The 72089-nt window shown below is 40.0% G+C and overlaps 1 long non-coding RNA gene across 1 annotated transcript; it reads right to left on the bottom strand.

Moving 5' to 3' along the window:
* Positions 1-44898: 44898 nt before the first annotated feature.
* LOC146442413 (uncharacterized) lies at positions 44899-64519 on the bottom strand. Its single transcript, XR_014849595.1, has 3 exons — positions 64415-64519; positions 46430-47131; positions 44899-45117 (listed from the first exon to the last, which is right to left on the bottom strand). It is a non-coding gene; the product is annotated as an uncharacterized LOC146442413 (long non-coding RNA).
* Positions 64520-72089: the final 7570 nt, after the last annotated feature.

The following is a 72089-nucleotide window of genomic DNA, read 5'->3' as shown; positions in this document are numbered from 1 at the left end:
TAGAATTTTCCAGTCAGATCTACCACTGGAAATAAACAAGAAAATCTTTTTCATGGGGACTAGAATACTACTGGAATAATTGAACCAGTCAAGACCCAAGAATGTATGAAATTGTACAGTTATGAAGGTGATCTACATTAACACAGAATGAAGGACTTGAAAATACAAACTCATAGAAGGGTTTTCCTGAGCCAATAAAGAAAGTGTCTGATTGCAAGTAATCATGTACCAGTTCTCTGCATAAATATAATAATTTAAACTGTAATTATTTGTATAAATAATTGTTTCTATAAACATGAAATAATTTAACTTATGGCGCCATCTGAAATGGTCAAAAATTCTCTAATTTGCAAGCAGAAATTTTCCAATTACCTCCATTTCCTCTTAAACATTGTTCTTTCACTGCAATACAAAAAAGAAATACAACTCTTTCTATTCCAAACACACATACCACTTCCCCTAGTTTCTCTTTTACAAATAAAATATGAACATTATCATTCCAGTAACAATAACACCAGACTTTTAGAAAATGGGCAACACAATGAAACCACATTGGCTAAAATCTTAAGGATACTGGCATGTGAAACACAATCCTAAAAAATCTGGCAAAGTTATCCACAATTAAAATAACAGTCATAAAAGGAAGCATTAGGGAACAAAACACTGATATACTCTAGCCCTGTCTGTGATGACTTGGACACAGGGACACCCTCAGCCTTGAATTTCTCTGCTGGACAGATCTGAGGTAATTCCAGAGTAAAAGGCATTAGAATCTGACAGAGTAATGTTGAGACCAAGCTAACGGCCCCAGCCAAGGTTTGCTCCTAAAGGACTGATCGGCATATTCTCTGCTCCAAGAGGACTGAAACAAAGCCTCTATCAAGTACAGAGGACAGATGCTCACTGCAGGAGGAGTCTGTGGTGCCCCTCTCACACTAAGAGAGAGCTAATATATTGCATGCTTTTTTTATTACAAGTGTCTCGGATGACATTTTTGAGAGGTCCCCAGTTCCCCACCAGATGGATGTACTGAGGCAGGACACCAAGGCTACACCACACCCATGGGGGTGCAGACAGTCAGATCTGGAGGAGCCTTTGGCTTGGTGATGATTGGCTGGAATGGTTCCCAAATTGAGACAAGAGGTGAAGTAGTTGGGGTTCGGTGCTCAAGGTCACTTTCTTTCACATAACCAGTGTGCTATCGATGTGCCCTGGGCTGTATGGCGAGAGGGTGCCACTGGACGTGTAACACACTGATACTGCTTCTCAGCAGAGTTCTGAACTCGGCAAATATTAGCCAGGATTGTCTAAGGATTCTTCTCTTAATTCCACTCCAAAGTTCATCTCTTTTCTAATAAACATTTTTGCTCATTGAACAGTGAAGTACATGCTGAACTAACTCTTTCGTAAAAGAAGTTCCTTCCAATTTTTCAGAGTATTCTGTTTCCCGTATTTTTAACATGAGTGGTTATTTGAAGAGCGTAAAAGAACCTGCTTTGCAGATCCATATTGAGCTAATGAAAGGTTAAGGCCAAGTTTCAGGAGATGATTTTTTAAAGTAATTCCCATTGCATTGCACAGTGTAGATATAAGAAGTAGAGAGTGTTCAGCAAAACATATGTGACTCTTAGGAGTACCTGGGGAATCTAAACAGGGAGAAAGCTGTTTATTATCCTGCTCAATCTAACCTGCTTCTATGGAACTCTCAGCCAGGCTTTTAGAGGTAGAAAAACCATGGGGTTCCTCCAAGCATGGGCAGAAAGGGGATTTTTCATGCACATAGTTGAAACCAGTTCCAAACAATAATAATTTTCTTCAAGACTTATGGAGTTCACAACCCCTTTTTACAAAACAAAAACAAAAGCCCACATAGCCTTCCCTGCTCTGCAAAAGCTGCTTATTGTGCCAGAAGGATTTAAAAAAACAGCTTTAGTTTCCTCAGTACTAGGACCTTGTCCTTCAGGCAACCTTGTGCTGACACAGCTCTTTTATTTCAGCCCTGCTTGCACCGAGGTTTCACCCAAGCAGGTAGACCATGGGGCTAGGAGAGGTAGCAAGTCTGTTTGTGTCCAGAAACCTCATTTACCTTGTACAAAAGTCTCACAAGTTTATCTTTGTCTCTCCTGCCTGTGCATTTGGTGGAAGTCTTAGGCTGTACATACTGTGGGGGAAGCATTTAAATCAAAAACTCTTTTCACTAGGGAAAAGAAACAAACAAAAGCCTCTGGAGATATTTCCAACAGAATTATAGCAATGTTTAAATGCTGGGCTTGAGCATGCCTGGTTCAAACATGTCCTTAACAGCCAATGGCAGGTCTGCAAGCTGGATCCTCATACAAGCACAAGTGTTATCACATAATTTCTTCACACTTAGAGTATTGTAAAAGGGATTCTACAAAAACAAACTGATAGTTCCTCCAACAGTATCAAAACATCAGTCTAAAAATCAGGCTTGACATCTGTAGCTGACATCAAAAGCATCTGCTTTAGGCCTGTTTTTACAGAAGCCTGTATCACTTTTGAAACACAAACCAGTATGTTACGCCTTCTAAGAAGAAATAATTTTTGCAGTTGCCTTCCTGAGCAGTCCATTATGTTAACAGAACCTTTCACATACCAGATCATAATGTGCTTTTTTCAATAAGAAACTCCAAGCAGTCCCAGTGAAGACTGAAATGAGAATGCAGCCTTCAGAAACTGCACTTGTGGGAATACACTCTGCTTTCTTTACCCTGCCTTCTTTACCCTGCCCTCCTTCTTTTTCTGTCATTAAGGACTAATGCTAATTTGGTTATCTTCACTTCAATGTAGCCACTTTTCTATATCTTTTTCTTACACCCATGCCCACTCCCTGAGTTCATGGTATTTTCCCTTCATGAACACCCTGATTACCTCTCTTCATTCTTTTCCTGATCTCTGCCATTTATAATCACGGACTTTCTCCATTTCTCTTTCTAACTATTTTTGCATCTTGCCACCTTCTCCATCTGATTCTGTTCACTACAGGTTGAAACCTTCTCAATTTAAACCTAGACAATCCCCACCCTGGGTCCCCCATGTCTACCCCTCAGTACCTAGAAACGCCCAATATCTCATCATTGCTGGAACTCAGAAGGTGTATTCCAGTCTCTGTATCATTAACATGTCAGTCATAACTGAGATTTCATACTGTAGAAAATCTCTGAGTTTCAGCTTTTCTTATCTATCCAAACAGCACCGTCTTTCCATCCAAGCTCTTATCCCCCTGTGCTGCAATCAACAAATCAGACCTGCAAGAGGTCAGGTAGTCTGCCCTGCTTTACTCAGTCCTTAATCAGGACCAAATATATCTATTTTATGCCTAGCAGATGTGTTCCTAATCTCTTCTGGGTGACAGAGACCCTACAACCTCCCTGGGAAATATTTTCCAGTGCTTCACTGTCCTGACTGATAGTAAGACATCCCCTTATCTAACTTTGATACACTTTAAGCTTACCAATTCTGGTCTGGTCCATCACTTTTCATTAGTCTTGATGAATGCAATTTTTCCTTACCTCAAAGAAACTTGGAGTGCTACCACAAAGACTACTTGTATTGGTTTATTGCTTTGGTATAGGGACTTGTATTTTAATCCCTCCACAGCAGCACCTCTACCCTCGCCAACTCCCCCATACATCATTAGGTTTCAGGGATCTTTGTCACTTTACCTTTCATTTTTCATGATATCAGCTCTTGCCTGTGTTCCATATGTATGTGTGATGAGTGCCCAAGTCAGTCACAGAATTAGATGAATAGGCTTGAACCTGTCCCTTAAATTGAGATTTCACAGGAGATTAGCAGCCTTTAGAATGCAAATATATACTTTTCTCTCCCTAATAGGTTTTATCCAACTAAAAACTAATAAATATTGTTCCATAAATGTTAGAAAAATATCTTATATCAAGAAAACTCAAAGCAAAGAAATCTAATGCAGCATAAATAGAAAGGTTTGAGTTTGCACCTTCCCCAGCTCATTGTAGGTCTTGTTTTCAGTGGTTCACTGCCTCACCAAGTGGCAGGGTCCTAAGGACGTTCTTCTCTCTTCTTTGGAAGGTCTCTGGCTCATCCCTGTCCCTCACCATGGCCTCTACATGAGGTAGAGGCTATCCATGATGACCATCTTGTCCACCACAATTACTCTCCTGAAACCCTCTGGCTGATGGGTAGCTTGAGAGGGCCTGAGAAATCAGTCTTCTTCCTGAGACAACCAACCATCTCTTCACACAATGTTTGATAATCTCTGTTCCCAATCAGCTTCACTACCCACATCACAGTTTTGAAAACAGGGCATTTGTATTGGAGAATCCAATGCTGGTCCTCATTGCTGAGAGGAAATCTTCACAAACATGCCCCAAACCTTACAAGTCATACCTCAGAAGACTTCTGCTCTGCACCACTTGCAAAACTCTTGACAGCAAAGTAGGGTCTTGGTTTGCTAAGGCCATGGCCAGTTTTGCTCTCCAGTATTTAAACTCACACCTCAGATGGTACCCACCAAAGCTCCCTTCTCAGATCACCACAGTAATACTGAAAACCTAGCAAGTAGTGCAAGTTTTCACGTTATACTAGTAGCATTTACTTTGTTATTTATCAGTTTAATATTGATAAGAAAGCAGCTGAATTTTTTTCTAAAAGAAAATACCTGTGATTCTAATTGGGGAAAAGCAGAGAAACTAAAGAACAGTATTTTGCCCTAGCTTCAATGATATGTCAGCAACAGCAAGAAATTTCACAGCAGTGCATGATCATAGACTGTGTACAAGTTGCAAATCTCCAACAAAAATGGAGTGTCAGACGTATAGTTTTCTATTTAGTGTCTCTTGTCAGGCTGTGTCATACAATACTCCCACCATCTCAGGATGATGTTATGAGTTATAGGGCACCTCTACTTCTCACTACATCTGTGGGCTCATGAAAACTGCTATACTGAAAACCAATACTGAAAATTAAATCCAAAGTGCTGCTATATTCATCCAGGGAAACACCAAAACATGTTGCTGAATAAAATCTTGCCTCATCTGTTACTCAGATAAACAGGGTTATTTTTTAGTTCTGCATCTATCTGATGACATGTCCATCCAGACTCTGAAAGTGACACCAAGGCCATTTTAGGCCTGATTATGGTCAGATTACACAGTTCCTCAGAGACAGGGTCATCCTCTTGTTCAGCTGATTCTGGTTCCTCTGTACAGCCCTGACCTCCTCTCTCCCACTGGATGCCCCTATACCCCAACCTACCTGTACCAGTGGGGTTTGTGACTTGGATATGTCTACAGACAAACAGAACACCCTGCTGTCACCATGAATTACAGAAGGTATTGTGTGTGTTATGGTGACAGATCCACTGGGACCATGGATTTATCATGATAGCTTGAGTCTCATGAAAATCTTTTCAAATTCAATAGTAAAAAGAAATCTGTTTGGGTTTGCCTTGTGATAGTCCAAAAGACTTTTTGACACTAGAGAGTTTCTTCCTTCTCTGTGTGTTTATGCTTCATTTTAAACACTATAATATTTAATAAATTTACAGGGAAATCAGCTAAGTGGAATTCTGCACTAGGCTACTTTCTAGTGACCTAAAAACTCCACACAAACAACCCTAGTTTTTATATTTAAAATATATTAATGAACATTATTAACAAGTTTTTTTTACTGTTTTGACAAATATTTGCTACCTTTGTCCTTTTCTTCTTCCTATGCTGTATGTTTTACAGTTTTGAAAGATGAAGGAAATTAGTTTACTAACAGACCTGACAGAAATGCAAAGTCACAAACCAACCTCTTTCTTCTTGTTATTTAAAGGAACTGCACTATATTTTTTCTGTTTTCCAGGATTCAGCCCAAATTCCCTGGAAGGCAATAATATTCTATCAACTGAATTGGCTTCAGAGCAGGCATTGATTTAAAAACAGGGCAAAAGAAAGCAGATTTGTGACATGTCAAAATAGCCACCTCATAGTTTTGAGAAATGTACATTGTCAAAAGAATCCAAAAAACACACATGCTGCTTTTAGTAGTTTCTGCCACTATGCCTAACTAAGACAGAGAGTACAGTATGGGAAAATAAGCAGTGAAAAAAGCCAGTATGCCAACTACAGATTGGAAGTAAAGAACTGAAGCTTTCTTCTCATTAATTAGTTGGCTAACCTTTATTTTAGTGGCATATTACTTTTTTTAATTACTTGCATTAATGAAGTGGACACACAAGTTTACAAACCCCTCTCTTTACAAACAGAAGGTCTCAGCAACCTCAGAAGTTGATACTTTAAATGAAAAATCCAAAACTTAATTCAAAACCAAGACACAGCATTAATTGGTGTTAGAATACTGGTTCTGATACTTATGCATTTCATTTTTATAATTACAGATAAAATATATTTATTAGCACATTTTTGAAATAAAATAAGTGAAATTAATTAGGCAGGCATATCTAACTTCATTCAACCTACAAATGTCATTGCTTTCATGCTTAGGCACTTGAACGAATGAATATTTGCATGCTGGTTGGTCTCTTAAGGAGCCAGGGCAAAAATTAGACCTTCAGGGAACATAACACATGGCTTTCTGAAACTGACATGCCACGATTGCCTTAAAATTACCAAAATCCATGATTCCACTGGAAGTGATCACCCCAGATTTGCCCCTATCATGCAGTCCAGGTGCTTCCCCTGTGACAGTACAGGAATTCAGAGAGATACACCATGAGCTTGGTCACTGCATTGGGTTTGCGTGGCAAGGCCGTGGTAGTGGAGAGCTACAGGTGTGACTTCTATGAGAAGCTTCCAGAAACTTCCCCATGTCCAATGGAGCCAATGCCAGCCAGCTCCAAGATGGACCCACCACTGGCCAAGGCCAACTCCATCAGCGATGGTGGCAGCAGCTACTGATCAAAGATCAGTGGATTATGTGAGGGAAACAGCCCTGCAGACACCCAGGTCAGTGAGGAAGGAGAGGCGGAAGGTGCTCTAGGCAGACATTCACCTGCAGCCAATTGAGCAGCCCAAGGTGAGGCAGTTGTGCCCCAGAGCCCATGGAAGTCCATAGGTGTAACAGGATGCTCTACCTGGAATGTGGTCAAGCAACTCAAATAATGTTCTATTTGCAAGGCTATTGGTGGTGGATTGAGAGGGGATGTCATGCAGGTCTTGGTGTTAAATTATGCTGAAACCACTCTGACTCGTCCTGATAGTGAGGTAAAGATGTGGCAGATATGTTAAAGTATTCTTATTTTAAAATGCTAAGCTGGCACAGGTGACCTGGGGCATATGACTGACAGTAAATCACTTTATACTATAAAAGCCCAGTCCATTTTCATACAGTTAGGTTCTTCTATCATGTTCCTCCTTAGAATGTGTGGAGATTCCTCCCTTGCCTGTCAGGGACACCCACCAAGGCCACTTCTCAAGGTTAAGAGAAAGAGACCTGCCCACAAGTGTTTATATTGGTGAGTTATATTAATCTCTACTTAATAATAGTTTCTTTTTGCTAGTTTAAATATAATTGTTTTAATGTAATGCACTATATTATACTAAACACTATTAGTAGTTTTAGCTTTCACTGTGTAGTAAATAATCCTAATTAAGATCTTTTGTCTAGTCTTTTCTCATCGTAAATAATTATTTTATATAAATATACATGATTTGCCATCATTAAAATCTGTGGGACAAAGTTACACAAACTGTTGACTGAGGCTAAGATTGTATCTAGCTGCCCCCAGGTTCCTCCCTGAGAAGGAGTTTAGAATGCAAGGGGGTCCTTTCTACACCTCATGGCTCAGTGGAGGGGCTTCTCTAACAAACTTTGTCTGAAGCTTCCAGTCCACCTGTGACAAAGGGGGAGCAGAGATCCACCTGCAGCCCTTGGAGGAACCCCTGCCAGAGCAGGTGGATGCCTGAAGGAGGCTGTGACCACATGGGAAGGCTCTGCAGGAACTGTGGCCCCATGGAAAAAGAAGCCCATGGAGCAGATTTGCTGGCAAGACCTATGACCCTGTGGGGGTCACACACGGAAGCAGAAGAGTGTGAGGAGTCCTTCCCCTGAGGAAGAATGAGCAACAGAGATGTGTCATGAACTGACTGATGTCACTGTTGAGCCGCTAGCAGAGAAGAAAAACCCAGATTCTCAGTGTGGCATAGAAAATAGAGATTTATTATTTTGAATCCAACCTATATAGACTTTTCAGAGGTCACCCAGATTGCTCAGTCAGAAACCTCCCCCTAGGCCTGATTGGCCAGGCCTGAACTGTCCAAATCTCAAGACACTGTTTTAACAACATCCAAACTTTATCTTTGTTTATAAAACACAGAAGAAAGTTCTCATGGGAAAGACCTGTGCTAGCCACAGACCACAAACCCCATTCTCCTGTCCCCCCCATGCCCCTCAGTGAGAGGAGGTAGAGAAATTGGGACTGAAGTTGAGCCCAGGAAGCAGGGAGGGATGGAGCAAAGGTGTTTTGAGATTTGGATTTATTTCTTATTATCCTGCTCTGCTTTGGTTGATAATAAATTAAACTAATTTCCCTGAGTCTATTTTGCCCATGGCAATAATCAGTGAGTGATTTCCCTCTGCCTTTATTTCAACCCACAAGCCTTCTGTTGTGTTTTTCTGTCCTCCCAACCAGCTGAGGCTAGGGAATGATAGAGTGGCTGGTCAGCGTTGAGCATGTAGTCAAGGTCAACACACCACACTCAGAGAGGCAATTTGGCTGAAAACTTACCTGCAAAATTTATTCTCACCGAAAGCAAATAGAGAAGCGATTACTTGGTGTCTGGTCATTTCAAGTCTGATGGTCTGGTTCCCAGAGCAGCTGTGTTCTCGAAGCCACATATGTTGACCTATGCATGCAGCAACCCTGGACCCTTGAATTATGCCATATGGCTTTAATCAGACCTACTGTATTGTATAGAACAGTCATTTCACTAGCAGATCTCCTCTTAGGCTACTTCAATACAAATAAAACAGGGCCAAGGCACAGACACTGGCAATGGTCCACAATCATCTGCCCTGTTTTAAGTGCAAGCATAGCCTCTTGCATGGTTTTGGCTCATGCCAAGTAGAACTGTCCAGACAACACCCAGGCACAGCTCAGGAGACACCAGATGCCAAGGATTGTTTCCAAGCGACAATTTGGACATGGTCATCATGTTTTGAGGATAAAGGGAGCAAGCTTGAGCATATGGAGGTGATCCATTGCCATGCTGCTTGGACTGAAATCCCTGGTCAGATCAATTCAATGCCACAGAAGTTGATTTCCAGTCCAGTCCCTGAAGTCTGAGCTTTACAAGTGGGGGATCAAGAATAGGCCTTACAGTAGCAGTGGAAAATACTGCCTTGCTGGACAATGCAGCACTGAAACATCTGAGATGTTTTCAGCTGCCTCTGGATTGCTCAACTAATCCAGCAGTTACAAAGCAAATCCAGAAACAGAATGGGCAGTTCTGGGTCTGATCATCTGGAAAGGTTTATTTGATGAGAGCCTTTGTACTCTATGTTATCTGTGTAGGATGAAGAAGTAACACAGAAAAGGCTACTGGAACAATATTACAGGTGGTTTCTATTCTGCCTTTACTGTTCTCAAGCTCTTAGTTTAAGTGCAAGCTTTCTTCAGGTTTTTGTACTTCTATCCTGTAAGAGTCATGTTCCCCTTTGATCTTCATTCACATGTGATTTCTGAGACTTTCCAGCATGACCAGAACAAGCGTGTCACCTAGATTCTTCAGTGTTTGGGAAAACAAGAGAGCTGCTGGCAAACACTTCAGAGCCTTTCCTGCAAAAAAGCAAGCACAAACCAATTGCACCCAGGCACCAATGCCTCAGACTCACACTGAGTAGGTGACTTAGGCTCAGCTGGCAAGGAAAGAAATCTATAAATTGTATCCAAGGTGATGCACATTTTGGTAGGAACTTAAAAAATATTCTTTCCCTGACTAAAAGATTCCACATACACAAAATGGTCACTTTTCCCTGATTAGCTTGGTAGTCTTGGGTCTGTCCATGTTTGCTTTTATGCTGAGTCACCCTTCAGAGCAGTTTATTGGAGATCCACAGATGGCACTGTCAGCTCTAGAGTCAGTCACTGCTCCCCTCACAGTTTTCTCTGTAAGTTCATAATACACACCACAGTCATCCCAGTAGTAAGGTCTTGAGGTCTACTAGTTAGTTGTGTGGCTGTATTTTATACCAATTTGCAAAGAAAGTGGCATAAAATCCTGCACCGTGCAAACCTGACTAAACCACGTCCTTGATTTCATAGCAGCTTCACCTTTCCTTCTCACAACACCATATCTATTCCAGCTCCTGCCTTTCCACAAGATCATGAGAGGCTGTGTAAAGGAAGGACTTGGAAGGCAGTCTGGGCCATCCTGTGCTCCATAGCAGAGTAGTCTGCATATATATCCTGCCAGATGTTCTCCTGCACTCTCTACAAAGATTTTCAGCAATGGATATTCCCATTCCACATGTCCCAGTTACTTCCTAATGTTACTATTGAAAAGATTTTCCCAAGTTTTACAGTTTAAGGCAGCACTGCTTGCCCCTTCATCCTAGACATGGAAAATGAACAAATTTCTCTCTCTGCAATATTCCTGCATTTTCTTAGACTTGGTCTTCTGTTCCTCAATTTTCTCCTTGTTAATCTGCTCCATTTATTTCATGCTTTTATCTTATCTCATCTTTTCTAGACCTCTGCCTGTTGTCATTGCAATCATCCTTTGACTGGTCTGTATGTTTCTTGAGGCACAGTGCCCAAAGAAGAAGGCACTACTCAAGATAGTCTTATCAACATGGAAAGTGCAAAAAGATGTCTTTACAGTTCCAGCAGGCTGTTATCCCTTCTGCTTATACATCTCAGCATGGTGCTCACCTTGTTTACAATAACATGACTTGGTTATATGCATTCACTCTGTATTGAGATGTACATCACTACCTGAATTCTACCCCCATTCTGCCCTGAGGTCTTGATTTGATGAATTGCTACCAAGCTGTGTGATTTGTATTTGTTCAATTTGTTCTACCTGTGTAAATTCAATGTCTTTCACTTGAACCGTTGAATTTCACAGAATTACAGAAGCAACTAGGTTGGAAAAGACCTTTGAGATCAATGAGTCCAACCTATGACCTAACACTACCTTGTCAACGAGACCATGGCCCTGAGTGTAACATCCAGTCTTTCCTTAAATTCCTCCAGGGACAATGGCTTCCCCACCTCCCTGGGCAGCCCATTCCAATGCCCAATCCCTTTTTCTGTGAAGGAGTTCCTCCTAATGTCCAACCTCAACACGCCCGGTGCAGCTGAAGACTGTGTCTTCTTCTGTCACTGCTGCCTTGGAGAAGAGGCCAGCTCTCACCTGGCTACAGCCTCCTTTCAGGGAGCTGTAGAGAGTGATAAGGTCCCCCCTGAGCCTCCCTTTCTTCAGGCTGAACATCTCCAGCTCCCTCACCGACTTGTGTTCTAGACCATTTACCAGGCTTGTTGCCCTTCTCTGGACACATTCCAGCATCTCAATGTCCTTCGTAAACTGAGGGGCCCAGAACTGGACACAGCACTCAGGGTGCAGCCTAACCATTGCCAAGTACAGGGCAAGAATGACCTCCCTTGTCCTGCTGGCCACACTATTCCTGATCCAGGCCAGGTGCCATGGGCCTCCTTGGCCACCTGGGCACACTGCTGGCCCAAGTTCAGCTGCTGTCATTCAGTACCCCCAGGTCCCTCTCTGCCAGGCCACTGTCCAGGCACTCTGTCCCCAGCCTGTAGTGCTGCAGGGACTTGTTGGTGCCAAAGTGCAGGACTTGGCACTTGGTCTTGTTAAACCTTATGTCATTGGATTTGGCCCATCGATCCAGCCTGTCCCTCTGCAGAGCCCTCCCACCCTCCAGCAGATTGACACCCACACCCATCTTAGTGTCATCTGCAAATTTGCTGGTGGTGGACTCAATCCCCTCATCCGGATCATCAGCAAAGATATGAAACAGGACTGGGCCCAACACTGATCCCTGTGGGACAACACTAGTGATTGGCTACCAATTGGAGGCAACACCATTCACCATTACTCTCTGAGCCCTGCTTTTGAGACCATTTATCCAGTTTATTTTCAGTTCTGATCTGGTCCCTAATTTCCTTTACCAGCTCCAATCTTATGTAATTTCAACAGCATGTTTTAAATTCTGTTCATGTTTTTAATTGTGTTAATCAAATTGTTATGGAAATACTAAACAGCGCTGGCCTCTGGAAAGGTATCAATGTAGTTGTTCTCAGGAAAACTACAGTTAGAAAATGACAACTGGTCACTACTCTTTGAATGTTTCTTCCCCCGTTTTGCACTTCCTAGATTTTCTCTAATGTTTCACAGAATGGTTGTACACAGCTGAGTAAAATAAAGTGGCTTCTGATTTAGAATAAACCCTGATTCTTAATTCAACGACCCATTAAGTGAATGCACACACCATAAAAGTTAGATCAAGGAGTATCCAGAGCTTCTCATTTTCTGATTTTCACTAGCCTCTCCTCTGCAGAGGATCAACCCATCACTTTGCTTGTTCATAAAATGTAATTATCATGCAAGAGCAATTACCATGCATTATAAACTGTAATTTGTTTGCTATGGTTTTACAGCATCTCAAATAAGCAGAAAAGGAATAAAGTAGCAAAACAAAAGAGAAGCACTACAAAGCTAAAGAGTTTGTTGCAAATAAAGATTCCTTCAAATTTCTGTTTGATCAGGAACTATACTGAACAAGAGAAAGGCTAGAAAAAGAAAGGAAATTTCTCTTATCTTAGATTATGATGAATATGAGACACCTTTAAGAATGAAAAGAACTTTGATTATTAGAGACTGATCTTAACAGAGAAAGAAAATGTCTTGAAAACTGCCTTTGAGAATAAGTTTGAAAGAGGCATGTTCATGATCTTAGGGTAATTTAAGATTAAACAGCTACCAGGCTTACACTTGGTACTGGAAAATTAAAAATATATACAGTCAACTCCTAAAATCAGAAATATCCATTCACACATGGAAGCCAGTGAGCAAAGAGTTTAAATGAATGAAGTGAACTTGTAAATGCAATTTCCACAGCTGAAATTATTATACCATATTTTAGGCTACAGCCATATCATGTTACACTAGAAAACTTGGAGTCCCAGGTTGTATAATAGGTTTTCCAGGAACTGTATTTCTATGAAATTGTATATGAGAATAAGAATTTCAGATTCAATACCAGCTCACATTAAGATCTGCAGATCTCCCAGTTGCTATAAATTGCCTGAGGAATCTACTCTAAGCAGCCATAAATGCCTGTTCATTGGAATCCTCTTTCTCAGCTTATGGTCAGGGCTGATCAAGAATCACTAAAATTTCATACTGATTCAGATCCATCTGCATAAAAGTAATGAGACATATGCTATTGCTTTCAGTTTTAATCATGTAAATAATTTATGACCACAGAAATTCTACTAAAAATGTATTATGTGAGAAAAAGCTTCTGCTCTTTCCTCAGACTTGGTGAGCAGTCTAAGAGTTCAATCTGCAATAGGACAAATCCTAGAACATCTTTCTGAGAAGCCTGCATTACTAAAGAGAAACTCAGTTTCTCTTACAAAATGAGACTTGGGTGCACATCAGCACTAATTACCCCAGCAGTGCAGATGTTCCTGCTGGTTTCCTGCACTGTGACAGAATTCCTGAGTTACCAACACCAAACTCCCTGCCGCACAGCTTCCTTCTCTTGTAGGAGCTGGCTGAACTCCTCCACAAGGTCTTCTTGCCACCTTCACAATCAAATTCACTTTCAACACCCAGGCTTGCCAAGCTGTGCAAGCAGAGCCTTTTTGCAGACATTAGAGACATCTGCCAGTTCAAGTGCCAGGCTCTGTGTGTTTATAAAACTGGAGATTTTACCAAAGAGAGGAGAAAACTGAGTAACCCTTCAGCTCTGAAAAAGAACAGTCAGTCCTGTCAGACACTTATTTTCAGCTTTCTAGATCATCACTTTTTAAGTTTAGGACTCCCAGTTTTGAGCAAGAAAGATAGTTACCAATACTTTAATTTTATTTAAGCAATTAATTCTATGCTTTTTTTTTTTTTTCACTTTAATGAACACATTTAAAGACACATTTTAACAGGGGAGAAAGAAACAAAGTATTTGTTTGTCATTTACTTTCACTACATTCAGGAGCCCATTTGAAAGTGCAAGTTCCAGTATAGAGAACTGATGGAAAATGAGACATTCCATTAAAGACTGAGGTAAACCAAGGCAAGACACACCTGTGTATCAATTTTTGCTTTTAAATGCTTTTCCTCTAATTGTCTTCTTTCCATTGCCAAAACAACTATTTTTATGAAGGGTCTTTCGGGTCATTGCCCATAAAACCACAAAAACCCTCTTACTTTGTTGGTGGCTATAGGGGATGCTCTTCCATGAGCCACATTTGAGACTGGGCAAAGACTATGGAGACCATCCTAAAATGTATGAAATAACAAAACATGAGACCTCAGAGAAATAAAAGGAGGAAACAAATAGTCTAAAGCTGCAGCTAATCCTACAAATAACGCCAAGTCATTTAAAAAATCAAGTACCAAATTTTGGTTCCAATCTCAGCATCTACTCCATGTGGGCAATCAAATTACTTTGTTAGTTTCTTAGCTCTCTAGCACTCACTAAATGGGATTTCTAAGCAACTTGCATTGAAATCTCTTCCATCATTGTGCATAATCTCTCAGAATAAGCAAAGGCATTTTCTTCTTGTGTTCACAAACAATAGCAATTTTCATTAATCCTTTAAATCTTGGCTTCAAACTCACAAGATTGCAAGTGAAAATCTCAAATACAAGCTGCATTTGTGTATGCAGGGAATCATTCCTCCACAGGAGATATGTTATAAACAAAACTTTGATAAACAGAGGTGTATGATAAATAAATATGATATGTAAAGCTGTCAGGGACATGACAGAAGTGAAAGTTTTGATTAGTGGGAAATTTGATAACCAAGGCAGTACAACAAATGAAAGTCATTGGAATCTTCTTTGTACTTCTGGATATGCCTATTTATATAGCTAAATCCAATATTTGATATGTCTCTTATCAGCTGGTTGACTATGAATTTTAAATTTAAAGCTATCACCAAGCTTTTGTTATTTGTCAAGCTGGAAAAAAGGAAATTGTAGGGGAAAGTGACTGCTAGGTGATGACACCAGTCTTGTGTTCACTTTCAGGCACAGACCCAAATTAAAGCAATTATTTCAAAATGACTGATGCAGACAAGTTTTCATATTGCACATTTGGATGGAGAACAGTACTATCTATGCACACAGTTAGGAATAAAAATGCAAAGTTTTACCCTGGGCTTTTAATATGCATGACAACAAAGAAGCATTTGAATGTTGACTGTATTCCCTTTCAATCTGTTCAGAATCTAGAGAGGGGAGTATATGCTACAGCATTGCCTTTTCCACGCCTAGTTTGCTACAGTTTGGAAGCAAATCCCTACAGCTGACTACAATCTGTTCTATGAGATGCCTTTGCAAGGTCAATACACAGTATTGCACTATATTTATTGCTAGCTGGAGAAAATTGAGTATCATTTAAAACTTTTATCACGAATGAAATTTAGCAAGAGATCCTGCTAAAGTTCCTGTCTGTGGGGATTCAAATATTGGGGTTGTATAGATAATTCTACAGCCATTTGACTTGAAAAAGTTCATTTTTGCTGTTTGATCCTCAGCCTTCATTTCCTTTATATGGGTGTGCTTATTCAAAAATTATTGTGAGATTACTAGGTAAGATTTTTGTGAAGGAGAAAGATGGAAAAATAGGGAATGAACATTTTAAAGTAGAAATTGAAATATATACAGCCTTTCCCATTGCAGAGGAACATATTGTGGGAGACATGCCATTGGCCATGGGCTGTTATGTTTTCATTGTCAGTTCATTATTCAGCTCTCACATTCACAGCATCACCAGGTTTTCACTGGGGGTAACACTATCTGTGGCTCAGCTCACTACTGCAAGGCAAAGACATTACAGTCAACCCACTGAAAGTCTTTGCATGCAGAGGACACATTAAATTAGCTCAAAGCTTTAAAAGGTAGGTTTGACTGTTAACGGATCATATTATAACTCCAAACTATTAAATATTAAACTGAAAGACAATTTAATGAGAGCTACTGTCCCACAAATCCAAGAAATATCTCAAAATATTTTAAAGTTGTACAAGCCTGAGGAAATTCATCTGTCAACATTACCCTACAAATGTTTTTACAATCATTTTCTTCTTAACTGAATTAAAGATGTTGATAGGTGTAATAATAAAAAATAAAAAAAAAAATCCATGTGTCACAGAAACACATAAAGACTAATATCAGATGAGGTCTCTTGATCAAAGCAGGACTACCTTAAAAGCTAGATCAGGGTCTTGCTTAGGGTCGTGTCAAGGCTAATTTTGAACCTCTCTAAGGATGAAGGTCACACAATCTCTCTGGGCACCTCATCCAGTGCTGCACCATTCTTACAGTTTTTTATTTTTCCTAAACTCATGACCAGTTTGGATATCATTGGAGTTATTTTCTTGTTCCTCCAAACAAAAAGCATATTTCTATCATCATCATCAATGCCTAAAAATATGCACAGGCTAAGTCAAAGCGGGATTATGTTAGAAGGTATTTATAGAGTTTGGATCTATACATTAAACAGTCAGGTCTTCTAAGAGGATGTAAAATCTGGATCTTTGTATTTACAGGCTCAAGTCTTTGGTCTTTAAATCAAACAAACTGACTGTGAACACCAAAAAATACCAACAGCAAAGTGAAATCTCTATATGCAGTGTTGCCACTATTGTTACAAGAGGGAAACAAAGGGACACTTCTTTATTCTGTCAATATTTCCCAAGTTATTTTCTCTGCAAATATTCTTAGTTGTTCCTTTTCTCTACTGCTTTGGGTCTAAGTAAATGCACACTGAACAAATTTCTCCCTAAATTTTCCTGAACATTAATGATGGTTACCTGCTAATTCTCAATCTATCTCTACTCCCACTAATCCTTATTTTATATTTTAGGATTTTCAAAACATCTGCTCTGATGTGAAGTATTTTAATAGAGCAAAACATGCTTTTAGACAAAACTATCCCCAAACTACCTAACACCTTTAAACAAGTAACTGAAAAAGGCAAAAGAAGATTAACCTAGAGACACTTTTTAGTAAAATTAACTCCTTTTCAAAAAGCATGCACAAGTTTCATGGTATGCCAAGGTGCTCAGAACTCATAAGGGAAATCAAAGCAATTTTGACATTCCCACATAATTTGCTTGCATTTTTCAGCTTCCCAAAATATAAGTTCAGAAGAGAAAAGATAGTTACTTCCTACGTCTATATAAAAACTATGGAACAGATTAGAGTGATAATTTGGTTTCTTTCTTTCAGATATCTTCCAGACTTCCAAAATCTGTACCAGTCCTTAAGTAGTTCAAAAATATTGTATCATCACTTAAAATTTTTTGCAAATTAAAGTCACATCAATTCTCACAAGCTCAGTTTCATTCTGGAGATGGTCTATATGCTGAATATGAGTATTTTTCTTATCTTCTAGCCTGTATCATTCATCGTTCTTAAACTGATATAATTTTCTAATTCGAGTAGTGAATGGGGCATTTTATCTGGCTTTTTAAGACATTAATTCTGTTCCCAGCTCTGCAGTGGACCTGTGGGGCAAATTGTTTCAGTTCTTATGAATTAGTTCCCTTAGCTACATTGGAAGGTAATGATCTATTCTGATGAGGCTTAAATATAATGTTTTAAAGTATTCATCTTTCTTCTGCATGGCAGACCAAGAACACCTTTTCCCAGAGAGATCTAACTGAAGGAGCAGAGATACAGCCTACTGGCCTAAACTTTAAATGGACAGAAATACAAATTTCTTACAATTGAGTCCTACAATCCCAGTGTGAATTGACCATTTATAACAGATTCAGATTCCTGGTTCTCTCATATTAGTTAATTTCACAGAATCACAGAACATGCTGAGTGGGAAAGAACCCAAAAGGATCAGAGTCCAGCAATTAGCCCTGCACAGCACCATCCCCAAGAGTCACATCGTGTGCCTGAGAGCATTTCCTAAATACTTGAACTCTGTCAGCCTTGGTGCTGTGGCCACTTCCCTGGGGAACTGTTCCAGTGCCCAATCACCCTCTGGGTGAAGAACCTTTTCCTACTATCCACCAGCTTGCGTGTCCTGCCTGCCCCCTCCTGAAGAGCCTGAAACCATCCAACAGGGCCCTCCAGTCACAGGACTCATCTCACCAGGTTTTGCTTATGCCAATGATGTCAAATCTCTAGGATCAGGCCAAGGCTTCAAACTCCTCTTGTTTGTTCCTCGTGCTGCAAGCATTGGTATAGAAGCATTTCAAGTGTTTTTCATTGTAGACAGCACTCGTGGAGAAGATTGTGGGATCTTATTATCATTCAGCTCCTCAAGTTTTGGTTTGCCATCCCAAGGCTAATCACTGGCAAGCCTGGCTTTGTCCATTCAAAAGCTCTACCTATGAGCCCTGCTAGCTCCTGTGCTAAAAATGTAGAAGTAGCAGTGTGTCGAGAACTTCAGAGCCCCTTGAATTATATTCCACCCCATGGTATTAAAACAGCCCATGTCAGCTATTTGAAATGTCTCTCTCCTGTATTACAGCACCATCTAAATTATCAATATGAGGGCACACAGCCATCAGTCAAGGTCCCTGTGTGCCTCTGCTTCACATGACAGTCCTGATATAAGTCCTGCTGAAGACACTAAAAGGACTCCCATGAAAGATCCCAGCTTGGGTTAACAAAAATGCACTTTTAATTCCTCCATTTTTATCTTCTAAGCAATTCCTTAGACATCTTAAGTATTCATCCCCTAATCCATATTTAGAAGGCTTTATGCAGTAATCCATCATGTGAAACCTTGTTGAGAGCTTTCCTGAAAATCCATCTATAAAATGTCTACCAGGCTTCCTTCTATGTAAGCCAATCATTATTCCATTTAAAAATGTAATCAGAATTGTTTGTCATAATTTCTTCTTCCCAAACCCACACTGACTCATTCTTATTACATTTTCATTCTCCAAATGCAACTTTAAACTCTCTGTGAACATTATCCCCAAAATGTCTTAATACTGTTGTTGGATTTAATGAACTTAATTTTCGTCATGTTTCCCAGACTCTTCCCTTATGTGACGTAAATATAATTAGTGTTTTCTAGTCTCCTGTTGCTTTTTCAGTGTTGAAGCACATTCTCAAAAAGAAGAAAAAAACAAAAACACTTCTCAAACATTTTATATTTAGCCATGGAACCATAGTCTCATAGAATCATTTAGTTTGGAGAAGACATTTAGGATCACCAAGTCCAACCGTTAATCCAACGCTGCCAAGTTCACCACTAAACCATGTTCCTAAATGACTCATCTACACATCTTTTAAATACCTCCAAGAATGGTGACTCAACCACTTCCCTGGGCAGCCTGTTCCAATGCTTGATAACACTTCTGGTGAAAAAAAAATTCTTAATATTCAATCTAAACCTCCCAAGGTGAAACTTGAGGCCATTTTCTCTGCTACCTGGGAGAAGAAACCAAACTCTTGCCTGCCTACAACCTCTGGACACTCTCCAGGCCCTCAATGTCTTTATTGCAGTGAGAGGCCCAGAACTGAACACAGGTTTTGAGGTGTGGCCTCACCAATACCAAGTACAGGGGGACAATCACTGCCCTGGTCCTGCTGGCCACACAGTTTCTGACACAAAGCAGGATGCCATGGGTCTCAGCCTTTTCATATCTTTTGTCATTATGTCTCCACGGCATCCAATAAAGGATGGAGGTTCTTCTTAGGTCTTCTTTTGTTGTTAATGTCTTTGTGTAAACATTTTTGTTGTCTTTAACAGCAGTAGGTTGATTAAGTTCTATGGCCAAAGCCCTTGCAATTTTCTTACCTCATTAGCCTCACAACATCCTTGTAGTCCTCCTGAGTTCCCTGCCCCTTCTTTCAAAGTTCAAAACTCTCTTTTCTTTCCTGAATTCCAGCTAAAGCTCTCTGTTCAGTTGGGCTAGTCTTGTTCCCCACCATCTCATCTTTTGGCACATAAGGTCAACCTGCCCCTGCACTTTTAGGACTTCCTTCTTGACGCATGTTCAGCCTTCCTGGACTCCTTTGCACTTCAGGACTGTCTCCTAGGGGCCTCTGTCAACCACTCCTCTAAACAGTGCAAAGTCTGCCCTCTGGAAATCCATGTTTTTTGAGACTTGAGAATCTTCGTGAGAATTGAGAACGTTGTCACTTCATGATCACTTTGCCCAAGGTGGCCTTTAATCACCACATGACCCAAAAGTCCTTCTTTGTTCACAGATAGCAGATCCAGTTGATGCCTTCCCAAGCTGACTACCTCACCACTTGTCTCAGGAAGTTCTCTTCCACTTACTCCAAGAACTTCCAGATCTGTTTTCTCTCCACTGTCTTGTATTTCCAGCAGACACCTGGTAAGTCGAAGGGAGCAAGGGAAAATCCAAAAACACAAGAACAATGAAAAAGAAGTTATTAGAGACCATCCAAAGAATTTCATGAGAATGGTGAAGCGTCTGGAGGGGAAGGTATATGAGGAGTGTCTGAGGTCACTTGTTCTGCTCAGCCTGGAGAAGAGAAGACTGAGGGGAGACCTCACTGTGGTCTTCAACATCCTCATGAGGGGGAGTGGAGGGGCAGACAGTGATCTTTTCACTCCTGTGACAAGTGACAGGACCCAAGGAAACATCATGAAACTGAATCAGGGGAGGTTTGGATTGGATATCAGGAAACAGTTCTTCACCCTGTGGTTGAGCACTGGAATAAGCTCCCCAGGAAAGTGGTCACAGCAACAAGCCTGACAGAGTTCAAGAAGTGTTTAGGCAACCCTCAGGCATATGGTGTGAGCCTTGGGATGTCCTGTGCAGGGCCAGGAGCTGGACTTGATGATCCTGGTGGGTCCCTTGCAATTCAATATATTCTATGATTGTCCCAGCTGCTGGTAGAGCATTCTATCTGCTTTTTCATCCCTCTTGGGTGGCCTGTAACAGACTCCAACCATGATATCTGTGTGTTGGCCTTCCTCCTGATTCTTACCCATGAACTCTCCACCCTTTCATCACCATCATCAATCTCTAGGCAATCAAAACACTCCCTTACAGGGCTACCCGATTGCCTCTTGTTTGCCTGTCCCTGCTGAAGAGTTCATAGCCATCCGACTCACACAACTGAGCTCCAGCTGTGTGAGTCATCCCAACATGTTTCCATGATGGCAGCTATGTCACAGTTTTTCTGCTGCACAGTGGCTTCCACCTCCTCCTGTTTGTGGCCCATGCTGTCTGCATTGGTGTAGATACACTTCAGCTGGGCTCTTGATCCTATAACATGAATCTAGTTAATAATGCCTTATCTCAGCCTCCTGTCAGGATAGGTTCAGATTAGGTATTAGGAAAAAATTCTTCATGGAAAGGGTTGTCAAGCATTGGAACAGGCTTCCCAGGGAAGGCCTGGAGTTATCATTCCTGAATGAGTTCAAAAAACCTGTGCATATGGCACATGGAGACATGGCTTAATGGTGAACATGGTGCTGATGCTAGATTGAGAGTTGGACTTAGTGATCTTAGAGGTTTTTTGCAACCTTAACAATTGTATGATTCTATGTTTTAATGTTGTTACCAAACATTTGGAATATCTGTCTCAGCTTAAGATTCTGTGCTTTAGAGAAGGGCTGTGGCAGTTTAAAAGTCAGAGCAGTGGAACATGCATGAAATCTCCTAGCATCTTAGGAGTTAGATCTTAGTTCAGGACTAAACACATCTGTTCCTTTTATGAAGAGAAGATAACTTCATCTAATTGCATATGACTCAGGTTTATCTAGAACAGTTGCCAAATTAACAGGGGTTTTGAAGAGCAGTCCTTTCAATATTTATTCATATTCATTTGCATCTTACTGTACTCAAAGGTGTTCTGTGCAAACAGAGAATCTAGCAAAGTATTATTAACATATTGCTCTAAATATGCTGTTCTATAAACCTCATAGTTTATTCTCAGTTATGAAAAAGTGAACCTCCATTAGGATACATCAGTAATCTCTGTCTCTGGTGAAATGGAACAAGTTTGTTTAGAGGAGGTCTTTGTTTTGACAAAGGTCTCTTCCTTTTCATGCAGGTGGGCAAATTCAAAAGGGTGTTTCACTATATTTCTTACCATCATTTTAATTAAAAACTTTGGTTTTAGATGTGTGAATTATCATTAAAAGGCTCATTTTACATGCATTATTTCTAAGTTAGCTTGTGTTTCTCAGAGAGGTCCAGATGTGCTCCTGTATAACTGGAGCACTCAAATCTTTATGCAGTTTTTAATAGCGCTCTTTGCACTGCTGGCCATCTTCATGGTAAATGTATTTTACACTGCATGTCTCTGAAAAGTTTTGAAACTTCTGATAGCAAAAAACAAAGCACTCCAGTCAGAATTTCCTTTCTTAATCTCAGCAAAATCTGCACTCAGATGTCACAGCCTTAGGGAATCATGTGTGTGTAGACTATCACAAAAATGTGAACATCATCGTGTAGCATGGATTCCAACGCCGGTGGCTTTTACACTGCTACACCACTGCATCTATTCATCAGAACAATAAAGTTCCTTATGAATATTCAACACCCTGGAAACTTCTCTGAGCCCCAGAGGCTACTTTAGCTCACAGTTTAGAAACAATATCCAAACCCTCATCAGTCATTTCCACAGGTAGTGTGATTATTTTTGAAGGATGTAAGACATTCCTCTGCCCAAGATTCACATAGCATCATGCAGTTTAGTTTGGAATTATTCCCTCGGTCATTTTTTAATTTTTTATTTGTATTGAAATTTTAAGTCTGAATCAACCAGCACGGTCAAATTTGAACCTCATTATTTAAATAAAAATAATATTAAATGACAGAGAAGAACTATGTATTTCAACCACACTGTGCCTTCAATTGGTTGTATGTTAACCACTAGATAACTACCAACAGAAGACAAACAGTAAATAACTAAATTGTGTATTTTTGAGAAAAAAACTGGGCACAGATTTTGTAACACCACAAACATCTACCACAGATGACTATCCTATTTTGCTATGTTAACCTTTACAGTTATGTTTCCAATGTCCAAGCTACAAATGAATCCATGTAATGTACAGTTCATGTTGCTAGCAATGAGCTAGCAAGCAACCTGTTGGCCCAAGGCAGAAAGATAGTGTCATTTAGAAAGAAGGAATGATTTGGAGGAATATAAATTTTGGGAAAGTCTGCAGAGTGAAATGTGTATAGAAAAGAAACGCATTCTGAGAAAGGGTAACAGAAGGAAACATTTGGGATAAGCACTATGATGCCAGGCCTGCATGTTGATCTTGGAGGTGTCCATGTGTCTCTCTTGTGTCTGTTGACCAATTTCTATATTGTATCTCACTTCCACAGCTTCACCAGCAGCAGCACCCACACAATTTCAGAAATGCACAGCTACAGTCAGGATTTCACACATCCCTTTTGTATTTACTGTAACTTCCACCATCCCTCACTGCACAGCAGGACCTCCTTATGAAGAAGTAAAGGCACACCTCTATGTATCTTTGAAGAATTAAACACTACCTAATAGTTTTCTGAGATTCTGCCACTACACTGACCTTGCTATGATATTGTTGTTGTGTTTTGTTCTTTTTCTCCACCACATTTTCTACATTTTTTTCTTTTCCTCCACCACAGTTTCCGCAGCCTTAGTCTGGAAAGAAGCTTCCTCTGAAAGACATCCAACCTCATGGTAAATTATATAAGTGCAAGCTGGCTCTACCAGTGCCTTCGGGCTCCATCCACCTTAGGCCCTGCTGCTTTGGAAAAAGAGACATGTAGCCCTGTCTGATCCTCCTTATTGCCAGTGCCATTTCAGCAAAGAGTCAGCAATCTGCCATCCATCTCAAAGGCACTGAAATACTGGCATCACACTCCTGGCTGCCAGCCTGACACAACACTGGGCCTAAGTTCCCTTTGATATCCTCTACTGCCCAGTTGGAAAAACATCATTCTGGAGAGAACAAACAGATATCCCCAGCAATGCCTGGAGCTTTTACACAGGAGTCAGAGAGCATCACAAAAGCTGTCCTGCTCTTGTGACTGCAGCTAAAAAAACCCTGAATCATTTATCTGAAGCATGATAGAAAGTTTGAAAGAATGCTAATAGCTGAAAGCTTTAAAAGATCATCTATCCTGTCATTAACCTTTCTGTCATTTACATCTCCTGCTTTTCACATGCAAAGAATCAATCTTAACTGCCACTCACTCATGCCTCAGAGGAAAATGAAGGTTTTAACTCCATAGGAGTGAGGAAGGAGCAAATCAATGATGTCTTAATGGTCAGATTTGGTGGCCTCAACCCAGATGCCAGTGGATGTAAGATCCTATCTGCAGGTATTTATCACTGCATCTATCATGTATAACAAGCAGTAGCAGAGTAAAAATCAGTAGAATGAGTATCCTTCTTACAATCTCACCACAGAGATCTGGCATGAAATTGATCAGAAATTGGGATACACATGCTAAGACATTAACTCTCCCATTCAGGGTTAAACAGGGACAATTGTAAGCTTGGACTGCTGCTGCCTGGACCACTGGAGTGCTCAGTGGTGGAGAGGTCTTCTGTCTCCTGCAAAGTTTCAACCTGTCCTTCCAAAAGCAACCTGCCACTAGCACAATGAAATCCAGTGCAGAAAGGAAAATAAAGTAATAAAAAAATCAAAATCCAATTTTTACTCTTAGGAAAGAACAGCAAATTTGTGCAAATTTCAACAGCTATAGCCATGGGCAATGATCAGCTTCTTCTTCCAACAAGCCATTTATGCAGATGCATGACTGATGTTTAAATATCTATCACAATTTTTCATCTCCCTTTCTTTCATGTGTTTATTTTTTTTTGTTGTTGTTGTTGCTACATCTTGTGATGATTTGTGCACATGCTTAGTGTTAATAAGTGTGGTTAGCACAAACTTTTCCCATGAGAATTCTTTTTGTGTTTTATAAATAAAGATAAAGTTTGGATGTTATTAAAAACAGTGTCTCAAGATCTGGACGGTGCAGGCCTGGACAATCAGGCCTAGGGGGAGGCTTCTGGCCGACCAATCTGGGTGACCTTTGAAAACTCTATATATATGATGAAATCAAAACAATAAAGGTCTTTCCTTTTTGCCACTGAGAACTGGTTCTTCTTTACTCTGCTAGCGGCTCAACAGCGACAAATAAGTTAGTGAGCAGTCTCACTGAACTCAGGCAGTCTCACCAAGTTCCATTTGCCTATGTCAGTTAGGGTCACATAGTGAGATCCACAGGCAGGAGCTTACAATCCAATGTAGTAAAATACCACAATTCATACCAGGGAAGTACGAGGTGGAAAAACAGCCATGTGTCCCTTGCCTGTGTGCATGTATAGCGGTGCAGATCAATGCAACAGTTAAAAAGCAGGGAGAAAAAGAAGTAGCTAGGTAGCTTTCAGTTAATTATATAAAAATGAGTTTTAAGAATAAACAAATTAATAATGTAAATATTAGAATGTTACATTATTCCAGATATCTGGATTAAAGAAGTCAAGCAATTTTATTATCAGTCCCAGTCATTAGGTTATTGTTGCAGAATGCAGAAAGATTCCCTTCAATTAAAGGCAACTATTTGTTCTGCAGATGATAAATTATTTGCCAGCTTTGTCTAATACTGAAATTTTGGCTTTATGCATTCAAAATTATTTAAATTATTAACACACACATAAAGGAAGAAAAACTAGAATGCAGAATGTGTTCCACCTCACATGGTTCTGTTTTTCCCATGGGCCTGAAGTAGGGAAAGTGATTCTCAATGCTTTTCTTTTTTTCCCCCACTGCTTTTATTTGATTTAATGAGGTAGCCCCCCTGCAAGTTTATATTTATGAATTCATAATGTGAGCCAGCAATTTCTTATGCAAAGTCAAGTAATTTTGTTGCAGATGCTTTCTCTCACCCCCACCCAAAGATACTGTTAACTGTCACATTTTATAATAGCACCATCTTTCTTCCATTAAAGAAATTACTTCAATAAGATTCCAGCTTTCTCAAGGCATATCGCAGGTAAAAACCTGAATCATCACTCAATAAATAGTTTTAAATTTGGCTACCAAACAAGTAATACACAAGTTTAACTTGTGAAGCACTATTCTTTTCCTTCTGGAATTCTTTATTTCTAGCCTTCATTCTGATTTCTGCCAGGATGTGATTTGTGATGTAGAGCAACTCTTCAGATAAGAGATATATATTCAGAAGCACATATGTTTGGCGTCCTCTTGCTGCATGATGCCATGTGTTGCTCAAAAGCTTCCTAAAGTCAGCTAAAGCTGTCACAAAACTTTGCTTCAGTAAGTCCTTTGCTCTGCCTCACTTCTTTCCTTGAAAGGTTAAAGGGCTGAGCTAGATATTCACTAGGAAAATCAGTTGCTTGCAAATCTTTATTCAAATTCAGCCAGCTAAGAAATGCATCCCTTAGTGCCTACAACCCTAGAATATTCACAGATATTTGCATTAATTAAGAATTTTCATGTTTATATTTTCCACATTTATTTATTATTTTTCCACCTTTTATTTGTGTAAATCCCTTGATGGCTATTAAATGAAAGATTATATAAAAGGTACTGTAATTCAGGCAACATTTGCAGATGGCAAAACAAGCAGCTCAGGAAAAATGTGTTGAAGACACTATCTGCTATTAACGTGTGTGGCTCTCTGGGATGTTCCATAAATCTTTATATGAGCTAAAATCAAAAGTGGTCCATTAGGAGGAGAAAGGGAGGGTCAACAAATTTCTATGTACTCATTTGTCCAACTGTTGTTAGAACTATCTCCCTGAAGCCAACAGGAATAGGCAATGAATCCTGTAAGTTTGAAAACTCTGTAGGAACACAGCAATTGTCATGCTGGATCATACCTGAGGTACTCTGTATATCCTGGTGATCAACAGCAACTTTTTCAAAGGAATGTTGCAGTATATGCCTGTTTTCAGCCCTTCTAGGCAGACTGTATTCAGAACTGCTCTTTCCACCTTGGCAAAAGATACAACAGAAAAATAACTCCTTTAGAAATAACATAGAGAGACACTTCCAAGACCTAAGGGAAAGGTTAGGACTTCTTGGTTTAGAATAAACCCAAATGTTAGCCATGCCAAAAGAGAAAAAAATCCTTTTCAGTATAAAAAAAACCAAACAAAAACCACACTGCCAAAACAAAACAAAACAAAAACAAATACAAAAAAAGGGGGAAAAAAGAGGAGATGCTCAGCCAAATAGAAAGGCAGCATAATTGAAATTGGTCAAAGACTGCAATTTTTTTGCACATGTTGAAATTTACCCCATGCAGAAAGTTAGCAGAAGACTTAAGCTCTCCTTTAGCTGTCACTTCCTGCCCTAAGAGCTTTCCTGAGATTTCCAGCAGTTCACAGGCTCAACGCCTGCCTTTAGGACAGAGGAATATTTCACCGACAATACACAATGATCTTATATGGATAACAGTCCATTATTTCACAAAATCTAAGAGCTTAGCAGGATTTGTTTTTTCTTCACTCTCAGATGTATGGGTTAACAAGAGGAAGATGGTTATGTAGAGTTCCACCTTCAATTAGTGAATGAAATACAAACACACTGAAGCACACCTGTAATCTAGAAAATTTCTCCATTGATACCAACCAAGCATTCCCAAGCTTCCTTAAATTCTCCCTAAACACAGATCTCCCGAAGCTCAATGAGTCAAAAATCCTACACCCTACACCCTCAATCAACTTTCATTTCTTCTGTAACTCTAGTCAGGGACATTTCCAGATGACAAGAGATGGGCAGTTACAAACCTGTGTGCTAATCCCCATGCTATTTACTGTTATTTCAATTTCCTTCTCTAGCCCCAAATGTTAATCACCACCAGTCTCAGTGCTGGCATTAACTTAGACTTTACATTCCATAGGGCAGGGACTGACATCTCTTATCTTAATCAGTGAATAATTTTGTTCCAGTACGAACTCACTAGCTGTTGCTGTATGAAAAAAAGATGACAAAATTCTTCACAGACCCAGAAGCGATGACTGAGAGTTGACTGAAATGAGGAACATGACAACAAACTCATGACCAGTTGGTGACTTAGGTTTACAGTGAAGGGGAGGGATGTTTACTGAGATTAAAAGTAGTGAAAAAATAGTAAGGGAAGGAAAACAGAGGACAATACCTGTTGCTTCCCACCTGCCCACCTATGACTGTTTTGTGGAACAAATGACAACAGAATGAAAGAGGTCAGAAGCACAGAGGTGCACAAAGAAGTTGATGTGAAGCTGGAAAGACTTAGAAACCTGGGGGTTCCCATAAAAATTATTCCCAGAACTGGATTATTTTACATCACTCAATATCTTTTTTGTTATCTTCTGAAAAGACACTAAAGCCTCCCAAGTACAAGATTTCTATGCGGTGAGTTGACAGCCCATCTTTTGGAAGCAGAACTTTTAATGTGGCCAGTTGTAGAAATGCTGTAGGATGCTCTAGAGTTTTCTATCTACTTCATTTACTAGCATGAAGAAGTTCCTGACAACTCCAAAGACAGAGAATTAGTCACTACAATAGAGCAGGAATCCTTCCTTTATTGCAAACAAGCCTCTTTATCAGCTCAAGGAGACTGATAAAAGAAAATGTCATATCAAAATGCTCAGTCAATGTAAGAAGTAATGGATTGGTGAAGTAACTAGTTGTCCCACACAAAACAAATGAAAAACAAAACCACTGATATGTTATTCTAGCACAGTACATTAAAGTCATCAGTTACCAATATCTCACTGCTAGTGCTACTTTTACATCTGTCAAGTAGGGTATAACTTCAACTGTATCACCTGTGTTTTAATTATTTTCATTAAAACCAGTAAGCTGGAGGGGAAAACCCATATATTATCATTATCTACCATAACATACCATAAAGATCACACTATCCCTCTGCAGTTCAGATCCCCAGAAATACTCTGTAATAATCACCCATTTAAAAGGTTCAGCAAAAGTCATTCTGTTTCATACATTCCTGAAGAAAAATGACTAGGCAGCAGTGATCTGAAACTGCCTTACTGCACAAAAATATCAGCAATAAACACATGGAAGGAATTTGCTATACAGATTTCTGTTTGCCAGAATAATTCCTTCACTGTGTTGACACACTCAGATTCTTCTGCCCTTCTGGTTTCCAGTTTTGCCTACACAGAAATTCAAAGTTTCACCTCTCATGATTCTTTATAAGCTTCACTTCTATTCTTAACAAACCAAACCAGATTTTTATTATTATTACCAATCAAGCTAATAAAGAGAAAAATGAGAACATCTCTTTTTCTGAGAGAGAAGGTGTTATCACCTCATTTTAGTCCTCAAACCTAGTAATCTCTAAAGGCCTCCTGATAGCATTGTGAGGCAGGGCCAGAAGCAAGGTGACAAACTTAGAGGAGGAGATGTGTCCCTAATGAGAGCACAAGATTTGGACAAGTTCTACTCAGACAGGGGCCACTTCTCCATTCCTGTAGGATGTCCAATCACCACTGTAGATAGCAATTCTTCGCAATAATTACGTTACGGGAAAAAACTCTCTGAGAAGCCAATTTAGTAAAGAGCCTGTGTTTTGACAGCAACTCCTACAGAGATGATTTTATACTTAGAGGAAGGTAAGGAAAGTGTCTTCATTTATTTAGGTTTGACATGGGTAAAACCAATACATCTAGCACAGACCTGGTGGCAGGAGCAGAGTCTTTGCATCTTAGGAGACCGAGAAAGATTGAAGAGTTGGGGCTGAAGAGAAAAGGAGGAGAAAAATACAAGATCACTGGGGAAGACTAGGGCAGTTGAAAATCAAAAGGAAGAGCTTTTTTTTTGCTATTGTAGGGTTTTAACTTTTTTTTTTTACAACTTGTTTTCATGAACAACCTGTGCTAGCAGACCTTCTGCTCTGCTACAGCCCAAGCTACTTTTATCCTATACTGAGCTTTACTCCCAAATGAGCTTTTGATAATAGTGACACTTCAGATATCTTGAAATCCCAATATAATACCAGTTTTCTTAGGACATTTGACAGAAATGAGCTCTTATTTGTCTCTGTAATTGGTGTTAGTACCCAAATTACCAAACCTTTAAGAGATGTTGCAAAGCTCTTAACTTGCAGTAGGAAGTTTCACAGTTACTGTGTAAATTTTAGAAAAAGTATCCCTTAACTTTTTTTGAGAGTGGAAATGTCTTTGACTGAAGTATCTGAGTATTTTGGGTATCCAGCTGTTCTGCAACCAACCACTAAAGGAAAAAGGAGAGAAGGGTTTCTCTATTTTTTGTGTTTCTGGGGATGCCTCCCTCAAGAAGAGTTCCCACCAGCCATTGTAAAAGCTGAATTTTGTGCTCTGCCTTCAATACTTGGCACAATATCAACAGCAACATGAAAGAAGAATAAGCTACTTCACACTAAAGGGGAATGTGATTTTCCCAAGCACCTGTCCCATCTCCGGTTCTGCTCTTCACTAGCATGAAAAAGGGAATAGAGCACTTTTATATATCTAAAATAATTATTACAAAGCATATGGGGTAGACAGAGAGCAAAGAGGAATCACAGAAGAGCAGTAGGTGTTTGGAAGGTCCCGGAAGCACATTTGCAATCCAAGGCAGTCATCTCAACATCAAACACCCTGACACTTCTCCCTCCCTCCCTCCCTCCCTCCCTCCCTCCCTCCCTCCCTCCTTCCCTCCCTCCGTTCCAGGCAGTCTCTCTCTGGGGCTTGGGTGCTCATCTCCTTAGCAGGGTTTGAAAATTTTGACATTATATTGGTCTGCCAGATACTCCTTAAGAATATTATTTTGTTCTGAGTACAAGAAGGCCTTAACTACCTGCCAAAGGAAGGCCTTCATGACATGCTGATTTCTTTTTTTCCTCTAAGAGATTTCAGACATTATATAGGTCAAGCTCAGTAGAGATTCATTCTTTTGCCTCCTCTGATACTGCAAGGTGTGGATGAGCCTGCAAGAATCAGTAGGTAGGGCTGTCTACAGGGAAAGGGTAATGCTTGAGCACAGGTAATTTTCCAAATATCTGAACAACCTTCATTTCAATGAACACTTTTCCACACCTTTGCATCTTTCTCTACACAATCCATTGTCTGAAGCTCTCCTATCACTTCCAAATAAGACCCTTTTCTACCCAGATTGGTATTTTTTTGCCATGATCTACTTGTAAATGTACTCAAATGCATGGGAACACTTAAATGCATGAAGATCTATATTGTTCATCTGAGTCATTGGGCATTTTAATATCAAGTTTTTAGTCCATTTTGAAGGACCGGGGACCAAAATCAAATGTGTGTCAAGCGAAGGACATCTTATATCACTAATGGATGCAATTACATTAAATTGCTATTTTATGTCCTCCCTTTTTTATTAATTTAGCTTTCTGACTTTGACAGCATACCAGGAGACATAATGAGTTCTTTTCCATATTTTGATCATTTTAATTATCATGGCATCTCAAAACCTTTACTGACCTATTTTGATGCTAGCAATAAAATGTGTAGTAAAAAATGATCCATTGTAAAGACCTAATGTCATAAAATTGCTGATCCAAAACAGAAAAGTACAAGAACTGGCAGAGTAAGTCAGTGAAGAATGGTTCTCCTGTCTCACACAAAATAAGCTCAAGGAAAGACTATCTGTGTGGAAGCCAGGTTGCACACAGCCTGTTAACAACACCCAGAAATAAAATGTGCATGATTTTCCTCATGCATCTTGTGGAGACATGGCCAGATTCCAAGAAATGGAAAGCACGGAGGAATTCCATGCCTTCATCTTAAGGTCAATGAAATACAAGTTTCAGCAATACAAGTTTCTTAAACTAGAAAAATGTAGATATTGTGGTGATGGAAAGTGCCCAGTACAGATTTCACAGGCACAAACATGTATGTGCACACACACACACACACAGAGCTTCTGACACTGTGCTCTTCCCCAGTCAGGCTTTCCCTCCTTTTCTGAAACTGTCAGCACATTCCTGGTTTGAAGAAGTTACACCCAGTCCAAGGAAAGGGTTCCCAGGAAAGGCTCCTGTCCATTACCTGCCAGGTTCAGTCTGGGGTTAGCTCCTACTGCAGTGTCTTCTAATCCTCACTGTCCCTGCTGAGGTTGCAGACTCCCTCCATGCTCCATCCTCAGCACAATTTTTCTCTTCTCTGATCTCCACCATGGTTTTCAAATCTGAGAGTCTTTTAATTGCTTATCTAAATTTAGTCAGATATGATTAGTTCTCATGACAACTCTTACCTGGAGCAGTGCTTTAAATAGTTATTTTTCTGATCCAGTCAAAACAAGTCTTCTGATCTAAGACTTGGGGTTCATTGTGTTCCAATTAAGTAGAAATTATGTTAGGTTTTAAAAGAGGTAAACAGCCCTCCTCCCTTTTCAGAGTGTGCATACATCCATGCAGCTGCAATGAATCAGATTGGAGAATGATCCAGGTGAAGGCTAAATCTTAAATCTATGTTCTTCAACAACAGCAGAGACTTATTCCAGTTATTCAAACCCCTTCTCTGAAACTCTTGCTATAAAGATGAATATTTCTTCAAAGCAGGTGATTAAAGACCAGTGCAGGATTTTAGATACCTAATGGGACTCAGACAAAAAACAATGCTGGAAATTGCTCATCAAAGACTACATCTGCTGTTTCCTAAGTTGAGACTTTACAAATTTTCAAAAATCAACTTCTCACGATAATGATACCAAGATTATGAAAATTTTCCTACCAAAAAAAAAAAAAGTTAAAAAGTCATATGATGACTATTTCATCTTCTTGTGAAATAAAGACAAAGCAAAATCCAAATAAGGAAAAGAATGTCTGCAGACTAGATAGTCACTTTCATCATCAGGCCATTTTCTTGTCTACATAAATCCCCAAATTACAACAGAAATTAAATCCTAACGCTAAATCATATTATTATATTTCCAAGCAAATTTCCTCAAAGCAAACACATTTGTCCAAATAGCTTGAAGAATCATAACTGCATACTGGCAATGTGAACTGAAATACTTTCACTGATTGTTTTTCTGGCTATAGACTGGGACCAGCACCTCCTGGCTCATTGTTTAATGGTTTATCTATTAAAGATTTACAATCTCAGTGTTTCATGTCTTGAAAATGTCCAGACTTCTCCCATCTTCTTCTGATTAAATAAAATAATTGTGCAATTGCTGTGCAACTAACGCTCCAATTCCTTCTTCCTCCAGGTCATTTGTACACCTATTTCATAACTGACTGGTAGTTCCTAATGTTCAACTCTGGGGCAACTCACTATTAACCTTCTTTTCTTCTGAAAAATTGGTTATTTATTTTGACTTCATTGTCTACCTTTTAACCACTTTTAATCCATGGCAGGATCTAACCTCTGACCACCAAAGTTTCTTAATAGTCTCTTCTGAAGACTTCAGCAGAGTCTTTTGTTCTCAATTTTATTATACTCATTCATTCTCTTTCACCCACCACTTCAATGTTTTCAGTGTGTTCCAGGAGGTTAAAAAACCTTCCACTTACTTTTCAAAAATAGCTGGTATCTGGTGCCATAGTCACCTTGGAGATTAAAAATTTGAATAGCTTCTCAATTTATTTCCTAGTGCTGTATTATTATTCACCAGGAGGTAATTTTTAGCAACAAGCTTATCTTAATAAACACATAAGGGCTATCCTAATTCTACGAGGTACCTTCTTTGCAATTTAATGCAGACACACAAAAGTACTTTTAGAAAGTGATGTGCCCATAACAGCACAATGGGTATTACAGATATTATCTTCGGTAATATTTTCACCTTCCCAATTAAATTGTGAATATTCACAATTAAAATTTTTAAAAGTACCAAAAACCACAAAAAACAGAGTCTGTAGCATCAAGAAAACTTATATAAATATTTTAAGGCTCTCCATATTTTCCACTAATTTCCTCTGTCCTGCATCTCTCTGTCACTGATAATTCAGGTTCCTCAGGAATTCCTAGACATGCAGATTGCAGCTGGCCAAGCGATGAGCCAGGCAGATGTTTGTCATTGTGGTTAGACAAGCACAGGTCCTACAGAAGGAACTCCTACACATCCTGCTCATGAAAACATGCTCTTGCCCATGCAGCAGAGAGGCAGAAGGGCATGAGAGGGCAGGCTGGAACAAAAAATTAACCAACTCATGACCTGATCCTTGTCCTTGTCTGAAGAGCTCAGATGAAAGGGAATGGCAGAAATCAGCCTAAAGATACATTTGACTGCTCTGTTTTCCACAATTGCCATGGTGTGCATACCTGCTGGGTAATGGAGGTGCCATTTGGACTCATGAGTACAGTCTGATTACCAAAGGCATCTTATAATGGTAGAAATGTGACTCTGCAAACAAGCTGTCATATATTTGTTCCATTTAACTGTTGTGTTTTATTTGTTTTTCTTTACCTGGTCAGTAAGTAAAAAAAGGCATGCTTTCTTTGTAGGGAGAGAGAGATAGAAGAGGATTATTGTTTAAGTGGCTGCTCAGGGAAGTGAAAGGAGGCAAGAAGAACAGAGAAAAGTGCAAGGTCATAGTCAAGTCAAAAAGGAGAATAGCTGGGTGAAAGGATATATGCCGTCCAGGGTTTTGTACTGGGTGGTTTCTACAGCTTGACATGATTGCAGTGAGAACTTCTAGAGAGAAAAAGTACTTACAGGAGAAAATGAGTATGGAAATATCTGAGATACAGAAGGATGTTTAAGTATATTATTTCTGAAATAAATCTTTTCATAAAAACACTCTTCTTGAAGCATAAGCCACTACCAAATGGCTCCCTTTTCTGCCTAACTCAAAGAGGATACTAGTCTTTTGACAGTAATCCTTGCACTGCAGCCCTACCTGTGAGGTTAAGGAAGGATCTTGTACCTGGAATACTTATTCTCACAAGATGCTGTTACTAGTAAAGGTGTTGTTATTGGTTGTAGTTTAGTGACTGTCCCGTGCTTCCTACAAAACCTGTGGATAAGTGCAGTATTGCACAATTACTTTAATGCTGAAGTCTGACAAAAATTCCAGAAACTGTCACCACCAAACGCTGGTGGTCTTTCCAGTGTCCACTCTGTGCAAGTACCCAAATGTTGGGTGAAAGATGGATGGCCTGTAAATAAGAGAACATGAAAAAAACTTAGTGGCAGCAGGGACCCATACAGTTCTGCTGCCAGGTGCAGGGACCCAATCCACACCAAGTAAACTGCCTATTTACTTCATAAAGGAGTAAGCCCCAGAGTAACAGAGGCCTGAATGAGACATCTGCTTATCCTTGTGGAAGTACTTCTACCTTCTTCCTCCTTGGTCATTCATCCAGAGCTCATGGAACTTTCTATGAGGTCATCAACATTAAGGAAACTGATAGAGCATCAGCCCCAGTACAGGTAACAGAGTGCTCTGCAGCAGAATGCTCTGCCAGAGGTGTGCCAAGGGGAGTTCCCCACTACTCTCATTCTCTGCACAAAATGCCTCAAAATACAGTTTTCAATTCACAGACATGTTGCCTGTTTTTTCTGGCTTGGGTGGCCTTTCTTGGGAATGCTTTTGAGGATTTATCTCATTGTCTTCATACACCACATGCTTCTGAAGACAGCATTTTGTTCTGACTTTCTGTCTTCACAGATGGTGTTGCCTTTGTGTATATAAATACACATAAAAGTGTGTATATATATATATATTATATGAATACTTCCTGATCCAAAAGAAACAGGCAGTCAGAGGATACTCTGAGATCAGAGCAACTTAGTCAAATGAAAGATGTCCCTGTCCATGGCAGGGGGGTTGGGAACTAGATGATTTTAAGGTCCCTTCCAACCCAAATTATTTTATGATGGTTTCAAATTATGGCATCTAGCCAGTGCAGTACAAAAACACCTAGAGGAAAATTATATCCACTGGAGGAAGATGGGGCAGGGCATCTATCACATCCTGTCTCTTGTGACAGTTGCCCTCCTGTGACTAGACAAGCTTATAGTGAAGATTTGCTTTATTAACAGTGTCTGGTATAGGACAAGCTTGTAATGTCATTAGCACCCTAAAAGAAATAAGAAAAAAAAGAAACATCTGCGAGGGAAAATTCCTACATGAAATAACAGATGTGATTCCAAAAGGTTTTTCTGAAAAGCATTTTAAGTTTTAATTATTTAGAGCTTCTCACTGTGTAGACGCAAAACTCGCACAGATTTCTGAACCATAAATAGCAGATTGAGATTGCATTTGAAGAAATTTAATACCAGTGGAATGGTGGACCCATTTCTGTAGAATTAAGCCATACAAAATGTCATTTGTGGAGGTATATTCAAAAGAGATCTAATTTAAATACTGTGCAAAAAGCATGGCAAAATGCTGGATTTGTACAAAGAATAAATTCCAATTCATTCCCACAAATGCAATGATGAAATTCACAGTTCTTACTACACTGAAAATGGAACGGGACAAAGCACTGATGATTACAGTAGTAAAAATCCACCTTCTGACACGGATATGGAGTCCATAACTGAAAAGGTGCTTTTATCTTGTTTTCAACTCTAATTTCATGCTCACCGATTAACAGATTTGCTCTGTACTTCACATGATATCATGCATTATTCAAGCATCTTCTTAAAATTTAACAAAAATGCAAGGAACAAGAGGAGAATATCATAATACACAGAATTTTAAATGTCATTAAACCAAAGGTATGCTTTAAAGAAGATATGTCCTAAGTATACCAACATAAACAACCTGGTTTCCACACAGCATGAAGCCTGGTTTTGTCTGCCTTGTTTATCAGGTTTTTTCTGTGCTAGGAGCTCTTTGTATAAAGCTGTGCAGTAGCTGAATAACATGCTGCAAGTGAACGAATCATTACAGAAAGGAAAACACAATTCTTACTCATTAGGCTCACAATTCTTATTCATTAGTATATTCGTTCACCTTGATTAAGCAGTGAAATGAAGAGGGCTAGGGATTTTAAGAGGGGTACACAGGCTTTTGAAGTGCACCAATTCTCAGCAATCCTCAAAAAGGCTGCAAGGAGTTAAGAAGGAACGAATAATGTCTGTGTGCAGCCCTACACTTTAGTCAATCCAGGTTACATGCTTTCTCAGCAGGTGAAATTCTACGTTCTGAAAAGATATAAAGCATGGTAATGTCTGCAAAGCATGGCTGGTATAGCACCCGAAGGACTGAATGCAGGTAAATTATAATAGCTTCCAGTCTCCTTTCCTGGAAATATGCTGTGCAATTAAGAGTTTTCCACTTGAGTGAAAACTCCTATCATTCCATTCCATTCCTTTAATGACCTTTACTTTGCCCTAAATAATCTTGTTTTCCTGGTTACATTTTTCCTTATGGTTACTTCAAGTTTTCAATTGACATGGTTTTGTTAAGATAAGCAGAAAAACAAACAAACAAACAAACAAAAAAACCAAACCATGAGTGCAACAAAATGTGAGAATTATTGAATCACAAGATGGTTTTCATCTGGAGAACATGAGCACACCTGGCAATAGTGGTAAGCAAGAGACAGCAGACTTCATGATAAACTGAGATTACAGAGAGTTCCTGAGATTTACAGACCCCACTGCAATTAAATCACACTTGAGCCCCTGATCCCTAGGGAGCCTTTCATAGCTATCACAATTTGGTATCACAATTATTGTGACTATCATAACAAGAGAATCTCACAAGACCCTATGAGTCATTAGAAATAAATACCCCAAAGTGTGAACTCTTAATCAGAAAGATCTCTTCTCTGCCTCAGAAACCTGAGAATTTACTATTACAGAATTTATTAAACACATGCTGATCCTCTTTTTTTAGAGCCAAACTTTATCCTACATCAAGAGGCTGAATCAGGCTGTCAGTATGGCTACTGAAATTACAAAACAGTAATCTTTCTCTGTCTGGCAGAGGCAGCATGGTAAGCAAACACACCTACATTTGGAGTGTTTTCTCACAAACTTTTTTAGCAGTTTACATTGTGCTGACTGGATATGTAGATGATATGTGGATTAGGCAGCAGACAGATCATCTGTCTAAATGCCATCATGAAACAGCTGCCCTCTTCTTTTCTATCCTGTTAATACTAATCTTCCAGATCTCAAGCAGGCACTGGTATTATTCCTAGAAAGACAATAATCAGAGCAATGGACCCAACAAAACACTATGCAAAATGACATGTCACATTAGAGGAGCACTTTGTTTTCATCTGAGTATTCAAAGTGTTGGAGGCAGCACATTTAGAACAAAACTCCTGGACTGAAACCTTGAGAGCTTCACAAATCACATTTTCTTTGCAAGCCAACACAGCATTTTTTTTCTAATTGCCAAGCTGCTGATTTTAATGTAGAGTGGACCCTGTCGATAGTCTGGGATTAATGTTGTGGAGATGCTATAAGTACATAATAGGAAATAGCATTCCTTCTGAAAAAAATCATCTTTATTACTTGTACTTGCACTTTTTGGTTCTAATCAGAAATCCCTGGCCCAGGATTGTTTGTAAGTACTTGGGGAGATGCTATGCATTTACCCATGGCTTATCTATTATTATAATTAATTTGCTGTCTGGAACTGAATCATGTGCATCAGGGTTTTTTTCCCTCTCTTCTCTACAGCCAAATTTGCTGAACTTCTTGGATTTTGTGGGAAACTTTTTAATGCTGTTTAGTGTTGGTACCCAGCTGTGAGCCACTGCATCCCTGGAGTGTGTCTGCACATGATTTTTGTTTGTAGCTTTGTGGTGGTTTTGATTGGCCCAAAACATCAGTGAAGTGTTTTTAACATCTAGGAGAAATTTGGACCCCTCAGAAGCTGTTCTAGTAGGTCTAGGGAGGTGTCTGAGGGGTGGTGAGTGGCACAAAGATGGCTCCTGTGTGTCCTGAGTGCAAGTTCTGGAAGTTTTTACATCAAGTCCAGCGGAGCCAATCTCTGATGGCTCTGAGAGTGATGGACATGCTGCCGGACAAGTTTGGGCCAATTGGAGTGCTGGTTACGCCTCTGTGAAAACATACTTAAGAAGAAATCAAAACAAGGTGGGCACGCACTTCTTTGTAGTTGGAGGAGGAGGAGGTGGAGGTGAAAATATGTAGAGAGAAAACAGCATGGAGAGTGCCAAGGTCAGTGAAGAAGGTGGGGGAGAAGGTGCTCCAGGCACCGGAGCTGAAAACCCTCTGCTAGCTGTGGTGAAGGCCATGGGGGGAGCAGGAGGTCCCCCTGCGGCCCATGGAGTCCATAAGGATGCAGAAACCTACCCACAGCCCATGTCAGAGGAGCAGGTGGATGCCTGGAAAAGACTGAACCAGGAGGAGTCTCATCTAAGAGTTAAAACTGCAAAGGCCTTGCAAGGGAGAGAAAGGCCTTTTCCTTGCTCCTGGGATGGAAGCAGCTTGGCCTTGGCTCGGGAGAGTCTGCACAGCACCCTATGGACAAAGAGGCTCATGTTGCAGCAAAATTCGGGTGGGATGTTGCTTGTGAGATTGGACCCACGCCAAAGAAGTTCCCAGAGGACTGTCTCTCATGGGAGAAACTCCATAGCTAAGTAGAGAACCCCCTCTCCCTCACTGGACTGACCAGAAAACCCCTCTCACCCTACCCCCTGTCTGTGTTGCTGGTTTGGAAAGAGGAAAGGGGGGTGAGCGGAGAGACTGCTTCTTAAGAGGGTGGGCGTGAGACCACCCTCTTAAGAAGTGAAGATGGAGAGAGATAAGTAGAGATAAAGAGTATTTGTAGTAGAAGAATTGTGGTGATGAATAGATTTATGAACCTGCTCTGTGGACTGAGACAAATACCCACACCCTGCCTCCCTACCCCGGCTCGTTGATTATAAAAGAAGAAAGGGGGTGAATACTATAGGTTCGTTATAGGGAGAGGGGAAGTGAACAAAATAATGTATGAAAAGTTTATTTTTGCCTTGCATTTTATCCTCCAACTCTGTTACGTAATTAAATCACTTTCTGCAACTTTAAGGTGGAGCCTGTTTGCCCTTTTTCTTTCTCTGTGCATCCTCCTACCAACCAGTGTCCTATCTCATTTGACTCACGAGATTGGTGTGTATTTTTACGGGTTTTTTTCTGTAGTAAGAGAGAGTCGAAGTGCCTGGCTTCTAGTCAGGGTCAAACCCTGACAACCTTACCTCTGCTGACTTGCTGGAGACCATGGGGAAACCTGTGAAATTCCTTGTGTGGTTTACAGGACATGAGGACACATGAATAGAGGGTTATGTGACTTGGAATTGACTGGTGTCAAAATCTTTGACGTCTGGACACTTGTTATTAAAAATATATCCGCATTTCTAACAGTAAGCACAAAAAGTTCAAACTGTTCTGGCAAGAACACATTTATGAGACTGTTGACTATCATTAGAAGATTAATTTGTTTTCTTTTTACAGTAAGTATGAAATTCAAGCTACCTGAAATCTAAAATAATGTGTTTTCTTGTGAAGTCTTCATCTTAGTCAATCAGATTCCTGGTGTGAGCTACAAATTTTCTTTTTGTTGGCACAACTGCATAACAGGGTGCAGGTTTTGCAGGCAGACAGTTAATCCAGAAAACTCCCTGGCCATGGTGTGAGCAATGGCTGTAAAAAGACACTTCCACTTTTCAAAGACAGATACAGAGAGGCACACAGTCAAATGCATGCATATGTGGTTCCTGCATATAAACAGTGAATATAAGCTGGTGGTGTGAAATGAGGATGCAGGGGTTTCATACTTGTGCAGATCCACCTGGTTACAGCTGCAATCAGAGCTTAAGGCTTTCCATATTTGATCTTCCAGGTATATTTTCACTGCTTCAAATCTGTAAAAGGCTGCTAACCCCTATGGAGCAGTTAGTAAACTACTTAAAATAAAATTGCAATATAAAAAGCAACAAGAAGAAATTTTCCTTGCATTATTTGAAATCTGTTTTTTAATATTTCTAATTTCTATATTAACACCATTTAGGAACTAGGCATTTTTTAGCCTGGTAGCATTGCATAAGGTTGTTCTTGGAAAATGTCTTTGTCCCCACTGCTAGAGTGGCAGTGGGGTGTGCAGTACCTTTTTCCCTGTCCTGCAGCAAAAAACAGTGCATGGAAAATAATTTTTCTATAAAAGCAATCAAGTCTCACCCCCATTTACCTGTAAGTAGCAGGTTTTGGATGAGTACATTTTAACAGTGACATGACTTGTCTGTGATGTTTCCAGGTTTGGGTGCACTACCCAGGCAGTGGGACCATCATGGCCAGCCCTGTCACACACCAGGGAGATGTCATGGGCTGGTGCCTCAGGTGTGCAATAGGGAGAGTCAGGCACTTCTTCCTTGTGCTGGATAACATCTGCTCTCTCCTGCCCATGACACACTGTGTGGGCAACAAAAGCAGCATGCAGTGAGTCATTACCGCCATCTTCTCTGCAGAGATACATTTGTGTGCAAACCAGGCTTGATTCTGCAAACTTATGATGTTTAGCAGCAGGGACAGGTGAAGGTATTGTGGGTAGGATACCTTTTACCTGAATCATGAGTAAATTGAAAGACCACTGTGAAAAATTTAACAGCAAATATAACTCCAAGGGATGTAGCAATGATGTTTGTTTCCTGTGGACCTCTAACATACCCCAGTGCAAAATTAAAATGTTCCTGCTTTGGACAGGTGCTGAGTTCATCCCACTGACAGCCACTTGGAGTGGCTGGAATAATTTTTATAGGAATTTAACTTTTTGCTCTTCATGACAGGAACTGGGAAAAGTCAGTCAAGAAAATATTCTGGTGTCTGCTAAGACATTTTCTCATTGTACTGGCAATTTCTTCTGCCCTGGAGAAGAAATGGGTGACGTTTTTCAGGGTTATACTGTGCTCCATGTACTGCAGCTGAACTGCCAGCTGAGTCCCCAAGACAAGGATGTAATTGGCTCAGTGCATATCAGGTTCCCTTCGACTCCCCTTTGTGAACACAAAGGCTGGGATGTAGCCAAGGCAAGAAAATGTTCAGCAAAACACAGCTGTCATGAATGGCATAATAAACAAAAGCAGATGTGCCTCTTCATGTGGTTATGTGAGGGAGGTGGGAGCAAAGTATATTTCAACAATAAAAGAAAAAACTGATATCTGAACACAGGAGGTTTTGCAGACAAAGGAAGGTGCTGTCAGTGATCAACAGTAAAGCAGCATTTGCAGATCCCAAGATAGAAACAGTAAGGAAATGGCTGTTGTGGTACCAAACCCACACAACAGCCCAAGTAAATGACAAAACATGATGTCCAAGTTCAAGGCTTACAGTGAAATACTGTTGGCACTTGGGCTGGCAAACCCAGAACCCTTCACATATCTATTAGATGGATCCAAGTTCTCTACTACCCTGCCACATACTGTGTATTCTCAGATGCAGCAGGTTTTTTGACCCAGAACAAAGGGATGCAATGTAAGAAATTAAATATTATTTAGATTTGAATGACTCTGAAGTGCAGACATTAGCAGTTGAAATTCAAGATGCCTCGAAGCTCTAGATATGCCTGGATTACAGGTTGCTGTTGCTGTAATGTCAAGACCACTGAGGAAGCACTGGCCTCTGTTGACACACAGGGTTTCCACTGCATGCCTTAGTGGTAGTAAGTGGAACAATAATGGATATTTTTGATCCAGCCTAAGACAAAGGTTGCATTGACCTAGGAGTTTTACCTACTAGTTTCACATATCACCCTCATGCACTAACAAACCAGAACCCTTCCTCTCTAAGGACAAACCTTGGGTGAGAAAACTTGATAAGTAAGGTGACTTTCCAAGGTTATTTCTGTGTCAGAAATTAAATTCCTAACTTAAGTTATATCTCATATCTAAATATCCTTTAGGTTAAGTCCCACAGTGTTGCCAGAAGCAAGAGTGCATTAGATAAATTAGAATAGTCAGAAGGAAGAGAATTAGATTAACAAGATAAAAGGTTTTGCAATACCTGGACTTAAACAATTAAAAGAATTAATAAAATAATGGTTTTTAGATAGCATGTTTATATCTCTTAGAATTAACAGAGGAAGACAATATATTCACATTTTATATCAAGCTATCCACATCTTGGGAGTAAACTTTTTCCTTCCATAGGGAAGGTGGCAAAGGCTGTGAGGCCTGTCCTTTGGAAGAGTTTTGTCATAAATAACAGGTCTGTTTTCATTTGCACATCATGGTCAGATACTTGGTCACAACAGAGATGCCTAACTGACTACCACTCAGTGAAAGAATAAATATTCTCCTTTCTGGGTTCCTAAATATGATTCTTTTTGGCTCGTATGCAGAATTATGCACTCATATTTTGGTATTAACCATGTGTGAAACTACAAACTTGTGTTTACTGATGGTATAGTGGATCATCAGGGATTCAAAGAAGAATCCGTAAGTCAATCATTATAATATTAATAGCAAAAGTGTTCATTCACATCATGAGGAGCCATAGATCATGGTCATTATTCATGACAGGTATTTCCACTTGAATTGTAAGTCAGACAAGAGAAATTTTTTTTTTCTGTGCTACCTACCTAGAATTAAATAATATTTCAGCATTGTAACGTGGAGACAAGATGCAAATGAAGAGTTACACATGAAAAATGTCTATTCATATACATTTAGAAATCAGTGTGCATTTCTATTTAGGTTCTTTAAGGAGCAGGAAAAATGGGTTTGCAAATGATTTGCCAGTGTTATTTTGAAAAGCTCAGGTTTTTTTCATAAAAGGCAATTTTATTTCTTTCTTTGCTTATTCCTTACATTTCTTTAATGTCAAATGGCAGTTTTCTTTACTAATGGCACTGTAGTCCAAAAGACCAGGAACAGCAGTAAGTTTATTAAATATTAAAAAGGGCCTCTGAGGTAAAATAGTGAGAGATGCTTGACTATGCTAACAATGATTTTGGAGTTGTTTGGGGCTTTTTTTGGTTATTTTTCCTTATGCTAATTTATTTTCAGAGCACCTGCAGTATTCAAACCAGAGGACATGGAGAATAGGTTTTGAGGCCAGGGGGTATATACTTCATAAGAAAGCACTAGAAACTGAATGAATAAATGAAATAAAAACAAGAACAAAAAAAAGAACTATGGTTTAAGCTTCCCCCTTTTTTTGGATAGTGCCTGTTGTTGCAACTAAACAAGCAACACGGTTGATCACTAATGAGAATTAAGTTATTTTGTAGCTGCTTAACACACAAGGCTAAAATACTCAACACAGTCAGACAGCTAAAATAAAATTAGAATAAGATGTGACAGCCTGCACATTCATATGATTTAAGGAAAAAATAAATTTGCATCTACAGTGTTGAGATTAATGATGCAAATGTTTATGCTTGAGTTTTACCCCCAGAAAAATTAAGCCCCATGTATCCTAATACTGAAGTCTGAAGAGCAGTCTATAAACTCACAGAATTTATTCATAACAGATAATGGTTTTGGTACCAATTTAATTCCAAAACTTACTTTAAAAAAAGAATTAGCTCACTAACTGGTAATATATATATACTATGCATATATATATATATATATATATATTGCAGTGCAGAAACTTATTATTTATTAGTCCAAACAAAAAAGATTGTACCTGGTGACAAAAATTTTGTTTAGCGAGTAAAAGAGCAAATTGCTGTTGAATCACTGACGCAAAAGCCACCAGGGAAGTTCAAATGATTTGTTTAACTTAATTCTAATTTACCCATGAGCTAAACTGCAGTATTTTTTATAATATAGTCTAAATAAATGGCTTGTGTTGATGCTCAACAGGTGACAACTAGGTAAAAAACCTATCTTAAAGTTTACAATACAGCAAGAAGATGACAAGGTGTTTGCATGAATAAAGGTGAAATATGCCAAGATTTATAAAAAATTTCGATATAATGGATGCATATGTCCTATTCTTTATGCTTCTAGATAAAAAAGATTTATCTGATCATGGCAATGTTTACTGTTTCTTTTAGAGAAGGCATAAATCTTTGCACCTCCTCATTAATATATTCAAACATTTTTTCTTTCTATTTACAATGTAGGTAATGTTTCCCAGAATCTGTAATGTAATATGTCATGGGTTTAAGACAGGACCTTGCCAGGAGGACGCACGAAAGAAGGGCAAACAGGCTTCAAGCTTAAAGTTGCAAAAAAGGTGATTTAATTACCTAACAGAATTGGAGGATAAATGCAAGGCAAAAATAAACTTTTCATACATTATTTTGTTCGCTGCCCCCTCCCTCTTACAAACCTACAGTATTCACCCCCTTTCCTCCTTTACAATCCACAAGCCAGGTGGGGGGGGGGGGCAGGGTGTGGGGTCTCTTTTCAGTCCACAGAGCAGATTCTCAAATTTATTCATTACTACAATTCTTCTACTACAAATACTCTTTATCTCTACTTGTTTCTCTCTCTCTCTCCAGACAGTTTTCTGCTCTCACCCATACTCTCTTAAGAAGCAGTCTCTCCACTCACCCCCCCCCTTCCCTCTCTCCAAACCAGCAACACAGACAGGGGCAGGTTGAGGGGTCCTCTGGTCAGTCCAATCAGGAAAAGAGGTTCTCTACTTAGCCAGGGCTCCTTCCCACGAGAGACAGTTCTCTGGGAACTTCTTTGGCGTGGGTCCAATCTCATGAGCAACATCCCGCCCAAATTCTGCTGCAACATGAGTTCTTTTGTCCATAAGGTGCTGTGCAGACTCTCCTGAGCCGAGTCCAAGCTGCTTCCATGCCAGGAGCAAGGCCTATCTCTCCCAGTCAAGGCCTTTTGCAGTTTTAACTCTTAGATGAGACTCCCACTGGTTCACAGTCTTTTTCAGGCATCCACCTGCCCCTCTGGAGTGAGCTGTGGGTGGATTTCTGCATCCTTATGGACTCCATGGGCTGCAGGAGGAATTTCTGGCTCCCCCATAGCTTCCACCACAGCTAGCAGAAAGTTTCAGCTCCGGTGCCGGAAGCACTGGAGCACCTCTTTCTCCCTCCTTCTTCACTGACCTTGGCACTCTCCATGCTGTTCTCCCTCACATATTTTCACCTCCACCTCCTCCTCCTCCAACTACAAAGTGAAAGAAGTGCGCGCCTGCTTTGTTTGGAATTTTTCTTAAATATGTTTTCACAGAGGCATAACCAGCACCTCCAATTGGCCCAAACTTGGCCGGCAGCATGTCCATCACCTTCAGAGCCATCAGAGATTGGCTCTGCTGGACTTGATGTAAAACTTCCAGAACTTGCACTCAGGACACACAGGAGCCATCTTTGTGCCACACCCCACCCCTCAGACACCTCCCTAGACCTACTAGAACAGCTTCTGAGGGGTCCAAATTTCTCCTAGATGTTAAAAACCCTTCACTGATGTTTTGGGCCAATCAAAACCACCACAGTAATATTTAATTATTTACTTTGATTCAGAAATTGCAAACTGTCTAAATTACAACCCACTATTCCATACCTAATTTAAAAAAATTTAATTTAATAGTCATTTTATACATGCCTTATATATTAAGAATTAATTTCATCATTCCTTGGTGATGATGAAAATCACCTCCCTGCCATAGGCAGGAACACCTCCCACCAGATCAGGTTGCTCAAAGCCCCATCCAACCTGGCCTTGAACACTTCCAGGGATGGGGCAGCCACGCTTTGTCAGGACAACCTTGATCCAGTGCGTCACTATCCTCACAGTAAAGAATTTCTTGGCAACATCTAACTCAAACCTACTCCCTTTCAGACTGAAGCCATTACCTTGTCCTGTCTGCCCCTATAACAATCCCTCTCCTGCTCTCTTATAAGCCCTCTTTAGGGAATATAGGTTAATGCTATTAGGGCTCCCTTGGGCCTTCTCTCTTCCAGAGTGAACAATTCCAGCTTAAATACCTTTAGATATTTAGATTATATCTGGCCATAGTCCATAAAGCTGTTTGATTTTGTTTGTCATGTGAAGAGAAAAGAAGGGAACAATAAGATCAACGCACAATATCATGTATTCATTCCCATTCTCTTCATTTTACTCCATATAAGTTTTTCTCCTTTGAATGACTTCTCATCTGCTCTTTAGACTTGATGAATTATTTTACTCTGAAAAAAATAAATAAACATGGTGAATCAGAATTTATACAGATAAGATAATAAAATAACTTCAATTCTACCTTTGAGTGAAATCATGAAAAGAAAAAAAAAAAGAAAAATAAGTTCACTAGGTCAAATTAATACAAATTGAGGCGAAAACACAAGTAGATTAAATTTAATGTGTATTTTCTCTTATTACACTGGCACACATTAAGATTGTCTGGATGCCTTAACTGTACATTTCCATACCTTTCCTTTCTTTTGCATTTAACTGTGACTACAGAACTTGTGCACAGAATTTGTTTAGGGGACAACTGTAGCATTAATGTTTTTTCTCATCTTAAATTGTACTTTTAAATTATGACTTCAATTTTATTCCATTAGTTTTACTGTATGTAAAATATGTATCTGTGTGCAGGTGTTTGTTTCTAGAAGTCTACAGAGTGAAGAATTTATTTTCAAATGCTTTGTGAATTACCGTGCTAGTCTAGTTACTGCTTGATTTAGAATTCTTAGTGCATTTAGAATATTTAAGCATGTTCAAAATAAATCTAAGTATCCCATTATAAACCATTTCAAGATCACAGTTTTGTCACTGAGAACAGAATACTATGATAATCTGAACAAAAGAAATGCTGAGACAAAATGTGTGTAACATACTGAGTACACAATGAGATTTGCCAGGTGTTAGACACATTGTGTGCTTCATGAGAGGCAATAGAGGATAAATCTGTGACCTTTTCATTTATCTGTTCCTTTCCTCTTTCAAAAAACTTACTGATCTTTGGAGAATAATTAGTCTTAATGTATCAGAATATGGGGAACTTTACTTTTTCTTCTAAGAAGGAAAAAAACCCAAATTACTAAATTGATTTATAGGCACAGAAACCATTTCTTCCCCAGGGAAAAAGGATGAATGAAAGAAATGGGTCAGAACCTCAACTGATGCAAATATGGGTGATTCCAATGAAAAGGCTGATAAAGACATAAGTTCTAAGGTGAAAAAACCTATCAGACCATCCTTGTCTGTCTTCCTGCATAATGCAGGTCAGAAAATTCCATGTAGCAACACTTGCTGAGTTGATAGATCTCTTGATTCACTTGATTTGGGTCTCTACTTTTTGGAAGATTTTTAGATATACACCCTAGGAGGTAGAACATCATGAGATGGCTGCAGTATTTGATGCACTGTTTGATTTTCAAAAAACATTTACAATTCTGGTCTGTGGTGAATGCAAGTGACAATAGCCCATACTGACCTCTCAAGAATTGGTTCACTACCAAAGTGAGAAGGACAGTGTTCCAAAGAAAATGAAAACCTTTCTGGAATCCCAAGCTGACAGCGACAAATGTCTAGATGACAAGGTCAAACGGCAGGTGCCTTTGTTATGGAAAATAAAGAAAGGTCACACATGGTATGGGTTTCTGATTTTTAAGAATTTTAACACCTAACAAGAAGGCATCAGACAAAAAGGAATAAAGAAGAAGCACAGTCATATATAGAAATAGAAAGTTCACTGTAGAAGTGACTTGAGCACTAGACATGGGCACAAAAGCAGAATGAAGAGATATAGAATTTATTTCTTGAGATATCAGATGGCCCTCCATGAAAGAATTTGTTATCTCAGAGTTTGGATTTTCTAAGCTTGAGATCAGTCTCTTTCATTTTCTCTGCACGCTAGAATTCACAATAAGGAGAAAGTGCCATTGGCTTCAGATAAATTTGTTCTTGGTGTATAAATAGACATAATAAATGTGGTTGGCTAAAAAATGGATTATTTGTGTTGGTGGAAGTCAAAAGCCATCGATTCACTTCAGTGAAGTGATAATCAGAGGAAGGAGAGGTTAGCACGTAAATGAGAAACCTGCTTATTCAAATTGTCTTAGTCCTGGTCCTTTGGTGAAGTTGTTCTAAACCAACTGAAGTATTTACAACAACTTTAAGAGAAGTAGTCTTAGGTTTTTTAAATTATTATAATCTGAAAATAATGCTACAATGGCTCTGAAGAGCAGTTTGGACAGAAGAGGCCAATGGCAAGAGTGGATGACCTAGACTTTAGTAGGAGTTGGGTATCTCTGGATAGTTGGTTTGGGACCAAAGCCTGTGAGGCAGCTGCTACAAGCAGAGTTGCCAAACATCCTGAAAACCTAAGAGACAATTCTGACTCTTTTGTAAAATGTCCCAGCATCTCAGTAAAAGAGAGCAGGTTCCCATTTTTGCTGTAAGTCAGCTACAACATAGCTAAAGATTTTAACACAGCACACTGGAACCAACCCATTGTATTACTGGGGGAGCACATGGGAACCTGCCCAACTGCTGGCTGTGCCACAGGGAGATTGTGACACTGTGTCACTGTGGTCCCCAGTGTATTTGAAATTGACATTTCCCAGCACCTAGAAGAATGCCCTGACCATGAAGTATTTGGAATGGGGCAATGATATTGCTACCCAGCAGAGATAGTGCTCTGGCAGATACTTCTGCCTAATGCAAGCTTCTCTCAGAAATGATGAATTCTGAGTTGAGTTCACAGAGTGAATGCAGAGAGATTTCTATTCTGTCTGATTTATTTTATGTTTGAAGTTATTTTCCAATTCCTATGAATAATTCTTGGCTAGGAGCTCTTTCATAAGGAACTTATTGCAAGGCCTGAAATAGCAGTGAGACAGATTCTCCCTTTGCTGAAGTTGGCTTTAGTTCATGGTCCACTGGTGAGATGGAACTGTGTTGATTTAGGTCAGCTCAGAATTTATTCTGACACATTTTGATAGGCCATGACAAGTCAGGTATCTAATTGGAATGCCTCATTGAATAAGCAGACCCTTTGGAATGAGACCTTGGATGTAAAGCATTATGTGGATGTTCATTTGTCTGCAATATCCAGGCACATTTATTTAGGTATGACAGTAAGTAAGCCTGCAAGGGATGCACAGATAAGGATGTGATTTCATTTAAAATACTGGTCTATCTAACCACTGAATTTACTGCTTTCAAATTAAATCAGACAGTATTAACAAGGATTTGGGAAACAGGTAAACTTCCTATGTGCAACATTATTTAAAACACAGGGCAGAGGAAGGAACTGTTTAATAATTAGATTTCTCTTTATTACAGTAATGTTGAGAAATAAGTGATTTCTATAATGGAGTGTATAAAGAGCTCATTAGACAACATCCTGGGAAGGAAGGAGCTTTGAGAAACAGCAGTAAGTGGTTTTGGGGCAGCCACAGTCTGCTGCCATGTGTCTCAATCTTCTCCCTCACTTTGCATGCAGTGGGGATGTGCTACTGTGAGTCAACAGTTAACTATATTCCCACTGCTTAGTGGTCATTACAGTGACCACTAAGTCACTGTAATTACATGACTGCTTTATATGCTCTTCTCATAGCTGTGTTTATAGCTGTAATGCTGCTTGCAAGAGGGTGACAGAAAAATCTGGATTGTGGTGGTCAGATCTCCCCTGCTTGCACCTGTGGCAGGGGTGTGATAGTGGAAAAGGTGTTCCCTGCTCCAGGAAATGCACCACTGCAGCCAATGTACTCTGCCTGGCTAGCTTAGGTCAGGTATGGCAATGAAATGGAGAAAGCTTCATCCCAGATTCTCATTGTGTTTGACAAAAATCCCACTTTGACATTGTGAAACTGGCCTGGTAGCCTCTGTCCCCAGTTTCAGATCAGTCAGTAAGGCTGCTGTTCAAGCTTCCTGCTGCTTCCACTCACAGAGAAGTCCCTGGGCATGGGCTGATGGGGGCTGCTGCCATGTCACTGGGCTGCCAGCACTGCCAGGGGGGAAATTCACTGCAGCTGAGGCACGATGGAGAGGTCTAACCATTGCTTTAATCTCTCTTAAGCACAGCTGTCCTTACACAGCCCAGAGGAAGGAAGAGTCAAAAACTCAGACACTTCATATGTTCCTGTAAACAGGGGAGGACAAATACACAACAAAGAATAACATGGCATAAACTCTTTTTCATTCTTGCAAAGCCTGGCACTGGGTTTGTGGGTACAAATCTCTCCTCCTTGCACTCCCTTGGTCTCTTGCACTCCAGCTGCCTGAGCTCTGCGTTGGATCCCACTTTTTCATGAGGTCTGAGTGCTCATTTTTTACTATTTCAAGGTTTTTGTTCAGCAATAGTGCCTAGTGTAGTTGGGACAGATAAACATGTAAAAAACTCCTTTGTTGACAATTGCCTCTTAAAAAGAACTTCAACACAAGTAAAATGAACATACTTAACCTGTTTCTTTGTGAAAGGTAATCTGTCAGGTCCCAAACAGGACATCTGATGGCAGGAGGCAGAGGGATGACATTTAATACTGTCTTTCCACAGGCCTAAGGTGAGAATTTTAACAGAATTTTCTTTAACTACTTCAAGAGCATTTACTCCTTCCTTTTCAGACCATCAGAGAGGAGGGCCCACTTATACTATTCTAGCAGTGCTTCTGCATTAAAGCTTTGGGTAGCTAGTTCTTAGTGTTCCTCATCAGGTAAAGGACAAAAACAAACAATTTTTTTTTTTCATTAAGCATTATATTTTTCCTTCATTAACACATAGGGTTATAATTCTGAATTTGAATTTTTATTGCCTTCATGCAGTTGTTCCTTTTTACTGAAGTGCTGTACTAGGAGTGGGTCAGCCTAATACAGTGAAAGCCAGTCCTCATAACTGACAAAGATTACAGAACTTTTCTGGGAAAGTGTTAACAAATGGCCTCATTGCATCTAAAAGAATATATCTCACAAGGAATATATATTCCTTGTTCTCATAAGAACAGGCATTCTGTGTTGCCTACCAAGTCTAGGGACAAACTAAATTCATCTAAAAAAACCGTCACATTTATTCTTAGTTACCTGATTTAAGAACATAACACTACATATTGGAAATCTGTGTTTTCTTTAAAAAAAGAAATTCTCCCAGCACTACTCTGAAACATACTATATAGAAAACTGTTTTCTGACTTGATAATGAATCTTGTCACTTAAAAATAAGGTCTTTAGTTTTAGGCTTAAGTGTCTGCATTCAGACAGCTTTAAAAAGTTTCTTGTTTTAGGGATGCTCACCAACAATAAATACACCCACTGATTTAATGAAGCATTATGGTACTTAACAACTCTGAAGAATTCAGGTCTACCTTAATTTGGGCTTATAATGTAGCTCTAGGCATCCACAGAATAAAAAAAATTATGTTAGCTTTAAAAATCTGTAAAAAAAAGTCAGGGTAACAGTTCTGTCCAATCCCCTTGATCCACATTTCCAGTGAGCATTTAACAGAGTCTGAAAGTTAACCACTATTAGGAAGAAGGAGACCTAGGGGAGCAGTACTGCACTGGTGAGGTGATAAACTGCTGGCAGTATAATCAGGCTGTTACAGCACAAAATTGAGAATGTGGAAATACAAGTTCTAATCTTGACTTGATGTGTGGCTTCAGCAAAGTAATTTCAGTCCCTTCTTTCAGTTTACAAGCTAATAAACAGAGAGCAGTAAGTTATTCTGAGGATGCTGTGATATCTAATTAATTTTAGTCAAGCAAGCATTTTGAAAACTGACCATACTAAGCACAATTTTCTGCTATTTTCAACTATTAATAGTAAAAGAGAACTAAGTAAAACTTACAACTAAGTAAAAGAGAAATAAATTACTTGTGAGTGTCTTTTGGGAAACACAGGTGGAGCACCTGCATTATTTTGCAAGCATCTGGTACACGAGTCTTTCCTCTCCAACCTTCCATATATATTCAGGCTCTTACTATATTCAGTTTCAACTGGAATTCACCAACTTGATGCTTTTGTGATGTAGGAATCCACTTTGGAATCATACAGCCATAGAATGTGCTGAGTGGGAAGAGACCTACAAGGATCATTGAGTCCAACTAATGGCCCTGCAAAGGACACCCCAAGACTCACACCATGTGTCAGAGAGCTTTGTCCAAACACTTCTTGAGCTCTGCCAGGCTTGGTGCTGTGATCACTTCCCTGCAGAGCCCTTTCCAAAATGCTGCACTGCAGCCTCTCATTCCCTGGTCTGCACACACTACCAGGGTTGCCCTGTCCCAAGTGAAGGATCCGGAACTTTCCCTGATTAAAATTCATACAATTCATGATTCTTCAACTCTCTGATTTCTTGAGGTCTCTCTGAAGGTCCTCTCTGCCCTCAAGGGAATCAAGAGCTCCTCCCAATTTAGTATTGTCAGCAACCTTACTCATTATTCCTTTGAGGCCTGCATCCAAGTTGTTTATGGAGATGCTGAAGAGCACAGGGCTGAGGATGGAGCCCTGCAGAGCCCCACTAGTGACAGGTCACCAGTCTGATGTCACCCCATTCACTACAACCCTTTGTGCCCAACCCCTGTGCCAGCTGCTCACCCATCTCAGGATGTGTTTATCCAGCTGTGAGCTGGAGATTTTGTCCAGAGGATCCTGTGAGAGATAGTAAGGAAAGCTTTACTGAAATCCAAAAAGATTACATCAGCTGGCTTCCCTTGTTCAGCTAGGAGAGTTACCTTGTCATGGAAGGACATCAGGTTCAACAAGCAGGACTTTCCCCTCATGAAGCTGCGCCTGAAGGACAAGATGACTGCATTGTCCTTCAGGCGTTTTTCAATACCTCCCAGAATAATCTTTTCCATAATTTTACCAGTCACTGAAGTGAGACTGGCAGGCCTGTGGTTTCTGAGGCCATCCTTCTTGCCCTTCTTGAATATAGGGACATTCACTAGTGTCCAGTCACTTGGACTTCTCAGGATTCCCAAGATCAGTCATTCAAACATCCTTGAGAGGCTTTGCATGTACATTAGTCCACTCTTTGAGGATTCTTGGGTGAAACCCATCAGCTCCTTAGATTTGTAGGGATCCAGCTGGAGCAGCAGATCCTGCACAAGTTCAGGATCAACCTGGAGCTGATAAATCTCACCGTCATGGTCTTTGAGCTCAGGGCATTGAGACTCCCTTGGTCCATCATTTATGTTGAAGACAGAGGCAAAGAATGCACTAAACACCTTTGCCTTGTCCATGTCCCTGTTTGTGAGGTGAGCATCCTCATCCTGTAACAGGCCAATGTTATTTCTGCATCGCCTTTTGCCACTAATGTATTTTCAAAAATTCCCTCTCATTTCTGGCAGCTTCATCTCAAGTAGAGCTTTGCCCACATGATTTTTCTCCCTCCAGTGGCAAGCAGCATCTCTGTGTTCCTTCCATATCATCTCACCTTGTTTCTACTGGACATACACCCTCTTTTTTTGCCTTGTTTGCAAGTGAAGTTCCCTGCTTAGCCAAGCTGGTCTTCTGTCTCCCCTGGTTAACTTCCAGCATTCAGGAATTGTTGCTCCTGGGCCCTTAGGAGGTAATGTTTAAAAAGTGACCAGCAATTATGGACCCCAGAACCTGCAGAAATATTTTTCCGGGGACTTTTGTCACTAATACCCTGAGCATGCTTAGGTCTGCTCTCCTCATTTCCAGAGTTAAGGTTTTGCTGGCACTTTTTCTCCTGTTAACAGAAATTTTAAAGTTCCTGCATACCTTCCTCATAGCAACATGATGACACATTAAAACTTGAAGGCTTTTGTAACACAAGAAACTATGTCTCTAAACTCACCAGTCTTTATATCTGTTTTTGAATATTCAACATATCTGGAGTTAGGGTTTTGAAAATGTTTTTAGCCTCTATGTAGCAGCAGAACAAGCCTGTTACTTGTAACATGCAAAATTATTGGACAGCTACCACTGTGATTGTAAATTAAATGTTAGGATTAGATACTTGGGCTTTAGAATCAGTGCTGAGAGAAAGGAGACATTCTCACTTACTATTCTTTCAGCATCTCTGTTTGAAGCTTTGCATTTTGGAGACTATCAGGACATCACAAAGGTCACCAGCTTCATTATAATTAAAGCTGAGTTTCTGTAAGATGAACAAGAAATCTGCTCAAACTGTGAAAATTCTAAATCTTTAGAATACAGATTTTAGGCATTTTCTGCCTGAGATACAATCTTCACAGTTTTTTACAAAAATGGTCTGTATTCATTGTCATATACTCATTATTACCTGTTTCTGCCTAATTTTCCCATTAAATTATACATCCTGCTCAAGGTCTTTAAGCCTTGTGTTTCCAAAACCACATAATGGTATTTTTGTTTTGTGACTCAATTTCATTGGAATAATTTTTGTTCTAGGGATTGTTATAGTGATATAATACTCTTCAAGCAATTTATGAACTTGAAATATGGGAAATAAATTCTGTCAGTCTCATATGTGAGGCACAGGCTAGTATAAAAAAAGTGATCATCATATTCTGTGGGGTGGAGGTGCTGAATATAGAAGTCTGTTATTTGGCTAACTCAAACCTGTGGTTGTTGCTACTCCCATGGCTTACCTCCAACAGTATCTGCTCATCTTTAGAAAGCTAAAGCCAATTTTGAGCATGACATTTGAGCAGCACAAGATGGACAGAAGCTTGTATTGTATGACAATGAAATCCTGGGGTGCTAAAATCACCAGATGTAGAATGAGGTGTGAATGAGTAGGTGGAACTGTCCTATTGAAGCTCCTGTGAAGACTTTAGGGTCTATGGTGCAAAAAGAATCAACTTAAGGACATGAATCTGTTTGCCTAGTTTTTACAGGATATATAGAGTGAATAAATTATAAAAGTCAGTCCAGAGGGAGCTTTGCTGTCAAACTGAGATTAATATCACCAGAGCTTTTCCTAAAGTGCAACACTTCTCCAGGTCATTGCAAAAATGATAGCCATTGAATGAATCAGGCTGGGTGGAAGCCCTGAGGGGTGCATGGGTCCATCCTCTATTCAGAGAACGTCTGATTTCAGATGTAGATTGCTCCCTCAGTTTGGCATCACCTATCTCCCTAGGTTTCTGTCTGACTGTCCAATCCTCCCCCTCATTAATGAAGACATTAAACAATCTCAGCTCCACTACCAAGCCCTGAGTAGAAGCAATGGAGGAGGAAACAGAAGTTTGTCTTTCTCTATTGGCTTTCTGCAGTAAAGGACTTACCAGCACTCACTCCATAAAAAACCTTTCTCCATGTGAGAGGCCTGTAGGGTGAAATTCTTCTTCTTCAAGCTGCATAAAAACAACTTAGAGAGTTAGAGAATTCATGGTGAATTATCAAACTAGAGCAAAAATTGAAACCTGAAAGTTTTTTCTATACTGTGGCTACAGTACAGAAAAAAGTATAATGAAAGCAATTTTAGGTATACAGAATCTTAAGTGTACAAGAACCCTTCTATACATTTACAAGTTCAATCCAAATGTAAATGGCATAATTTTTCCTCATAAAATTAAATTTGATGGGCAGCTTCATTTTCCTAATTGTAATTATATTAGTACTAATATATATGTAATACTTTGAAATCAATGCCTAGAACCAAAAATTATTATTGTGGTTTTAAAATTCAATTTTCAGAAAAGCCTATTCCTCTAAAATCAGAAGTATTAGATCTATGAAATAAGCAGAAATAATTTTCATCTTGATTTCCTGAGTAGTTCCATTGAAATCAATCTCTGTGACTAGGTGCATGCTTAAGAAAAGAAACACCCTAGTGCTGTGCTGAAGAGAAGCTAAATTACCAATAAGCACAGTTCAGATGCTCAGCCTACTAATGTAGCACTAAATCCAGTGGAGTTCACTCCAGGGGAAGAAAGTCTTTTCTGGTTATCACAAAAATTACGCATATTCCCTGGGAGATAAGTTCTGGTCCTGACCTGACTTAAAGCAAATATTCATTATTTTATATTAGGTCTTATAATAAATGAGCCTTCAGTGGAAAAGTATCTTCAGATAATATAACCCACGACTATAGATTTCCTCAGGCATTGTGCTCTAGTTCAGCTATAGAAGTAGCTATGCTTTAAAAACCTTTTACTGTAGAATTTGTGTGCATGTGTACATGTGCTCACCCCCACATTTTATGTCTTTTAAAAACATAACATTAAGGGAACCTTTTAAGCCCAACTTAGGCTTGAAACTTTGTGGAGGTTCACCGGTCCGAACCGGCCGGCCCGGAGCCCAGGGCTCCAATTGTCAACGTGGCGCAGCTCCCCAAAGGGGATGCAGCTTCGTTCGAAGACTCAGAGGACGAAGTGTAACCTCCCACACCCCGCCTCCTGAAAGTTCCCTCTTTGTTTATTGGTTAGAAGTTTAGTTACCCAGCCCCTGTTACCACCCCAGCTGCCACCCCTATCTAGAATGTTCTGTTTCCCTTGCTCCCTCATTGGTTGGATTGTATCCCTCCCCTGGTTTTGTTTCATTTGCTACCCTGCTTGTCCGTTAAGGCTGTGCCTGAGCTGATTGGCTCCGCCCCTGCTGACCCACCCCTGGAAACCCCGTACCCCCCTTTAAAACACCCCAACTGCCGTTGCTCTGGGCCGTTTGTGCCTCGTGGGTTCTGGGAGCCAGACCTCATGTCCATGGACAGCCTGAGAGCTTTTAGGGTGCTTGCTTCTCCGCTATCCCGTCAATAAAGCACCTTGAAGCTCTCGACCTCTGTGGTTTTTTGCCTCTCGGGGACTGGAGGCTGACTCGACTCCCCACCACCAGGCCTGACCCTCTGCCACAGGGCGGCCTACTCCTGCTCTCCCCATACGGGGAATCAGGCAGTGCCCCCGGGGGCCGACTGGTGCTAGTCCGGAGGGACGGAGCCGGAGCTGAGTGGGCTGAAGGCCGAGCCCAGCTCCTGCAACAAAACTTCTTCAACAACTTTTTTGAAATAAGCTTTATAAAATAAGGTATTAATATCAGTGACTTTAAATTCGAAGCACTAATAGTACTGTATTCAGATTAGGTTTATAAACTAGTCCCCCTGCACTGTGGAGACCTCCACTCTGGCCAGGGAAATGTACAACTTCTCCTGGAAATACCGTGCTGGAATAACTCCTGCTGCAAGACTTTTGTGAAACCCTCCCTGCACACTGCACCATCAAATGTGAGGCATGAATCTACATCTGGAGTACTGCCAAAGCCAGATAAAGAGAAATACCTGCCTTCACTGCAGTGCTGGAAGACTTCTTCAGCAATACCCCCTTCTACTTTTAGAACATCTTGCCATCTAACCTCTTCCTGCAGTCAATGGGGAGAATCAGGCATCTGCAAGGTGCAATTAGTCCATTCCACATATTTATCTTGGGATAAGATGGATCATGCACAGAGGAACCCATTTCTCTGCATTGATTATAAAAGCTACCCAGTGATTAGCTCTAACACAATCACCAGCATTAATTGAAATGGATTTTACCTCGTCTGTGTCTCTGAGCCTTGCAGAGAAGTAGGCCATAGGAAAGTTCCTTAAAAATCAGAGCCAGTTCATGAAACCTGGCCTAACAGGGCTTAGTTCTGTGTGGGGAGTCAAAGGGATCAAGGTCACAGCCCAACATCCCTGAAGAGGTACTTCTGTACAAATATCTTGGCTTGGCAATTCCTTGGAGTTTAATTCTCAGCATCTCACAAGATATAGTATGAGTACACCGAGTAAAACTGATCCAAACTTCTACACTTTCCTGTTATAGCATCACTGTTGAGCCAAGATTTAGCTTACTATGGCTCAGCCTCAGAAGAGTCTGGCATCATTGAGAGGAGCTGAGCAATGTTTGGGGAAATCTGGGCTTGCAACATGTACATTCCAGCTGCCTGTCAGGAGAAGGAGCTTGTATTAAACCTGAGTTTGATACAGTCAGACAGTTTGCTAGTTGATGTCATCATACTAACTATGAAAAAAGATACTAGCAAATCAGCCAAAAGGGTCACATAAATTAGATACAGAGAAAGAGACAGTGAGAAATCCATCCCAGCTCTGTACCATTTGCATTTTAATAAGCCTAGTTTTAAGGAAACCTCTCAAAATAAAAATCTAGGCAAGAAATATTCAGAAACACATTCATGTGGACAAAACCCACTTTTCCTGTGTTTCAAGTTCTTTTTCTTATGTGCTAATCTCTCCAAATTACTACACAGATAAAAATTTAAGATAAACTAAACTCCTGCTTATTTCAAAATATTTTTCTTGAGTTCAGTTCAAGCATTTGGTTTCACCTTGATTACTCTTTGTTGATGTTGCTAATCATTACAGTTAATTTAATTTTTGGAGGAAAGTATTTGCATTCTTCAAATTGGAACATCATACAGAAAAACAAATTAAGATTGAAATCATCTGGGAGAACTTTTCTAAAATTATGCTGACATCTCCCAGTGTCATGGGTTTGAGACAGGACCCTGCCAGGAGGACACACGAAAGAAGGGCAAACAGGCTTCAAGCTTAAAGTTGCAAAAAGTGTTTAATTACCTAACAGATTTGGGGGATAAATGCAGGCAAAAATAAACTTTTCATGCAGTTTTGGTTCAGTCCCCCCTCCCTGTTACAAACCTACAGTATTCACCCCCTTTCCTCCTTTACAATCCACAAGCCAGGTGGGGGGGGGCAGGGTGTGGGGTCTCTTTTCAGTCCACAGAGCAGATTCTCAAATTTACTCATCACCACAATTCTACTACAAATACTCTTTATCTCTACTTGTTTCTCTCTCTCTCTCTCCAGACAGTTTTCTGCTCTCACCCCCACCCTCTTAAGAAGCAGTCTCTGCACTCACCCCCCCCTTCCCTCTTTCCAAACCAGCAACACAGACAGGGGGCAGGTTGAGGGGTCCTCTGGTCAGTCCAATCAGGAAAAGAGGTTCTCTACTTAGCCAGGGGTCCTTCCCACGAGAGACAGTCCTCTGGGAACTTCTTTGGCGTGGGTCCAATCTCATGAGCAACATTCCCGCCCGAATTCTGCTGCAACATGAGTCTTTTGTCCATAAGGTGCTGTGCAGACTCTCCCGAGCTGAGGCCAGGCTGCTTCCATGCCAGGAGCAAGGCCTATCTCTCCCAGTCAAGGCCTTTTGCAGTTTTAACTCTTAGATGAGACTCCCACTGGTTCACAGTCTTTTCCAGGCATCCACCTGCTCCTCTGGAGTGAGCTGTGGGTGGATTTCTGCATCCTTATGGACTCCATGGGCTGCAGGAGAAACTTCTTGCTCCCCCCATAGCTTCCACCATGGCTAGCAGAAAGTTTCAGCTCCGGTGCCGGAAGCACCTCTTTCTCCCCCCTTCTTCACTGACCTTGGCAATCTCCATGCTGTTCTCCCTCACATATTTTCACCTCCACCTCCTCCTCCTCCAACTACAAAGTGAAAGAAGTGCGTGCCTGCTTTGTTTTGAATTTTTCTTAAGTATGTTTTCACAGAGGCGTAACCAGCACCTCCAATTGGCCCAAACTTGGCCGGCAGCATGTCCATCACCTTCAGAGCCATCAGAGATTGGCTCTGCTGGACTTGATGTAAAAACTTCCAGAACTTGCACTCAGGACACACAGGAGCCATCTTTGTGCCACACCCCACCCCTCAGACACCTCCCTAGACCTACTAGAACAGCTTCTGAGGGGTCCAAATTTCTCCTAGATGTTAAAAACACTTCACTGATGTTTTGGGCCAATCAAAACCACCACACCCAGCAAAACAGTTTTGGTTTTAACAGAATGATTAGAAGAACCTGTTTTATCAGAACATTTCTCCAATTCCACCATTTTCTATCCATTTTTAGTTTAAAAAGGTAATTAGATTTCTTCTCACTTCTACTCTCTCGGTCAGAAATAGCTGCAATATCACAGTGGGGACAAGCCAGTGCACCAGAGACCCAGGTGGAAAATATTTCTTTTGATATAGTTTCTACAATACACAAGAGGATGCTCAGCAGCTGGAGGTTATGTGGAGGATGTGAAACATTCTGTGCACGTTCTGGTCCCTTGCTCCCAGCTGTGCACACATCCATGCTCCCAGACCTTGCCTTGACTCACAGACCTGATGATCTGCTCCCTGTAAAGGCAGATGCAGGCTGCACCTTAGCCACCAGCAACAGTTAAAGCATTTCTCTTTTCCTTGGTGCACTGGGACTGCCCTCTAATGCAGACAGTCTGAAAGAGATAATTTCTCTCATGGTGCTCTTAAAAAAGCTGTGGCTTCTCTATCAGATGATAAACCACTCAAAGAAATAAAGACTAAAAAATTAAGATTATTATGATACACCTTTTATGGAAAGTCTAGGAGAGTGATTCAGTGCAGACTGTGAATTTTGAAGAATGATTTTTTCAATCAATGTAAAATATTTCAGCAAGCCATCATCTCAGATTCTCTTTCTAAAGCTTTACAACTGCCTTAAAAATGTAAAAATCTAAAGCAACTGTATTAGCTTCCTGATAAGGAAATTAAAGCCACTTAATCTTTGATGTTTAATCTTTTGTTGTCTTTCCCCCTGCCTGTGGGCATGATCCTGGGAGCCATCAGGAGCCTCCCAGATTTCCTGCAGCATTTAACAGAGCTGCGCCAGCTCATCTTTCTTCTTCCTAAGTCAGAGCATGGGAGTCCTCCTCTTGACCATTTTTGTGGGGCAGCTGCTAGACAAGCACTCCAAAAACCCAAAGTCATGTCCTGTGGATACCTATGACACCTATGACACTTGCCAATCCTTGTTCCTGATCTAAAATGCTAGAGGTAGGGTCTAATTTTTCTGTTATTTAAGATACAAAGTCTCCAAGGCACAGGCCACACCACACAGGAACATCTCTGCTGGTCTAAACCAATCTCCTCTTGCTCTCTCTCTTTCAACAAATGCAATTCTTGCAAATAACCCTTTTTAATTTCCTTAGCATTATGAACATAGAGATTAAAGGCACACAAGTTGCCCTTTCCTTCTGTATGTGTGACTCACACTAGTCCAAATCAAAGAGCACCTAGACACAAAATAATTCTTCAAGGCCCAACCTAAACACAGAGAGGTTCAGAGTGTATAAATGCTTTTATGCTTGTATATATAAAATTCCAATAAATACATACTGAACAACAGTAGAATTTGATCCCATCTCCTGACTGGAAACACCCTGTCAGACAAAGATACATCCATGGTGTTGTAATTTAATTTCACTTTCCTACGTACTTTGACCTGCTAAAAATCCAGGCTCCTATAATATATAAGCACATCAAGATGCAGTCGATTTTTTCATTATTCTACTCTTGCACTGACTTTATTACATTTGGTTGCCATGTTAAGCCAACTTGTAAAAAATTGAGGAGTTTGTTCTGAATTACTCTCTTTTCCCAGTGATATTGCTTTTACCCACGGAGGATCCAGCATTTTAGTATCTGCCTCAAATTGCCCTGTCCCTGTTAAAGGCAATGGTGAAAAAAATCGTGCTGAAGAACTTTCACTGTCATAACAACAGGATCCTATTGGAGGATTGGACCAATCAATCTTATTCATTTGCAACAAATTTGGTCTTTTCTGCAACAAAAGTTTTTATTCCTCATAAGATATAGTAAATTTATTTTAGCTCTGTGTAATATTAACTAAAAATCTCAGACCAAAAAAACCCAGAGAAAACAGAAAAAAATGTGCTTCTCAAGATGATGGATTTGCCAAGAATTGGTCCCACTTGCCCAACATCACCATAGGTGTGGGACTTTTTTCCACTGGAAAGGTTATTATTTCCACAGTGGTTCATTTTCCTGTGCCTTACGCATTGATGATTAAACTAGTTAAATGGAAAACACTTTTGAGGTGAGAAACTGTAAGAGAACCACCTGAGAATACCTTACCTGGCTGAGGTACTCAGCTGAAAAGTTATCATAATAGTAACTTAGAAAGACTATGTTGGGAGGCTGAATTTAAATCAAAGCTTTTAAACACCTTAATGGTTGCATGACTATTTATTGTGCCTCTGCTGTTACCCTTTGTTTAAGTTCTAAACCAGAAAATGAGACTATTATCTCTCTGCTCAGGTCTATATTCAAGAATCTCAGTGGAAAATCATCTAGACTGTAAATCTAGACTGAGTGAGGAAAAATAAAAAAGCATTATTTCAGCTCTTTCATGCCTTAGATGTTAGAAAAGAATTTTGAAGAACTAGGTGTCAGACTTGGATGCAGACTGTGGCCATCCAGTACCAAAAACAACTATAGATGTACCCACAGCTGTTCTCATTTTGCCATATTCATTACAACAATACAGATTTTGATTAAATGTTTGGTTTCACAGGGAGCAAAATCTGGGCTGCATAAAAAAATAATTGGGGGTTTTACTATCGACCTCATGAGGCTTCACAAATTGTCAAGTGTAACTATTTCATTATTAAGAACACACTATTTTTGGTACCTTGAGACTTTTGACTCTCAGGAGCCAGAGGACCAGGAGAGTCTCTCTTTCTGCAGTGCACACAGGTGCAAGTAAAGCTTAGAAATGTGAATACTAGAGAGCTCTGAAACCAGATAAATGAACACTGAAGAACACTAACTCTTCTTTCAAACAAAATATCACCACAGCCTTAAGACATGTAAGCAGTCTCACGACAGCTCAGGGCCTGGAAATAAAGATTGCATTCAATATGTAAAAAATATTCCACTATATATGAAAGAACTTGTAGGTTTGGATGATTTGTTTTCTTCATAAATAACCATGTTTTGATATGCAATTTTCATGAAGATTTGTAAACAAGACCAGTAGGTGATTAAAAAAATACAACAAAAGGCAATTTGGGGAATTTAATTTGAAAACTGTTTTGCAAGTAATATTCCACACATTTTCTCCAGCTCTGCTCAGCAATCTCTAAGCAGATTACAAAGTCCCTGCGAATGTGATGGTAGGCAGTAACTCAACAAGTGAATTGAACTGATGCTAATCTTAAACTTGGTGCTTTTACGCTGCTTCTAGAAAGAGAATGTCTGTCCTTTGGAGATGTTTTCCTCCACTTCTCTGAAAGCAGAATATCTGCAGCACAAGAGAAGGACCTGTTGGTAGCATGTTTATTCATTTAGGGGAAAGGTCTGCTGTCTGTAGGAATGAAGACATCATTGTCATTCATATTGACAGAGTGTAGGCACAACCATGGCTGGAGGTGGCTTTTCTGCTTCTCTTGGTCATATGCTGTGCATCACTGATCTGCAATGACACTGAAAATCTTTTTTGTTGTTAAAAAAAAAAAAAAGCTGTGAGCAAGTAGGATTTCTGAAATACTTTTTTATGTGTTAGTGAGGCTATGGCAGAAAGAGCAGCTCTTCATGAATATAACAATAACTTCAGTCAACTGGATTCTGAGCCCCCCTCTATATTAAAGCTCCGAAAAAAACCCAGATAAAACAGCCAAAGCAGAGCCCAGCATTCCATTTAAATTGCTTTCTCAGTTGATTAATGATTCCATAAGAGAAAAGACCATATCCAACAAAGTGTTCCCAACCCTATTAGTCCAGGAAGATTCCTCATATCTTACCAGGTAGAGAAGAAGAAGAGAAATCTGAACTAGATGTGGCCTTTGCAGCTTTTGGAGTCTTGGAATTGTGAAGCAGGGAACTGGTACACTGAGCCTTTCCTATGTACAGTCCCACAAGCAGATGAGGAAAGTTATAGGATGGTCTAAATAAAATGCATGAGCACTGCTGGTGCCTAGTAAAATACCAAACATGCAAACACTATTGATACATGGCAGCATTAAATTGCAAACACATGCTGCAGTAAAGGGCAAGCAGCCACTAATAAATGTAAACTATTAACCCGGTCTTCAATAAAAAAAGCCACGAATCATGCCAGGACTCCCTGTGAGTGCTGCAGAGCGTATCAGCAACTGCTCTATTTCTGGTCAGGAAAAAAATCATCACAGTGGGAAAAAAAAAAAGGCAAAGAAAAAAAGCAGAAAAAGGCATTGAGATGAAATAATAATAATATAAATATTAATCTTTCTTCCTTATTAGCAAAATCTTTGAGCTGAGGGAGATATTTTTACAGACTCCTACCTTAAGCCTTATTTTTATTCTTTTCATGGTTCTTTTGCATTGTCCTGTCTACATGTATGGCCTTGAAGTAGGAATCAGTACCTTCACTCCTGCTCTGATAGGACACATATTTTCATAAAACTGTTTTAACCTTTCAGTTGAAAAATAATTTGAAAAGTCTTTACCTCCTAAATGCGGCAACAAACTTCATAAAAAAAGCTGTTCTCAAAAAAAGCAGTTCTCAAAAAAAGCAGTTCTCAAAAAAAGCAGTCATTGCATAGACCCCAAAGGGGACCAGCAGCAGAGCAGTTTGCAGAATGCCAGTGCACTTCTCTCTCCAGAAGATCGCTGTTTGCAATCCTGCCAGCTGTGGGGCTGCTGATGGGAACATGAGGCTTTGTTCCTGCCACTCTTGAATTCAAAAGCACTTTTTTTCTTGAGAGAAATGGCACAAGATCTTTGGGAACAGATTCTCTGTTACAGTCCTTCCACAGCACAACATGCTGGTGCTCACAACATTTTGGCATGGGACAAATGCAGCTGCTCTTCAGACAGGGGACTAAGGCAACTGGGAAGGAAAGCTGGGGTGAAAACAAAGAACTGCAGTCAAAGAGGACTTCTGAACAATGGGGCTACATTTTCACACAGAGCTCAGCAGTGAGTTTAATTAAATACTACACATATTTACTTACTGAAAAACCCTGTTCCATTAACATAAACAGATAGGAGATCATCAGTGCATGACAACCCGTAGGGCACCGGGGGAAATCTCTTTTGAATTTTGTACATCAATCAAGTGATTCATATACATGGCATTTGCAACTGATGACTGCCTGAATGGAGTCTAGTGATTTTTACACTAGGGTACACCACTAAAAACCTCTCATTAATAGATAATCAGCTTCTACTGATCAACTCCTCGGCTGCATTCCAAAGCATCTGTTTTGCCCATTTTGTGATTTAGAGATGCTAAGTATGATAAAAGGAGTTCTCTGTTATTTCTTTACTCATTAACCTTATTATGCTATTTCACCCTTAGCAGTGATATTTTTTAAAGAAAGTTGATAAAAAGCAACTGAAAAATACATTAGCCCTCTAAATGGCCCATTATTTCATTATGTTTATGCTAACAATGTAAGAGTCATTTTAAGTAAATAATATATTAAAAGAAAACCCAATTTCTGGGAATAATTACTTTTTTAGCCTAACTGTTTATCAATAGATTTTTAGACTGCAAGATTTCTTTTCCTACTAATGTTACATAATGAAATGAATTCAAAATTAGTATGTGAAAAATGGCTTAGAGGAACAACATTTTTTATTCAAGCTATCTAAAATGTTTATAATTTCCTCTTCAGATTGATGTTCCAAAGGTTGCTTCAAGCCTTTTTTTTCCCACTGCATGGTAATACAAAATGCAGGGATTTTTCAAACAGTGCTATCTGTGTTTGTGACCATATGGTGGTTTCCAGCTTTGTTTTATATTACTGCACCTGAAGCTGTTTATGGTCAGAACACTCACATAACATCTATATGTTGTTTATATATTTTGAGTTGCAGGTAATGTAGCCAAGGGCTAATCACACATAGATCAGACTTGCTACTGGTGTTTTCTGATGTCTTATTTTCAGGCCCTATTAAACCTGACACAATGATAGGTAGAAAGAGAGGGAAGACTAAATAAATAAAGCAACAGTAAGGTTTGAGGGAAAACAAGGCTCTCAGACCAGTTTGCTGTAGCTTTAATTTGTTTCTTTGAAAATCGTAGCTGCTAAAAACCTAACATACAGCTGGCATCCAAATTAAACCCCTAAAGGTATCTAATGCAGGGCTCAGAAAAGCACTCACTATTCTCTGCCTACTCTTTTTTTCCAGGTTGCTTTAGCTTTGTACATTAGGCAACAAGCCCCAAAAGATTTTTTGCTCCAGAAGTTCTGCATCTCAGCAGCCGTGCAGGATCTCCAGGATATACAGATGACATGTGCTGTCAGTGGTCTGGTTTGCTGGTAATCCACAGTCCTCTCCTGACCAAGCTGTGCTCCTTGGCCCCTTTCCCAGGATGTTGGCCCAAATGGCATCTTGCCTCTCTGTGAGATGCCATATTCTAAATATGTTTGACCTTGCTCTGAGGGAAGGTATCCAGAGCCAACTCATGCTGGTAGGAGCTCAGACTGGGCTTCACTCCATCCTCACATAATTCTGCTCACAAAGACAAGGAGAAGATATGTGGGAACTGCATTCCTCTTCAAGAATACCTTCTGGAGTCATAAATTCGTTCCTCACTATTTCCCAGTGTATCAGAGCGTGTCTTATGTCACACCTTATTATCACCATCATCCTGAAACATTTATATTCTCAAGCTGCTGAAACTTCCCTCCTTAGAATCTCACAAATTCCATGCAATGAAATACTGCCTATACTCAGTAAAGCCACCTTACTGGCAGAGATGTTCTGAAACTGTGAAAGGTTTAGTGCAGGCTTTAAAACAGACAAATGTGGATAATTGAAAAATTTAAATAAACCCATTTCAGCAACAGACATAGAACAAATTACACAGCAGTATTGCTGGCTCAGAAGAGTATTCATAACTATGAGGCTTTTAGGAAATGTAGCTGGCACATGACATGACCTTCTGACTTTTCTGTCACTCATGCTTTCTGTGAAAGGGGTGTGTCAACAATTCTGCTTTGGTTTTCCATGTCACTAGTGGTTACTGACAAACATATGCAAATTAAAACAGTCCTGGTTATCAATACAGCTTTATTTGCCTGTGGTTGGGCTGTGCTGAGTAGAAGTGTGCTGCAACCTGGGGCTGGGGTCACTGTCTTCAGCGTTCCTCAAAGTCCCAAAAGTTTGTCTTTTCCAGCTGCTGTGAACTTGGAGATGCTTCTGCACAGCAGGTTCTCAGATTTTTTTATGGATTTGGCCCTTGTTATTTCGAATTCTGAGAAAGAAATCTAAAAATTAAATTATCGTGAGATTTATCAGTACTTGAGCAAAAGACTTTCTTAGTAGTTTAAATAGTAATCTGAAGGTACAGTTAAAATACCTCTTACCTATGAGTCAAGTTCAGGTACAAACCAGTCTTCAAAACCTCCTCTAGTGGCTCTGTGCACCATTTCACACTATGGATTTAGTTTTTTGAAACAATTCATGAGATATCTCCATGTAAGTGAATTAATTTACTGAATTTTGCAAGATAATCTCTTCCAGGCAGAAAATTATATATTTTAAAATTTATTTACCTAGTTATCAGTGAGAAGAATAGTTTTTGTCAGCATAAACAGAGGCTTTGTATGCAAAAAAAATTGTAGCTGCTACTCTTTTTTTTTCTCTTCACAGAAGAAGAGAGATATTTGTGCATTTGTAATGTCACAGACTGCTTTTTGGTTCATACTGTGTTTTATGTTCCAGAGTCTGGGTAGAGAAAACTGCAAAATTTTATCATAAAATATAACCCAAATATCTAAAAGCAAGCCCCATTGCTTTGATCACTGTTAATGAGCTAATCATCATGGACAGTTTTGCTGGCTTAGCTTCATGGGATTCCATGGAGTTAGGAGGGAATGAAAACCAGATATCCCTCACCTACAGGGGTATGGTATTCAGCAGGTGATTTTGTGCATCCACAGGATATCAGCAATGTCATTCACAGTGGGATTTAAGCAGTATTCACAAAATAAAGGATAAAATATGTCAGTAAACAGTGGAATCAGATGCTAAAGACAGAATTTGATCCTGGGATGTCTTTTTACACCACCAAGGTTAACTTGGTTTCATAACTACCTATCTTCCTACAAAGAAAAGCAGACTTTGTCTGCTGACTTTCTGGTAGAATTCGTAGCACCACATAAACTCTTTGACCCAGAAAGAGTCATCTACTCTGAAGCTGAGAACTTCAGTCCAAATGTATGGAAACCTGACTTCATCATATTTGCAAGGCACTGAATACAGACTCAAAGCACTGGAGGCAGGGGAATTTTCCAGATACCCTGTTGGGACTTAGATGGAAAGCTTCAGACTTGCAAATATGATGAATGTCTTTGTCTAAGACAGCCTCATATGGACCCGAAATTTCACTAGAAGTCGTTGCCATGCTCACTCCAGCTTTTATCAGGCTAGCAAGGGGCAGTGCCAGGATCATTGGCAGGAGATTTAAACAGCTCTGGGAGTACAAGGACAGGAGTGGGCAAACAGGGCCATGACAGGGCACTTTGCACACAAGGAAGGACTCAGCCACACTCTTGGCTTCTGGTGCTGGGCTGGGTGTTAGGTGGGTGTTATGTTTTGATTGGGCTTTTTGTTGTTTTTTTCCTGCAATTTGAATAGATCCAGCAGTATTTTACAAAAGGACAGAAGCCATTGCTGCTGCTACCCCAAACAGAACCCCCCAAGAAGGACACAGGTCCAGGTCAGTGGCTGCGGGGAGTGTCTGAGCCTGGTGTTAGTACCAGAGGACAGGGCAAAAGACCCCTGTGTGCAGTGTGAGTAGGTGAGCTCTGTCTAGTGGCAGAGCTCAGGAAGAAAGGGAAAGGGTAAGGATTATTAGGGAGAGTGAAACATAAATAGAGTGGTGGAGTTGCACAAATGAACAGAGCGTGAGTAGCAAACAAGAGGAGCTGGGAGCCATGGTGCAGCAGGAAAGCTGCGATGTACTTGCCATCACAGAAACGTGGTGGGATGACTCACGTGACTGGAATGGATGGCTCCATGCTCTTCACAGGGACAGGCCAGGTAGGAGAGGTGGAGGGATGGACATCAGGGAGTCTCTTGAGCTGCTGGAGTCTGTCCAGAGAAGGGCAACAAGGCTGGTGAAGGGTCCGGAACACAAGTCCTGTGAGGAGCAGCTGGGGGAGCTGGCAGTGTTTAGTCTGGAGAAAAGAAGGCTCAGAGGGAACCTTTTCACTTTGTACAACTCCCTGGAAGGAGGCTGTAGCCAGGACTGGTCTCATCTTCCAGGCAACAGGGACAGGACAAGAGGACACAGTCTTCAGCTGCACTAGGGAAGGTACAGGTTGGACATTAGGAAGAAGTTCTTCACAGGAAAAGTGATTGGGCATTGGAATGGGCTGTCCAGGGAGGTGGTGAAGCCATTGTCCCTGGAGACGTTTAAGGAAAGGCTAGATATGGCACTTAGTGCAATGGTCTCATTGACAAGGTTTTGTTAGGCCATAGGTTGGACTAAATGACCTCAAAGGTCTTTTCCAACATAGCTGATTCTGTGATTCTGAAATGTAAGTTCTTGAATCACATACACAGTTCCAATTATTTTATTTGCAATGGAATAAAAAAGTTAACAAAAAAATATCACCCAGGAGTCAAGAAAATTGATTTCTTTTAAATATCATTCTATTAAATTCTCATTTCTGACTATGATCAGGAAGGCTGATGCTTTGCATCTTTTCCAAAACACTGAAACAAATACAAACTCTCCATTCTTTGATTCTACGTATTTTTAGAATGAGAGTAAAAAGCTCTCTTAGCTTCTCTGACATTTGATAGGCTAATTGAAATTAATATAAGCACAATTAAAATTAACTAATTGGTCTACAACCTGATCTTTAAAGGCATGGCACAGTAGGCAGCCAGGCATAGCAACGCAGTAAGTGTTCCAACAGTGTCAGCCTTAATCAACATCCAGGCAGTTCAAATCTCTGGAGGATTTACTAGACACCTAGACACTCATTATCCCTTTCCTAAGGAAAATACCACATTCTCAGATCAATAAGAATATTTGATTGAACTATAAATACGCCAAATGGAAAAATCAGCTTCAAAGGATCGTGTCTCCACATCAGTAATGTCTCTACAGAAAGTCATCTTCTTTTCAGCCAGATTTCTTGGTGTGGTTTGAAATGTCACATTTTCTTCCTGTTCATGTGTTTCCTGCCCATCAGATTGATGTGATACTAATTGCAATGGTTTCTGTCATGTTCTCTACCCCTATTTTGTAGAGGACTGCTCTTCTTTTGTTTTAAATGTCTGCAGGAAGTAAGTGGCACGCTGACCCTCTATAGAGTTACGCTCCATTAATGCATCCATTATTTACTGCCTTATTTTTTAAAGCATGACTTCTTTTGTTAGGCCTGTTTTAAATCAACAATGTAGAAAAAAAGTTGCAACACATTTAAGAGGAAGGCCCATGAGTAGAAGTTCTGCAGTCTTACTGTGCACCTCTCTTCCTTTTCCTGTCAGATTTACCTGGCAGTGAGAGTTTCCAGCACTGGAGTGAGGATCTAAACCTGGCATTGGCCTCATACCATTATGCCCCATGTTTTCAGAACTAATGGTCGTTATAGGAGTGAACCATGTCTTAATATATGTCATTTCATTATGATAACACCCTAAACTTAATTAAGCTTTGAAGATTAAAGAAATTTGAAAAATAAATAAATAAGGAATACATAATTCATTCAAAAGAAAATGTTTCCCTGCTTAATTCATGTGCTGGGAGTAAAACCCAATCAGTATTGTTTAAGTGCCACAACAGCAAATCAGAGATTATCTTTTCATTTTGGTAGAAGAGATGTACAATCAAATGAGATCCCATTCTGAACATTATGTCCCCTCATCTGATACCATTCACTGCTTTGTCTTCTTTCAGGGATGTCACAAGGTACATTGACCTGACCATCTTTTTCTTCATCCTCAGCATCCCTGTGCAAACCATATGTGAGGAAGGAAGATATGTCTGTGATAGGGAATTGCCTATGATGGCATTGATCATCTCATCTGCCACTGAGTGATCAGGAGCTGAGGTACTTGAGGTGAGATGCAGATAAAATTAAGATATTGATACTGATGCTCAATTCAGCTGGCCAGGCACTGAGGTATAGAGCTATAGGTTCTGCTTAGGCTGCCTGAGGTACCTGTATGAGGCTGGTAGATGTGGCAAGAGACCTATGGAAGACCTGTCCTGCTTGAGAGTTGTAGATGGAGACCAGGCAGAGCAAGACAGGATACCTCAAATTGTAAGAAATACTTATTGATGGAGAATGAAATTAAAGTTCTCCTCGCAATACAACATGAAGCAGTTTGACTGAGGCTCCACCCTGTAGCCCAGCATAGGTGTCCAGAGCTCTTTGACATGTTTTTGGTTATTTGAGGAAGCCCTAAGGGGCAAAAAAATATCACTTGAATTGGCCCTTGGACACCTATTCCCATCTCATCAGCTGG

This window comes from Lichenostomus cassidix, chromosome 2 (assembly GCF_008360975.1).
Source record: "Lichenostomus cassidix isolate B80296 chromosome 2, HeHo_3.0, whole genome shotgun sequence".
Lineage (NCBI taxonomy): Eukaryota > Metazoa > Chordata > Aves > Passeriformes > Meliphagidae > Lichenostomus > Lichenostomus cassidix.
The sequence above is the reverse complement of the archived record's forward strand: the minus strand, read 5'-3'. Positions and strand labels throughout refer to the sequence as shown.